We start from the raw sequence: 71227 nt of genomic DNA, 5'->3' as shown, positions 1-71227 counted from the left end.
TGCTGTCCCCCCTGTCACCAGCGAGGCCTCTGAAAAGTTTCCAAAACATGCCCATACTTGGGGCAAAAGTGGCCAAAAGTCTCCAAGAGACAAGTCGGGAAAAAGGATATGGAAGAGAGGGAGAAAGCCAAGGGAGCAGGCCAAAGGGAGGCAAGAGAAAAAAGTAGTGCCGGGCTGCAGGACTGAAATGGAGGAATTGAAAGACGAAAGCCAGGAAGCAGGAGAGTTTGAGAAAAGGAGAGAGGAAAGAAGAGACATGCAGCCAGACGAGGGCTTAGTGAGAGAGGCTGGGACAGAGAACAGGATGAGAAGGAAATAAGGCAAGGCAAGGCTAGGCCAAAGGACGTTTCTTTGATTTATATTTTCTACCACATTCATCTTGAGATGAGAGGAAAGCCATCAGACCATATGGATTAGGCCCAAACAAAAGCCCCGGCTCCTTGAGACACTTAGACTAAGCCTAAACCAGAAAGATCTCTCCATAAAGATGGTTTTTATACTGTACTTCCACAATCAGGTGGCAGTACAAAAGAACAAGCGGCAGACATACTTAGGCTGAGACATGGTGGTTTGGTGCAGAGACCATGCATATCATGGGAATATTTCAGCATTTCTGCTCTGGTTTTCAGTGTATTACACCAAAACACCCACCTGATGACATAATTTCAAGAGCAAAAGCAGCAATTTGCAGAATTCAGCTTCTTTGGGGAACTGAGCAATTGCTGAGCTGACAGCAAGTCCTGCTGGGTCCCTGTCACCTGCAGAGTGCCCGCATCCTCACCACGGTAGCGGGCATTGTGACAAAGGTTCTACGTCAGCTGGGTGTGGCAGCCGAGCGCCCGCTAGCGGAGGGGGAGCCTGTCAGCCCCAGGCCTGTCACTGCCTGCTGTCCCCCGTGTCACCAGCGAGGCCTCTGAAAAGTTTCCAAAACATGCCCAGACTTGGGTCCAAAGTGGCCAAAAGTCTCCAAGAGACAAGTCGGGAAGAAGGATATGGAAGAGAGGGAGAAAGCCAAGGGAGCAGGCCAAAGGGAGGCAAGAGAAAAAAGTAGTGCCGGGCTGCAGGACTGAAATGGAGGAATTGAAAGACGAAAGCCAGGAAGCAGGAGAGTTTGAGAAAAGGAGAGAGGAAAGAAGAGACATGCAGCCAGACGAGGGGTTAGTGAGAGAGGCTGGGACAGAGAACAGGATGAGAAGGAAATAAGGCAAGGCAAGGCTAGGCCAAAGGACGTTTCTTTGATTTATATTTTCTACCACATTCATCTTGAGATGAGAGGAAAGCCATCAGACCATATGGATTAGGCCCAAACAAAAGCCCCGGCTACTTGAGACACTTAGACTAAGCCTAAACCAGAAAGATCTCTCCATAAAGATGGTTTTTATACTGTACTTCCACAATCAGGTGGCAGTACAAAAGAACAAGCGGCAGACATACTTAGGCTGAGACATGGTGGTTTGGTGCAGAGACCATGCATATCATGGGAATATTTCAGCATTTCTGCTCTGGTTTTCAGTGTATTACACCAAAACACCCACCTGATGACATCATTTCAAGAGCAAAAGCAGCAATTTGCAGAATTCAGCTTCTTTGGGGAACTGAGCAATTGCTGAGCTGACAGCAAGTCCTGCTGGGTCCCTGTCACCTGCAGAGTGCCCGCATCCTCCCCACGGTAGCGGGCATTGTGACAAAGGTTCTACGTCAGCTGGGTGTGGCAGCCGAGCGCCCGCTAGGGGAGGGGGAGCCTGTCAGGCCCAGGCCTGTCACTGCCTGCTGTCCCCCCTGTCACCAGCGAGGCCTCTGAAAAGTTTCCAAAACATCCCCAGACTTGGCTCCAAAGTGGCCAAAAGTCTCCAAGAGAGAAGTCAGGAAGAAGAATATGGAAGAGAGGGAGAAAGCCAAGGGAGCAGGCCCAAGGGAGGCAAGAGGAAAAAGTAGTGCCGGGCTGCAGGACTGAAATGGAGGAATTGAAAGACGAAAGCCAGGAAGCAGGAGAGTTTGAGAAAAGGAGAGAGGAAAGAAGAGACATGCAGCCAGACGAGGGCTTAGTGAGAGAGGCTGGGACAGAGAACAGGATGAGAAGGAAATAAGGCAAGGCAAGGCTAGGCCAAAGGACGTTTCTTTGATTTATATTTTCTACCACATTCATCTTGAGATGAGAGGAAAGCCATCAGACCATATGGATTAGGCCCAAACAAAAGCCCCGGCTACTTGAGACACTTAGACTAAGCCTAAACCAGAAAGATCTCTCCATAAAGATGGTTTTTATACTGTACTTCCACAATCAGCTGGCAGTACAAAAGAACAAGCGGCAGACATACTTAGGCTGAGACATGGTGGTTTGGTGCAGAGACCATGCATATCATGGGAATATTTCAGCATTTCTGCTCTGGTTTTCAGTGTATTACACCAAAACACCCACCTGATGACATCATTTCAAGAGCAAAAGCAGCAATTTGCAGAATTCAGCTTCTTTGGGGAACTGAGCAATTGCTGAGCTGACAGCAAGTCCTGCTGGGTCCCTGTCACCTGCAGAGTGCCCGCATCCTCCCCACGGTAGCGGGCATTGTGACAAAGGTTCTACGTCAGCTGGGTGTGGCAGCCGAGCGCCCGCTAGGGGAGGGGGAGCCTGTCAGCCCCGGGCCTGTCACTGCCTGCTGTCCCCCCTGTCACCAGCGAGGCCTCTGAAAAGTTTCCAAAACATGCCCAGACTTAGGTCCAAAGTGGCCAAAAGTCTCCAAGAGACAAGTCGGGAAGAAGGATATGGAAGAGAGGGAGAAAGCCAAGGGAGCAGTCCAAAGGGAGGCAAGAGGAAAAAGTAGTGCCGGGCTGCAGGACTGAAATGGAGGAATTGAAAGACGAAAGCCAGGAAGCAGGAGAGTTTGAGAAAAGGAGAGAGGAAAGAAGAGACATGCAGCCAGACGAGGGGTTAGTGAGAGAGGCTGGGACAGAGAACAGGATGAGAAGGAAATAAGGCAAGGAAAGGCAAGGCAAGGCTAGGCCAAACGAGGTTTCCTTGATTTATATTTTCTACCACATTCATCTTGAGATGAGGAGGAAAGCCATCAGACCTTATGGATTAGGCCCAAACAAAAGCCCCGGCTACTTGAGACACTTAGACTAAGCCTAAACCAGAAAGATCTCTCCATAAAGATGGTTTTTATACTGTACTTCCACAATCAGCTGGCAGTACAAAAGAACAAGAGGCAGACATACTTAGGCTGAGACATGGTGGTTTGGTGCAGAGACCATGCATATCATGGGAATATTTCAGCATTTCTGCTCTGGTTTTCAGTGTATTACACCAAAACACCCACCTGATGACATAATTTCAAGAGCAAAAGCAGCAATTTGCAGAATTCAGCTTCTTTGGGGAACTGAGCAATTGCTGAGCTGACAGCAAGTCCTGCTGGGTCCCTGTCACCTGCAGAGTGCCCGCATCCTCACCACGGTAGCGGGCATTGTGACAAAGGTTCTACGTCAGCTGGGTGTGGCAGCCGAGCGCCCGCTAGCGGAGGGGGAGCCTGTCAGCCCCGGGCCTGTCACTGCCTGCTGTCCCCCGTGTCACCAGCGAGGCCTCTGAAAAGTTTCCAAAACATGCCCAGACTTGGGTCCAAAGTGGCCAAAAGTCTCCAAGAGACAAGTCGGGAAGAAGGATATGGAAGAGAGGGAGAAAGCCAAGGGAGCAGGCCAAAGGGAGGCAAGAGAAAAAAGTAGTGCCGGGCTGCAGGACTGAAATGGAGGAATTGAAAGACGAAAGCCAGGAAGCAGGAGAGTTTGAGAAAAGGAGAGAGGAAAGAAGAGACATGCAGCCAGACGAGGGGTTAGTGAGAGAGGCTGGGACAGAGAACAGGATGAGAAGGAAATAAGGCAAGGCAAGGCTAGGCCAAAGGACGTTTCTTTGATTTATATTTTCTACCACATTCATCTTGAGATGAGAGGAAAGCCATCAGACCATATGGATTAGGCCCAAACAAAAGCCCCGGCTACTTGAGACACTTAGACTAAGCCTAAACCAGAAAGATCTCTCCATAAAGATGGTTTTTATACTGTACTTCCACAATCAGCGGGCAGTACAAAAGAACAAGCGGCAGACATACTTAGGCTGAGACATGGTGGTTTGGTGCAGAGACCATGCATATCATGGGAATATTTCAGCATTTCTGCTCTGGTTTTCAGTGTATTACACCAAAACACCCACCTGATGACATCATTTCAAGAGCAAAAGCAGCAATTTGCAGAATTCAGCTTCTTTGGGGAACTGAGCAATTGCTGAGCTGACAGCAAGTCCTGCTGGGTCCCTGTCACCTGCAGAGTGCCCGCATCCTCCCCACGGTAGCGGGCATTGTGACAAAGGTTCTACGTCAGCTGGGTGTGGCAGCCGAGCGCCCGCTAGGGGAGGGGGAGCCTGTCAGGCCCAGGCCTGTCACTGCCTGCTGTCCCCCCTGTCACCAGCGAGGCCTCTGAAAAGTTTCCAAAACATCCCCAGACTTGGCTCCAAAGTGGCCAAAAGTCTCCAAGAGACAAGTCAGGAAGAAGAATATGGAAGAGAGGGAGAAAGCCAAGGGAGCAGGCCCAAGGGAGGCAAGAGGAAAAAGTAGTGCCGGGCTGCAGGACTGAAATGGAGGAATTGAAAGACGAAAGCCAGGAAGCAGGAGAGTTTGAGAAAAGGAGAGAGGAAAGAAGAGACATGCAGCCAGACGAGGGCTTAGTGAGAGAGGCTGGGACAGAGAACAGGATGAGAAGGAAATAAGGCAAGGCAAGGCTAGGCCAAAGGACGTTTCTTTGATTTATATTTTCTACCACATTCATCTTGAGATGAGAGGAAAGCCATCAGACCATATGGATTAGGCCCAAACAAAAGCCCCGGCTACTTGAGACACTTAGACTAAGCCTAAACCAGAAAGATCTCTCCATAAAGATGGTTTTTATACTGTACTTCCACAATCAGCTGGCAGTACAAAAGAACAAGCGGCAGACATACTTAGGCTGAGACATGGTGGTTTGGTGCAGAGACCATGCATATCATGGGAATATTTCAGCATTTCTGCTCTGGTTTTCAGTGTATTACACCAAAACACCCACCTGATGACATCATTTCAAGAGCAAAAGCAGCAATTTGCAGAATTCAGCTTCTTTGGGGAACTGAGCAATTGCTGAGCTGACAGCAAGTCCTGCTGGGTCCCTGTCACCTGCAGAGTGCCCGCATCCTCCCCACGGTAGCGGGCATTGTGACAAAGGTTCTACGTCAGCTGGGTGTGGCAGCCGAGCGCCCGCTAGGGGAGGGGGAGCCTGTCAGGCCCAGGCCTGTCACTGCCTGCTGTCCCCCCTGTCACCAGCGAGGCCTCTGAAAAGTTTCCAAAACATGCCCAGACTTAGGTCCAAAGTGGCCAAAAGTCTCCAAGAGACAAGTCGGGAAGAAGGATATGGAAGAGAGGGAGAAAGCCAAGGGAGCAGTCCAAAGGGAGGCAAGAGAAAAAAGTAGTGCCGGGCTGCAGGACTGAAATGGAGGAATTGAAAGACGAAAGCCAGGAAGCAAGAGAGTTTGAGAAAAGGAGAGAGGAAAGAAGAGACATGCAGCCAGACGAGGGGTTAGTGAGAGAGGCTGGGACAGAGAACAGGATGAGAAGGAAATAAGGCAAGGCAAGGCTAGGCCAAAGGACGTTTCTTTGATTTATATTTTCTACCACATTCATCTTGAGATGAGAGGAAAGCCATCAGACCATATGGATTAGGCCCAAACAAAAGCCACGGCTACTTGAGACACTTAGACTAAGCCTAAACCAGAAAGATCTCTCCATAAAGATGGTTTTTATACTGTACTTCCACAATCAGCTGGCAGTACAAAAGAACAAGCGGCAGACATACTTAGGCTGAGACATGGTGGTTTGGTGCAGAGACCATGCATATCATGGGAATATTTCAGCATTTCTGCTCTGGTTTTCAGTGTATTACACCAAAACACCCACCTGATGACATCATTTCAAGAGCAAAAGCAGCAATTTGCAGAATTCAGCTTCTTTGGGGAACTGAGCAATTGCTGAGCTGACAGCAAGTCCTGCTGGGTCCCTGTCACCTGCAGAGTGCCCGCATCCTCACCACGGTAGCGGGCATTGTGACAAAGGTTCTACGTCAGCTGGGTGTGGCAGCCGAGCGCCCGCTAGGGGAGGGGGAGCCTGTCAGCCCTGGGCCTGTCACTGCCTGCTGTCCCCCCTGTCAGCAGCGAGGCCTCTGAAAAGTTTCCAAAACATGCCCAGACTTGGGTCCAAAGTGGCCAAAAGTCTCCAAGAGACAAGTCGGGAAGAAGAATATGGAAGAGAGGGAGAAAGCCAAGGGAGCAGGCCCAAGGGAGGCAAGAGAAAAAAGTAGTGCCGGGCTGCAGGACTGAAATGGAGGAATTGAAAGACGAAAGCCAGGAAGCAGGAGAGTTTGAGAAAAGGAGAGAGGAAAGAAGAGACATGCAGCCAGACGAGGGGTTAGTGAGAGAGGCTGGGACAGAGAACAGGATGAGAAGGAAATAAGGCAAGGCAAGGCAAGGCAAGGCTAGGCCAAAGGACGTTTCTTTGATTTATATTTTCTACCACATTCATCTTGAGATGAGAGGAAAGCCATCAGACCATATGGATTAGGCCCAAACAAAAGCCCCGGCTACTTGAGACACTTAGACTAAGCCTAAACCAGAAAGATCTCTCCATAAAGATGTTTTTTATACTGTACTTCCACAAGCAGCTGGCAGTACAAAAGAACAAGCGGCAGACATACTTAGGCTGAGACATGGTGGTTTGGTGCAGAGACCATGCATATCATGGGAATATTTCAGCATTTCTGCTCTGGTTTTCAGTGTATTACACCAAAACACCCACCTGATGACATCATTTCAAGAGCAAAAGCAGCAATTTGCAGAATTCAGCTTCTTTGGGGAACTGAGCAATTGCTGAGCTGACAGCAAGTCCTGCTGGGTCCCTGTCACCTGCAGAGTGCCCGCATCCTCCCCACGGTAGCGGGCATTGTGACAAAGGTTCTACGTCAGCTGGGTGTGGCAGCCGAGCGCCCGCTAGGGGAGGGGGAGCCTGTCAGCCCCGGGCCTGTCACTGCCTGCTGTCCCCCGTGTCACCAGCGAGGCCTCTGAAAAGTTTCCAAAACATGCCCAGACTTGGGTCCAAAGTGGCCAAAAGTCTCCAAGAGACAAGTCGGGAAGAAGGATATGGAAGAGAGGGAGAAAGCCAAGGGAGCAGGCCAAAGGGAGGCAAGAGAAAAAAGTAGTGCCGGGCTGCAGGACTGAAATGGAGGAATTGAAAGACGAAAGCCAGGAAGCAAGAGAGTTTGAGAAAAGGAGAGAGGAAAGAAGACACATGCAGCCAGACGAGGGGTTAGTGAGAGAGGCTGGGACAGAGAACAGGATGAGAAGGAAATAAGGCAAGGCAAGGCTAGGCCAAAGGACGTTTCTTTGATTTATATTTTCTACCACATTCATCTTGAGATGAGAGGAAAGCCATCAGACCATATGGATTAGGCCCAAACAAAAGCCCCGGCTACTTGAGACACTTAGACTAAGCCTAAACCAGAAAGATCTCTCCATAAAGATGGTTTTTATACTGTACTTCCACAATCAGCTGGCAGTACAAAAGAACAAGCGGCAGACATACTTAGGCTGAGACATGGTGGTTTGGTGCAGAGACCATGCATATCATGGGAATATTTCAGCATTTCTGCTCTGGTTTTCAGTGTATTACACCAAAACACCCACCTGATGACATCATTTCAAGAGCAAAAGCAGCAATTTGCAGAATTCAGCTTCTTTGGGGAACTGAGCAATTGCTGAGCTGACAGCAAGTCCTGCTGGGTCCCTGTCACCTGCAGAGTGCCCGCATCCTCCCCACGGTAGCGGGCATTGTGACAAAGGTTCTACGTCAGCTGGGTGTGGCAGCCGAGCGCCCGCTAGGGGAGGGGGAGCCTGTCAGCCCCGGGCCTGTCACTGCCTGCTGTCCCCCCTGTCACCAGCGAGGCCTCTGAAAAGTTTCCAAAACATGCCCAGACTTAGGTCCAAAGTGGCCAAAAGTCTCCAAGAGACAAGTCGGGAAGAAGGATATGGAAGAGAGGGAGAAAGCCAAGGGAGCAGTCCAAAGGGAGGCAAGAGGAAAAAGTAGTGCCGGGCTGCAGGACTGAAATGGAGGAATTGAAAGACGAAAGCCAGGAAGCAGGAGAGTTTGAGAAAAGGAGAGAGGAAAGAAGAGACATGCAGCCAGACGAGGGGTTAGTGAGAGAGGCTGGGACAGAGAACAGGATGAGAAGGAAATAAGGCAAGGCAAGGCAAGGCAAGGCTAGGCCAAACGAGGTTTCCTTGATTTATATTTTCTACCACATTCATCTTGAGATGAGGAGGAAAGCCATCAGACCTTATGGATTAGGCCCAAACAAAAGCCCCGGCTACTTGAGACACTTAGACTAAGCCTAAACCAGAAAGATCTCTCCATAAAGATGGTTTTTATACTGTACTTCCACAATCAGCTGGCAGTACAAAAGAACAAGAGGCAGACATACTTAGGCTGAGACATGGTGGTTTGGTGCAGAGACCATGCATATCATGGGAATATTTCAGCATTTCTGCTCTGGTTTTCAGTGTATTACACCAAAACACCCACCTGATGACATAATTTCAAGAGCAAAAGCAGCAATTTGCAGAATTCAGCTTCTTTGGGGAACTGAGCAATTGCTGAGCTGACAGCAAGTCCTGCTGGGTCCCTGTCACCTGCAGAGTGCCCGCATCCTCACCACGGTAGCGGGCATTGTGACAAAGGTTCTACGTCAGCTGGGTGTGGCAGCCGAGCGCCCGCTAGCGGAGGGGGAGCCTGTCAGCCCCGGGCCTGTCACTGCCTGCTGTCCCCCGTGTCACCAGCGAGGCCTCTGAAAAGTTTCCAAAACATGCCCAGACTTGGGTCCAAAGTGGCCAAAAGTCTCCAAGAGACAAGTCGGGAAGAAGGATATGGAAGAGAGGGAGAAAGCCAAGGGAGCAGGCCAAAGGGAGGCAAGAGAAAAAAGTAGTGCCGGGCTGCAGGACTGAAATGGAGGAATTGAAAGACGAAAGCCAGGAAGCAGGAGAGTTTGAGAAAAGGAGAGAGGAAAGAAGAGACATGCAGCCAGACGAGGGGTTAGTGAGAGAGGCTGGGACAGAGAACAGGATGAGAAGGAAATAAGGCAAGGCAAGGCTAGGCCAAAGGACGTTTCTTTGATTTATATTTTCTACCACATTCATCTTGAGATGAGAGGAAAGCCATCAGACCATATGGATTAGGCCCAAACAAAAGCCCCGGCTACTTGAGACACTTAGACTAAGCCTAAACCAGAAAGATCTCTCCATAAAGATGGTTTTTATACTGTACTTCCACAATCAGCGGGCAGTACAAAAGAACAAGCGGCAGACATACTTAGGCTGAGACATGGTGGTTTGGTGCAGAGACCATGCATATCATGGGAATATTTCAGCATTTCTGCTCTGGTTTTCAGTGTATTACACCAAAACACCCACCTGATGACATCATTTCAAGAGCAAAAGCAGCAATTTGCAGAATTCAGCTTCTTTGGGGAACTGAGCAATTGCTGAGCTGACAGCAAGTCCTGCTGGGTCCCTGTCACCTGCAGAGTGCCCGCATCCTCCCCACGGTAGCGGGCATTGTGACAAAGGTTCTACGTCAGCTGGGTGTGGCAGCCGAGCGCCCGCTAGGGGAGGGGGAGCCTGTCAGGCCCAGGCCTGTCACTGCCTGCTGTCCCCCCTGTCACCAGCGAGGCCTCTGAAAAGTTTCCAAAACATCCCCAGACTTGGCTCCAAAGTGGCCAAAAGTCTCCAAGAGACAAGTCAGGAAGAAGAATATGGAAGAGAGGGAGAAAGCCAAGGGAGCAGGCCCAAGGGAGGCAAGAGGAAAAAGTAGTGCCGGGCTGCAGGACTGAAATGGAGGAATTGAAAGACGAAAGCCAGGAAGCAGGAGAGTTTGAGAAAAGGAGAGAGGAAAGAAGAGACATGCAGCCAGACGAGGGCTTAGTGAGAGAGGCTGGGACAGAGAACAGGATGAGAAGGAAATAAGGCAAGGCAAGGCTAGGCCAAAGGACGTTTCTTTGATTTATATTTTCTACCACATTCATCTTGAGATGAGAGGAAAGCCATCAGACCATATGGATTAGGCCCAAACAAAAGCCCCGGCTACTTGAGACACTTAGACTAAGCCTAAACCAGAAAGATCTCTCCATAAAGATGGTTTTTATACTGTACTTCCACAATCAGCTGGCAGTACAAAAGAACAAGCGGCAGACATACTTAGGCTGAGACATGGTGGTTTGGTGCAGAGACCATGCATATCATGGGAATATTTCAGCATTTCTGCTCTGGTTTTCAGTGTATTACACCAAAACACCCACCTGATGACATCATTTCAAGAGCAAAAGCAGCAATTTGCAGAATTCAGCTTCTTTGGGGAACTGAGCAATTGCTGAGCTGACAGCAAGTCCTGCTGGGTCCCTGTCACCTGCAGAGTGCCCGCATCCTCCCCACGGTAGCGGGCATTGTGACAAAGGTTCTACGTCAGCTGGGTGTGGCAGCCGAGCGCCCGCTAGGGGAGGGGGAGCCTGTCAGCCCCGGGCCTGTCACTGCCTGCTGTCCCCCCTGTCACCAGCGAGGCCTCTGAAAAGTTTCCAAAACATGCCCAGACTTAGGTCCAAAGTGGCCAAAAGTCTCCAAGAGACAAGTCGGGAAGAAGGATATGGAAGAGAGGGAGAAAGCCAAGGGAGCAGTCCAAAGGGAGGCAAGAGAAAAAAGTAGTGCCGGGCTGCAGGACTGAAATGGAGGAATTGAAAGACGAAAGCCAGGAAGCAAGAGAGTTTGAGAAAAGGAGAGAGGAAAGAAGAGACATGCAGCCAGACGAGGGGTTAGTGAGAGAGGCTGGGACAGAGAACAGGATGAGAAGGAAATAAGGCAAGGCAAGGCTAGGCCAAAGGACGTTTCTTTGATTTATATTTTCTACCACATTCATCTTGAGATGAGAGGAAAGCCATCAGACCATATGGATTAGGCCCAAACAAAAGCCACGGCTACTTGAGACACTTAGACTAAGCCTAAACCAGAAAGATCTCTCCATAAAGATGGTTTTTATACTGTACTTCCACAATCAGCTGGCAGTACAAAAGAACAAGCGGCAGACATACTTAGGCTGAGACATGGTGGTTTGGTGCAGAGACCATGCATATCATGGGAATATTTCAGCATTTCTGCTCTGGTTTTCAGTGTATTACACCAAAACACCCACCTGATGACATCATTTCAAGAGCAAAAGCAGCAATTTGCAGAATTCAGCTTCTTTGGGGAACTGAGCAATTGCTGAGCTGACAGCAAGTCCTGCTGGGTCCCTGTCACCTGCAGAGTGCCCGCATCCTCACCATGGTAGCGGGCATTGTGACAAAGGTTCTACGTCAGCTGGGTGTGGCAGCCGAGCGCCCGCTAGGGGAGGGGGAGCCTGTCAGCCCTGGGCCTGTCACTGCCTGCTGTCCCCCCTGTCAGCAGCGAGGCCTCTGAAAAGTTTCCAAAACATGCCCAGACTTGGGTCCAAAGTGGCCAAAAGTCTCCAAGAGACAAGTCGGGAAGAAGAATATGGAAGAGAGGGAGAAAGCCAAGGGAGCAGGCCAAAGGGAGGCAAGAGAAAAAAGTAGTGCCGGGCTGCAGGACTGAAATGGAGGAATTGAAAGACGAAAGCCAGGAAGCAGGAGAGTTTGAGAAAAGGAGAGAGGAAAGAAGAGACATGCAGCCAGACGAGGGGTTAGTGAGAGAGGCTGGGACAGAGAACAGGATGAGAAGGAAATAAGGCAAGGCAAGGCAAGGCAAGGCTAGGCCAAAGGACGTTTCTTTGATTTATATTTTCTACCACATTCATCTTGAGATGAGAGGAAAGCCATCAGACCATATGGATTAGGCCCAAACAAAAGCCCCGGCTACTTGAGACACTTAGACTAAGCCTAAACCAGAAAGATCTCTCCATAAAGATGTTTTTTATACTGTACTTCCACAAGCAGCTGGCAGTACAAAAGAACAAGCGGCAGACATACTTAGGCTGAGACATGGTGGTTTGGTGCAGAGACCATGCATATCATGGGAATATTTCAGCATTTCTGCTCTGGTTTTCAGTGTATTACACCAAAACACCCACCTGATGACATCATTTCAAGAGCAAAAGCAGCAATTTGCAGAATTCAGCTTCTTTGGGGAACTGAGCAATTGCTGAGCTGACAGCAAGTCCTGCTGGGTCCCTGTCACCTGCAGAGTGCCCGCATCCTCCCCACGGTAGCGGGCATTGTGACAAAGGTTCTACGTCAGCTGGGTGTGGCAGCCGAGCGCCCGCTAGGGGAGGGGGAGCCTGTCAGCCCCGGGCCTGTCACTGCCTGCTGTCCCCCGTGTCACCAGCGAGGCCTCTGAAAAGTTTCCAAAACATGCCCAGACTTGGGTCCAAAGTGGCCAAAAGTCTCCAAGAGACAAGTCGGGAAGAAGGATATGGAAGAGAGGGAGAAAGCCAAGGGAGCAGGCCAAAGGGAGGCAAGAGAAAAAAGTAGTGCCGGGCTGCAGGACTGAAATGGAGGAATTGAAAGACGAAAGCCAGGAAGCAAGAGAGTTTGAGAAAAGGAGAGAGGAAAGAAGACACATGCAGCCAGACGAGGGGTTAGTGAGAGAGGCTGGGACAGAGAACAGGATGAGAAGGAAATAAGGCAAGGCAAGGCTAGGCCAAAGGACGTTTCTTTGATTTATATTTTCTACCACATTCATCTTGAGATGAGAGGAAAGCCATCAGACCATATGGATTAGGCCCAAACAAAAGCCACGGCTACTTGAGACACTTAGACTAAGCCTAAACCAGAAAGATCTCTCCATAAAGATGGTTTTTATACTGTACTTCCACAATCAGCTGGCAGTACAAAAGAACAAGCGGCAGACATACTTAGGCTGAGACATGGTGGTTTGGTGCAGAGACCATGCATATCATGGGAATATTTCAGCATTTCTGCTCTGGTTTTCAGTGTATTACACCAAAACACCCACCTGATGACATCATTTCAAGAGCAAAAGCAGCAATTTGCAGAATTCAGCTTCTTTGGGGAACTGAGCAATTGCTGAGCTGACAGCAAGTCCTGCTGGGTCCCTGTCACCTGCAGAGTGCCCGCATCCTCACCACGGTAGCGGGCATTGTGACAAAGGTTCTACGTCAGCTGGGTGTGGCAGCCGAGCGCCCGCTAGGGGAGGGGGAGCCTGTCAGCCCTGGGCCTGTCACTGCCTGCTGTCCCCCCTGTCAGCAGCGAGGCCTCTGAAAAGTTTCCAAAACATGCCCAGACTTGGGTCCAAAGTGGCCAAAAGTCTCCAAGAGACAAGTCGGGAAGAAGAATATGGAAGAGAGGGAGAAAGCCAAGGGAGCAGGCCAAAGGGAGGCAAGAGGAAAAAGTACTGCCGGGCTGCAGGACTGAAATGGAGGAATTGAAAGACGAAAGCCAGGAAGCAGGAGAGTTTGAGAAAAGGAGAGAGGAAAGAAGAGACATGCAGCCAGACGAGGGCTTAGTGAGAGAGGCTGGGACAGAGAACAGGATGAGAAGGAAATAAGGCAAGGCAAGGCAAGGCAAGGCTAGGCCAAAGGACGTTTCTTTGATTTATATTTTCTACCACATTCATCTTGAGATGAGAGGAAAGCCATCAGACCATATGGATTAGGCCCAAACAAAAGCCCCGGCTACTTGAGACACTTAGACTAAGCCTAAACCAGAAAGATCTCTCCATAAAGATGTTTTTTATACTGTACTTCCACAATCAGCTGGCAGTACAAAAGAACAAGCGGCAGACATACTTAGGCTGAGACATGGTGGTTTGGTGCAGAGACCATGCATATCATGGGAATATTTCAGCATTTCTGCTCTGGTTTTCAGTGTATTACACCAAAACACCCACCTGATGACATCATTTCAAGAGCAAAAGCAGCAATTTGCAGAATTCAGCTTCTTTGGGGAACTGAGCAATTGCTGAGCTGACAGCAAGTCCTGCTGGGTCCCTGTCACCTGCAGAGTGCCCGCATCCTCCCCACGGTAGCGGGCATTGTGACAAAGGTTCTACGTCAGCTGGGTGTGGCAGCCGAGCGCCCGCTAGGGGAGGGGGAGCCTGTCAGGCCCGGGCCTGTCACTGCCTGCTGTCCCCCCTGTCACCAGCGAGGCCTCTGAAAAGTTTCCAAAACATCCCCAGACTTGGGTCCAAAGTGGCCAAAAGTCTCCAAGAGACAAGTCAGGAAGAAGAATATGGAAGAGAGGGAGAAAGCCAAGGGAGCAGGCCCAAGGGAGGCAAGAGGAAAAAGTAGTGCCGGGCTGCAGGACTGAAATGGAGGAATTGAAAGACGAAAGCCAGGAAGCAGGAGAGTTTGAGAAAAGGAGAGAGGAAAGAAGAGACATGCAGCCAGACGAGGGCTTAGTGACAGAGGCTGGGACAGAGAACAGGATGAGAAGGAAATAAGGCAAGGCAAGGCAAGGCAAGGCTAGGCCAAACGAGGTTTCCTTGATTTATACTTTCTACCACATTCATCTTGAGATGAGGAGGAAAGCCATCAGACCATATGGATTAGGCCCAAACAAAAGCCCCGGCTACTTGAGACACTTAGACTAAGCCTAAACCAGAAAGATCTCTCCATAAAGATGGTTTTTATACTGTACTTCCACAATCAGCTGGCAGTACAAAAGAACAAGCGGCAGATGTACTTAGGCTGAGACATGGTGGTTTGGTGCAGAGACCATGCATATCATGGGAATATTTCAGCATTTCTGCTCTGGTTTTCAGTGTATTACACCAAAACACCCACCTGATGACATCATTTCAAGAGCAAAAGCAGCAATTTGCAGAATTCAGCTTCTTTGGGGAACTGAGCAATTGCTGAGCTGACAGCAAGTCCTGCTGGGTCCCTGTCACCTGCAGAGTGCCCGCATCCTCCCCACGGTAGCGGGCATTGTGACAAAGGTTCTACGTCAGCTGGGTGTGGCAGCCGAGCGCCCGCTAGGGGAGGGGGAGCCTGTCAGCCCCGGGCCTGTCACTGCCTGCTGTCCCCCCTGTCACCAGCGAGGCCTCTGAAAAGTTTACAAAACATGCCCAGACTTAGGTCCAAAGTGGCCAAAAGTCTCTAAGAGACAAGTCGGGAAGAAGGATATGGAAGAGAGGGAGAAAGCCAAGGGAGCAGTCCAAAGGGAGGCAAGAGGAAAAAGTAGTGCCGGGCTGCAGGACTGAAATGGAGGAATTGAAAGACGAAAGCCAGGAAGCAGGAGAGTTTGAGAAAAGGAGAGAGGAAAGAAGAGACATGCAGCCAGACGAGGGGTTAGTGAGAGAGGCTGGGACAGAGAACAGGATGAGAAGGAAATAAGGCAAGGAAAGGCAAGGCAAGGCTAGGCCAAACGAGGTTTCCTTGATTTATATTTTCTACCACATTCATCTTGAGATGAGGAGGAAAGCCATCAGACCTTATGGATTAGGCCCAAACAAAAGCCCCGGCTACTTGAGACACTTAGACTAAGCCTAAACCAGAAAGATCTCTCCATAAAGATGGTTTTTATACTGTACTTCCACAATCAGCTGGCAGTACAAAAGAACAAGAGGCAGACATACTTAGGCTGAGACATGGTGGTTTGGTGCAGAGACCATGCATATCATGGGAATATTTCAGCATTTCTGCTCTGGTTTTCAGTGTATTACACCAAAACACCCACCTGATGACATCATTTCAAGAGCAAAAGCAGCAATTTGCAGAATTCAGCTTCTTTGGGGAACTGAGCAATTGCTGAGCTGACAGCAAGTCCTGCTGGGTCCCTGTCACCTGCAGAGTGCCCGCATCCTCACCACGGTAGCGGGCATTGTGACAAAGGTTCTACGTCAGCTGGCTGTGGCAGCCGAGCGCCCGCTAGGGGAGGGGGAGCCTGTCAGCCCCGGGCCTGTCACTGCCTGCTGTCCCCCGTGTCACCAGCGAGGCCTCTGAAAAGTTTCCAAAACATGCCCATACTTGGGGCAAAAGTGGCCAAAAGTCTCCAAGAGACAAGTCGGGAAAAAGGATATGGAAGAGAGGGAGAAAGCCAAGGGAGCAGGCCAAAGGGAGGCAAGAGAAAAAAGTAGTGCCGGGCTGCAGGACTGAAATGGAGGAATTGAAAGACGAAAGCCAGGAAGCAGGAGAGTTTGAGAAAAGGAGAGAGGAAAGAAGAGACATGCAGCCAGACGAGGGCTTAGTGAGAGCGGCTGGGACAGAGAACAGGATGAGAAGGAAATAAGGAAAGGCAAGGCTAGGCCAAAGGACGTTTCTTTGATTTATATTTTCTACCACATTCATCTTGAGATGAGAGGAAAGCCATCAGACCATATGGATTAGGCCCAAACAAAAGCCCCGGCTACTTGAGACACTTAGACTAAGCCTAAACCAGAAAGATCTCTCCATAAAGATGGTTTTTATACTGTACTTCCACAATTAGCTGGCAGTACAAAAGAACAAGCGGCAGACATACTTAGGCTGAGACATGGTGGTTTGGTGCAGAGACCATGCATATCATGGGAATATTTCAGCATTTCTGCTCTGGTTTTCAATGTATTACACCAAAACACCCACCTGATGACATCATTTCAAGAGCAAAAGCAGCAATTTGCAGAATTCAGCTTCTTTGGGGAACTGAGCAATTGCTGAGCTGACAGCAAGTCCTGCTGGGTCCCTGTCACCTGCAGAGTGCCCGCATCCTCACCACGGTAGCGGGCATTGTGACAAAGGTTCTACGTCAGCTGGGTGTGGCAGCCGAGCGCCCGCTAGGGGAGGGGGAGCCTGTCAGCCCCGGGCCTGTCACTGCCTGCTGTCCCCCCTGTCACCAGCGAGGCCTCTGAAAAGTTTCCAAAACATCCCCAGACTTGGGTCCAAAGTGGCCAAAAGTCTCCAAGAGACAAGTCGGGAAGAAGGATATGGAAGAGAGGGAGAAAGCCAAGGGAGCAGGCCCAAGGGAGGCAAGAGAAAAAAGTAGTGCCGGGCTGCAGGACTGAAATGGAGGAATTGAAAGACGAAAGCCAGGAAGCAAGAGAGTTTGAGAAAAGGAGAGAGGAAAGAAGAGACATGCAGCCAGACGAGGGCTTAGTGAGAGAGGCTGGGACAGAGAACAGGATGAGAAGGAAATAAGGCAAGGCAAGGCAAGGCTAGGCCAAAGGACGTTTCTTTGATTTATATTTTCTACCACATTCATCTTGAGATGAGAGGAAAGCCATTAGACGTTATGGATTAGGCCCAAACAAAAGCCCCGGCTACTTGAGACACTTAGACTAAGCCTAAACCAGAAAGATCTCTCCATAAAGATGTTTTTTATACTGTACTTCCACAATCAGCTGGCAGTACAAAAGAACAAGCGGCAGATGTACTTAGGCTGAGTCATGGTGGTTTGGTGCAGAGACCATGCTTATCATGGGAATATTTCAGCATTTCTGCTCTGGTTTTCAGTGTATTACACCAAAACACCCACCTGATGACATCATTTCAAGAGCAAAAGCAGCAATTTGCAGAATTCAGCTTCTTTGGGGAATTGAGCAATTGCTGAGCTGACAGCAAGTCCTGCTGGGTCCCTGTCACCTGCAGAGTGCCCGCATCCTCACCACGGTAGCGGGCATTGTGACAAAGGTTCTATGTCAGCTGGGTGTGGCAGCGGAGCGCCCGCTAGGGGAGGGGGAGCCTGTCAGCCCCGGGCCTGTCACTGCCTGCTGTCCCCCGTGTCACCAGCGAGGCCTCTGAAAAGTTTCCAAAACCTGCCCAGACTTGGGTCCAAAGTGGCCAAAAGTCTCCAAGAGACAAGTCGGGAAGAAGGATATGGAAGAGAGGGAGAAAGCCAAGGGAGCAGGCCAAAGGGAGACAAGAGGAAAAAGTAGTGCCGGGCTGCAGGAATGAAATGGAGGAATTGAAAGAGGAAAGCCAGGAAGCAGGAGAGTTTGAGAAAAGGAGAGAGGAAAGAAGAGTCATGCAGCCAGATGAGGGCTTAGTGAGAGAGGCTGGGACAGAGAACAGGATGAGAAAGAAATAAGGCAAGGCAAGGCAAGGCTAGGCCAAATGAGGTTTCCCTGATTTATATTTTCTACCACATTCATCTTGAGATGAGGAGGAAAGCCATCAGACGTTATGGATTAGGCCCAAACAAAAGCCCCGGCTACTTGAGACACTTAGACTAAGTCTAAACCACAAAGATCTTACCATAAAGATGGTTTTTATACTGTACTTTCACAATCAGCTGGCAGTACAAAAGAACAAGCGGTAGATGTACTTAGGCTGAGTCATGGTGGTTTGGTGCAGAGACAATGCATATCATGGGAATATTTCAGCATTTCTGCTCTGGTTTTCAGTGTATTACACCAAAACACCCACCTGATGACATCATTTCAAGAGCAAAGCAGCAATTTGCAAAATTCAACTTCTTTGGGGATGTGAGCAATTGCTGAGCTGACAGCAAGTCCTGCTGGGTCCCTGTCACCTGCAGAGTGCCCGCATCCTCACCACAGTAGCGGGCATTGTGAGAAATGTTCTATGTCAGCTGGGTGTGGCAGCCGAGCGCCCGCTAGGGGAGGGGGAGCCTGTCAGCCCCGGGCCTGTCACTGCCTGCTGTCCCCCGTGTCACCAGCGAGGCCTCTGAAAAGTTTCCAAAACATGCCCAGACTTGGCTCCAAAGTGGCCAAAAGTCTCCAAGAGACAAGTCGGGAAGAAGGATATGGAAGAGAGGGAGAAAGCCAAGGGAGCAGGCCAAAGGGAGGCAAGAGGAAAAAGTAGTGAGGGGCTGCAGGACTGAAATGGAGGAATTGAAAGAGGAAAGCCAGGAAGCAGGAGAGTTTGAGAAAAGGAGAGAGGAAAGAAGAGACATGCAGCCAGACGAGGGCTTAGTGAGAGAGGCTGGGACAGAGAACAGGATGAGAAGGAAATAAGGCAAGGCAAGGCTAGGCCAAAGGACGTTTCTTTGATTTATATTTTCTACCACATTCATCTTGAGATGAGAGGAAAGCCATCAGACCATATGGATTAGGCCCAAACAAAAGCCACGGCTACTTGAGACACTTAGACTAAGCCTAAACCAGAAAGATCTCTCCATAAAGATGGTTTTTATACTGTACTTCCACAATCAGCTGGCAGTACAAAAGAACAAGCGGCAGACATACTTAGGCTGAGACATGGTGGTTTGGTGCAGAGACCATGCATATCATGGGAATATTTCAGCATTTCTGCTCTGGTTTTCAGTGTATTACACCAAAACACCCACCTGATGACATCATTTCAAGAGCAAAAGCAGCAATTTGCAGAATTCAGCTTCTTTGGGGAACTGAGCAATTGCTGAGCTGACAGCAAGTCCTGCTGGGTCCCTGTCACCTGCAGAGTGCCCGCATCCTCACCACGGTAGCGGGCATTGTGACAAAGGTTCTACGTCAGCTGGGTGTGGCAGCCGAGCGCCCGCTAGGGGAGGGGGAGCCTGTCAGCCCTGGGCCTGTCACTGCCTGCTGTCCCCCCTGTCAGCAGCGAGGCCTCTGAAAAGTTTCCAAAACATGCCCAGACTTGGGTCCAAAGTGGCCAAAAGTCTCCAAGAGACAAGTCGGGAAGAAGAATATGGAAGAGAGGGAGAAAGCCAAGGGAGCAGGCCAAAGGGAGGCAAGAGGAAAAAGTACTGCCGGGCTGCAGGACTGAAATGGAGGAATTGAAAGACGAAAGCCAGGAAGCAGGAGAGTTTGAGAAAAGGAGAGAGGAAAGAAGAGACATGCAGCCAGACGAGGGCTTAGTGAGAGAGGCTGGGACAGAGAACAGGATGAGAAGGAAATAAGGCAAGGCAAGGCAAGGCAAGGCTAGGCCAAAGGACGTTTCTTTGATTTATATTTTCTACCACATTCATCTTGAGATGAGAGGAAAGCCATCAGACCATATGGATTAGGCCCAAACAAAAGCCCCGGCTACTTGAGACACTTAGACTAAGCCTAAACCAGAAAGATCTCTCCATAAAGATGTTTTTTATACTGTACTTCCACAATCAGCTGGCAGTACAAAAGAACAAGCGGCAGACATACTTAGGCTGAGACATGGTGGTTTGGTGCAGAGACCATGCATATCATGGGAATATTTCAGCATTTCTGCTCTGGTTTTCAGTGTATTACACCAAAACACCCACCTGATGACATCATTTCAAGAGCAAAAGCAGCAATTTGCAGAATTCAGCTTCTTTGGGGAACTGAGCAATTGCTGAGCTGACAGCAAGTCCTGCTGGGTCCCTGTCACCTGCAGAGTGCCCGCATCCTCCCCACGGTAGCGGGCATTGTGACAAAGGTTCTACGTCAGCTGGGTGTGGCAGCCGAGCGCCCGCTAGGGGAGGGGGAGCCTGTCAGGCCCGGGCCTGTCACTGCCTGCTGTCCCCCCTGTCACCAGCGAGGCCTCTGAAAAGTTTCCAAAACATCCCCAGACTTGGGTCCAAAGTGGCCAAAAGTCTCCAAGAGACAAGTCAGGAAGAAGAATATGGAAGAGAGGGAGAAAGCCAAGGGAGCAGGCCCAAGGGAGGCAAGAGGAAAAAGTAGTGCCGGGCTGCAGGACTGAAATGGAGGAATTGAAAGACGAAAGCCAGGAAGCAGGAGAGTTTGAGAAAAGGAGAGAGGAAAGAAGAGACATGCAGCCAGACGAGGGCTTAGTGACAGAGGCTGGGACAGAGAACAGGATGAGAAGGAAATAAGGCAAGGCAAGGCAAGGCAAGGCTAGGCCAAACGAGGTTTCCTTGATTTATACTTTCTACCACATTCATCTTGAGATGAGGAGGAAAGCCATCAGACCATATGGATTAGGCCCAAACAAAAGCCCCGGCTACTTGAGACACTTAGACTAAGCCTAAACCAGAAAGATCTCTCCATAAAGATGGTTTTTATACTGTACTTCCACAATCAGCTGGCAGTACAAAAGAACAAGCGGCAGATGTACTTAGGCTGAGACATGGTGGTTTGGTGCAGAGACCATGCATATCATGGGAATATTTCAGCATTTCTGCTCTGGTTTTCAGTGTATTACACCAAAACACCCACCTGATGACATCATTTCAAGAGCAAAAGCAGCAATTTGCAGAATTCAGCTTCTTTGGGGAACTGAGCAATTGCTGAGCTGACAGCAAGTCCTGCTGGGTCCCTGTCACCTGCAGAGTGCCCGCATCCTCCCCACGGTAGCGGGCATTGTGACAAAGGTTCTACGTCAGCTGGGTGTGGCAGCCGAGCGCCCGCTAGGGGAGGGGGAGCCTGTCAGCCCCGGGCCTGTCACTGCCTGCTGTCCCCCCTGTCACCAGCGAGGCCTCTGAAAAGTTTACAAAACATGCCCAGACTTAGGTCCAAAGTGGCCAAAAGTCTCTAAGAGACAAGTCGGGAAGAAGGATATGGAAGAGAGGGAGAAAGCCAAGGGAGCAGTCCAAAGGGAGGCAAGAGGAAAAAGTAGTGCCGGGCTGCAGGACTGAAATGGAGGAATTGAAAGACGAAAGCCAGGAAGCAGGAGAGTTTGAGAAAAGGAGAGAGGAAAGAAGAGACATGCAGCCAGACGAGGGGTTAGTGAGAGAGGCTGGGACAGAGAACAGGATGAGAAGGAAATAAGGCAAGGAAAGGCAAGGCAAGGCTAGGCCAAACGAGGTTTCCTTGATTTATATTTTCTACCACATTCATCTTGAGATGAGGAGGAAAGCCATCAGACCTTATGGATTAGGCCCAAACAAAAGCCCCGGCTACTTGAGACACTTAGACTAAGCCTAAACCAGAAAGATCTCTCCATAAAGATGGTTTTTATACTGTACTTCCACAATCAGCTGGCAGTACAAAAGAACAAGAGGCAGACATACTTAGGCTGAGACATGGTGGTTTGGTGCAGAGACCATGCATATCATGGGAATATTTCAGCATTTCTGCTCTGGTTTTCAGTGTATTACACCAAAACACCCACCTGATGACATCATTTCAAGAGCAAAAGCAGCAATTTGCAGAATTCAGCTTCTTTGGGGAACTGAGCAATTGCTGAGCTGACAGCAAGTCCTGCTGGGTCCCTGTCACCTGCAGAGTGCCCGCATCCTCACCACGGTAGCGGGCATTGTGACAAAGGTTCTACGTCAGCTGGGTGTGGCAGCCGAGCGCCCGCTAGGGGAGGGGGAGCCTGTCAGCCCCGGGCCTGTCACTGCCTGCTGTCCCCCGTGTCACCAGCGAGGCCTCTGAAAAGTTTCCAAAACATGCCCATACTTGGGGCAAAAGTGGCCAAAAGTCTCCAAGAGACAAGTCGGGAAAAAGGATATGGAAGAGAGGGAGAAAGCCAAGGGAGCAGGCCAAAGGGAGGCAAGAGAAAAAAGTAGTGCCGGGCTGCAGGACTGAAATGGAGGAATTGAAAGACGAAAGCCAGGAAGCAGGAGAGTTTGAGAAAAGGAGAGAGGAAAGAAGAGACATGCAGCCAGACGAGGGCTTAGTGAGAGCGGCTGGGACAGAGAACAGGATGAGAAGGAAATAAGGAAAGGCAAGGCTAGGCCAAAGGACGTTTCTTTGATTTATATTTTCTACCACATTCATCTTGAGATGAGAGGAAAGCCATCAGACCATATGGATTAGGCCCAAACAAAAGCCCCGGCTACTTGAGACACTTAGACTAAGCCTAAACCAGAAAGATCTCTCCATAAAGATGGTTTTTATACTGTACTTCCACAATTAGCTGGCAGTACAAAAGAACAAGCGGCAGACATACTTAGGCTGAGACATGGTGGTTTGGTGCAGAGACCATGCATATCATGGGAATATTTCAGCATTTCTGCTCTGGTTTTCAATGTATTACACCAAAACACCCACCTGATGACATCATTTCAAGAGCAAAAGCAGCAATTTGCAGAATTCAGCTTCTTTGGGGAACTGAGCAATTGCTGAGCTGACAGCAAGTCCTGCTGGGTCCCTGTCACCTGCAGAGTGCCCGCATCCTCACCACGGTAGCGGGCATTGTGACAAAGGTTCTACGTCAGCTGGGTGTGGCAGCCGAGCGCCCGCTAGGGGAGGGGGAGCCTGTCAGCCCCGGGCCTGTCACTGCCTGCTGTCCCCCCTGTCACCAGCGAGGCCTCTGAAAAGTTTCCAAAACATGCCCAGACTTGGGTCCAAAGTGGCCAAAAGTCTCCAAGAGACAAGTCGGGAAGAAGGATATGGAAGAGAGGGAGAAAGCCAAGGGAGCAGGCCCAAGGGAGGCAAGAGAAAAAAGTAGTGCCGGGCTGCAGGACTGAAATGGAGGAATTGAAAGACGTAAGCCAGGAAGCAAGAGAGTTTGAGAAAAGGAGAGAGGAAAGAAGAGACATGCAGCCAGACGAGGGGTTAGTGAGAGAGGCTGGGACAGAGAACAGGATGAGAAGGAAATAAGGCAAGGCAAGGCTAGGCCAAAGGACGTTTCTTTGATTTATATTTTCTACCACATTCATCTTGAGATGAGAGGAAAGCCATCAGACCATATGGATTAGGCCCAAACAAAAGCCCCGGCTACTTGAGACACTTAGACTAAGCCTAAACCAGAAAGATCTCTCCATAAAGATGGTTTTTATACTGTACTTCCACAATCAGCTGGCAGTACAAAAGAACAAGCGGCAGACATACTTAGGCTGAGACATGGTGGTTTGGTGCAGAGACCATGCATATCATGGGAATATTTCAGCATTTCTGCTCTGGTTTTCAGTGTATTACACCAAAACACCCACCTGATGACATCATTTCAAGAGCAAAAGCAGCAAATTGCAGAATTCAGCTTCTTTGGGGAACTGAGCAATTGCTGAGCTGACAGCAAGTCCTGCTGGGTCCCTGTCACCTGCAGAGTGCCCGCATCCTCACCACGGTAGCGGGCATTGTGACAAAGGTTCTACGTCAGCTGGGTGTGGCCGCCGAACGCCCGCTAGGGGAGGGGGAGCCTGTCAGCCCCGGGCCTGTCACTGCCTGCTGTCCCCCCTGTCACCAGCGAGGCCTCTGAAAAGTTTCCAAAACATGCCCAGACTTGGGTCCAAAGTGGCCAAAAGTCTCCAAGAGACAAGTCGGGAAGAAGGATATGGAAGAGAGGGAGAAAGCCAAGGGAGCAGGCCCAAGGGAGGCAAGAGAAAAAAGTAGTGCCGGGCTGCAGGACTGAAATGGAGGAATTGAAAGACGAAAGCCAGGAAGCAAGAGAGTTTGAGAAAAGGAGAGAGGAAAGAAGAGACATGCAGCCAGACGAGGGCTTAGTGAGAGAGGCTGGGACAGAGAACAGGATGAGAAGGAAATAAGGCAAGGCAAGGCAAGGCTAGGCCAAAGGACGTTTCTTTGATTTATATTTTCTACCACATTCATCTTGAGATGAGAGGAAAGCCATCAGACGTTATGGATTAGGCCCAAACAAAAGCCCCGGCTACTTGAGACACTTAGACTAAGCCTAAACCAGAAAGATCTCTCCATAAAGATGTTTTTTATACTGTACTTCCACAATCAGCTGGCAGTACAAAAGAACAAGCGGCAGATGTACTTAGGCTGAGTCATGGTGGTTTGGTGCAGAGACCATGCTTATCATGGGAATATTTCAGCATTTCTGCTCTGGTTTTCAGTGTATTACACCAAAACACCCACCTGATGACATCATTTCAAGAGCAAAAGCAGCAATTTGCAGAATTCAGCTTCTTTGGGGAATTGAGCAATTGCTGAGCTGACAGCAAGTCCTGCTGGGTCCCTGTCACCTGCAGAGTGCCCGCATCCTCACCACGGTAGCGGGCATTGTGACAAAGGTTCTATGTCAGCTGGGTGTGGCAGCGGAGCGCCCGCTAGGGGAGGGGGAGCCTGTCAGCCCCGGGCCTGTCACTGCCTGCTGTCCCCCGTGTCACCAGCGAGGCCTCTGAAAAGTTTCCAAAACCTGCCCAGACTTGGGTCCAAAGTGGCCAAAAGTCTCCAAGAGACAAGTCGGGAAGAAGGATATGGAAGAGAGGGAGAAAGCCAAGGGAGCAGGCCAAAGGGAGACAAGAGGAAAAAGTAGTGCCGGGCTGCAGGAATGAAATGGAGGAATTGAAAGAGGAAAGCCAGGAAGCAGGAGAGTTTGAGAAAAGGAGAGAGGAAAGAAGAGTCATGCAGCCAGATGAGGGCTTAGTGAGAGAGGCTGGGACAGAGAACAGGATGAGAAAGAAATAAGGCAAGGCAAGGCAAGGCTAGGCCAAATGAGGTTTCCCTGATTTATATTTTCTACCACATTCATCTTGAGATGAGGAGGAAAGCCATCAGACGTTATGGATTAGGCCCAAACAAAAGCCCCGGCTACTTGAGACACTTAGACTAAGTCTAAACCACAAAGATCTTACCATAAAGATGGTTTTTATACTGTACTTTCACAATCAGCTGGCAGTACAAAAGAACAAGCGGTAGATGTACTTAGGCTGAGTCATGGTGGTTTGGTGCAGAGACCATGCATATCATGGGAATATTTCAGCATTTCTGCTCTGGTTTTCAGTGTATTACACCAAAACACCCACCTGATGACATCATTTCAAGAGCAAAGCAGCAATTTGCAAAATTCAACTTCTTTGGGGATGTGAGCAATTGCTGAGCTGACAGCAAGTCCTGCTGGGTCCCTGTCACCTGCAGAGTGCCCGCATCCTCACCACAGTAGCGGGCATTGTGAGAAATGTTCTATGTCAGCTGGGTGTGGCAGCCGAGCGCCCGCTAGGGGAGGGGGAGCCTGTCAGCCCCGGGCCTGTCACTGCCTGCTGTCCCCCGTGTCACCAGCGAGGCCTCTGAAAAGTTTCCAAAACATGCCCAGACTTGGCTCCAAAGTGGCCAAAAGTCTCCAAGAGACAAGTCGGGAAGAAGGATATGGAAGAGAGGGAGAAAGCCAAGGGAGCAGGCCAAAGGGAGGCAAGAGGAAAAAGTAGTGAGGGGCTGCAGGACTGAAATGGAGGAATTGAAAGAGGAAAGCCAGGAAGCAGGAGAGTTTGAGAAAAGGAGAGAGGAAAGAAGAGACATGCAGCCAGACGAGGGCTTAGTGAGAGAGGCTGGGACAGAGAACAGGATGAGAAGGAAATAAGGCAAGGCAAGGCAAGGCAAGGCTAGGCCAAACGAGGTTTCCCTGATTTATATTTTCTAGCACATTCATCTTGAGATGAGGAGGAAAGCCATCAGACCTTATGGATTAGGCCCAAACAAGAGCCCCGGCTACTTGAGACACTTAGACTAAGTCTAAACCACAAAGATCTTACCATAAAGATGTTTTTTATACTGTACTTTCACAATCAGCTGGCAGTACAAAAGAACAAGCGGTAGATGTACTTAGGCTGAGTCATGGTGGTTTGGTGCAGAGACCATGCATATCATGGGAATATTTCAGCATTTCTGCTCTGGTTTTCAGTGTATTACACCAAAACACCCACCTGATGACATCATTTCAAGAGCAAAGCAGCAATTTGCAAAATTCAACTTCTTTGGGGAACTGAGCAATTGCTGAGCTGACAGCAAGTCCTGCTGGGTCCCTGTCACCTGCAGAGTGCCCGCATCCTCACCACAGCAGCGGGCATTGTGACAAAGATTCTATGTCAGCTGGGTGTGGCAGCCGAGCGCCCGCTAGGGGAGGGGGAGCCTGTCAGCCCCGGGCCTGTCACTGCCTGCTGTCCCCCGTGTCACCAGCGAGACCTCTGAAAAGTTTCCAAAACATGCCCAGACTTGGCTCCAAAGTGGCCAAAAGTCTCCAAGAGACAAGTCGGGAAGAAGGATATGGAAGAGAGGGAGAAAGCCAAGGGAGCAGGACAAAGGGAGGCAAGAGAAAAAAGTAGTGCGGGGCTGCAGGACTGAAATGGAGGAATTGAAAGAGGAAAGCCAGGAAGCAGGAGAGTTTGAGAAAAGGAGAGAGGAAAGAAGAGACATGCAGCCAGACGAGGGCTTAATGAGAGAGGCTGGGACAGAGAACAGGATGAGAAGGAAATAAGGCAAGGAAAGGCAAGGCAAGGCTAGGCCAAACGAGGTTTCCCTGATTTATATTTTCTACCACATTCATCTTGAGATGAGGAGGAAAGCCATCAGACCTTATGGATTAGGCCCAAACAAAAGCCCCGGCTGCTTGAGACACTTAGACTAAGTCTAAACCACAAAGATCTTACCATAAAGATGGTTTTTGTACTGTACTTTCACAATCAGCTGGCAGTACAAAAGAACAAGCGGCAGATGTACTTAGGCTGAGTCATGGTGGTTTGGTGCAGAGACCATGCATATCATGGGAATATTTCAGCATTTCTGCTTTGGTTTTCAGTGTATTACACCAAAACACCCACCTGATGACATCATTTCAAAAGCAAAGCAGCAATTTGCAGAATTCAACTTCTTTGGGGAACTGAGCAATTCCTGAGCTGACAGCAAGTCCTGCTGGGTCCCTGTCACCTGCAGAGTGCCCGCATCCTCCCCACGGTAGCGGGCATTGTGACAAAGGTTCTATGTCAGCTGGGTGTGGCAGCGGAGCGCCCGCTAGGGGAGGGGGGGCCTGTCAGCCCCGGGCCTGTCACTGCCTGCTGTCCCCCGTGTCACCAGCGAGGCCTCTGAAAAGTTTCCAAAACATGCCCAGACTTGGGTCCAAAGTGGCCAAAAGTCTCCAAGAGACAAGTCGGGAAGAAGGATATGGAAGAGAGAGAGAAAGCCAAGGGAGCAGGCCCAAGGGAGGCAAGAGGAAAAACTAGTGAGGGGCTGCAGGAATGAAATGGAGGAATTGAAAGAGGAAAGCCAGGAAGCAGGAGAGTTTGAGAAAAGGAGAGAGGAAAGAAGAGACATGCAGCCAGACGAGGGGTTAGTGAGAGAGGCTGGGACAGAGAACAGGATGAGAAGGAAATAAGGCAAGGCAAGGCAAGGCTAGGCCAAAGGACGTTTCTTTGATTTATATTTTCTACCACATTCATCTTGAGATGAGAGGAAAGCCATCAGACGTTATGGATTAGGCCCAAACAAAAGCCCCGGCTACTTGAGACACTTAGACTAAGCCTAAACCAGAAAGATCTCTCCATAAAGATGGTTTTTATACTGTACTTCCACAATCAGCTGGCAGTACAAAAGAACAAGTGGCAGACATACTTAGGCTGAGACATGGTGGTTTGGTGCAGAGACCATGCTTATCATGGGAATATTTCAGCATTTCTGCTCTGGTTTTCAGTGTATTACACCAAAACACCCACCTGATGACATCATTTCAAGAGCAAAAGCAGCAATTTGCAGAATTCAGCTTCTTTGGGGAACTGAGCAATTGCTGAGCTGACAGCAAGTCCTGCTGGGTCCCTGTCACCTGCAGAGTGCCCGCATCCTCACCACGGTAGCGGGCATTGTGACAAAGGTTCTATGTCAGCTGGGTGTGGCAGCCGAGCGCCCGCTAGGGGAGGGGGAGCCTGTCAGCCCCGGGCCTGTCACTGCCTGCTGTCCCCCGTGTCACCAGCGAGGCCTCTGAAAAGTTTCCAAAACATGCCCAGACTTGGCTCCAAAGTGGCCAAAAGTCTCCAAGAGACAAGTCGGGAAGAAGGATATGGAAGAGAGGGAGAAAGCCAAGGGAGCAGGACAAAGGGAGGCAAGAGAAAAAAGTAGTGCGGGGCTGCAGGACTGAAATGGAGGAATTGAAAGAGGAAAGCCAGGAAGCAGGAGAGTTTGAGAAAAGGAGAGAGGAAAGAAGAGACATGCAGCCAGACGAGGGCTTAGTGAGAGAGGCTGGGACAGAGAACAGGATGAGAAGGAAATAAGGCAAGGAAAGGCAAGGCAAGGCTAGGCCAAACGAGGTTTCCCTGATTTATATTTTCTACCACATTCATCTTGAGATGAGGAGGAAAGCCATCAGACCTTATGGATTAGGCCCAAACAAAAGCCCCGGCTGCTTGAGACACTTAGACTAAGTCTAAACCACAAAGATCTTACCATAAAGATGGTTTTTGTACTGTACTTTCACAATCAGCTGGCAGTACAAAAGAACAAGCGGCAGATGTACTTAGGCTGAGTCATGGTGGTTTGGTGCAGAGACCATGCATATCATGGGAATATTTCAGCATTTCTGCTTTGGTTTTCAGTGTATTACACCAAAACACCCACCTGATGACATCATTTCAAAAGCAAAGCAGCAATTTGCAGAATTCAACTTCTTTGGGGAACTGAGCAATTCCTGAGCTGACAGCAAGTCCTGCTGGGTCCCTGTCACCTGCAGAGTGCCCGCATCCTCCCCACGGTAGCGGGCATTGTGACAAAGGTTCTATGTCAGCTGGGTGTGGCAGCGGAGCGCCCGCTAGGGGAGGGGGGGCCTGTCAGCCCCGGGCCTGTCACTGCCTGCTGTCCCCCGTGTCACCAGCGAGGCCTCTGAAAAGTTTCCAAAACATGCCCAGACTTGGGTCCAAAGTGGCCAAAAGTCTCCAAGAGACAAGTCGGGAAGAAGGATATGGAAGAGAGAGAGAAAGCCAAGGGAGCAGGCCCAAGGGAGGCAAGAGGAAAAACTAGTGAGGGGCTGCAGGAATGAAATGGAGGAATTGAAAGAGGAAAGCCAGGAAGCAGGAGAGTTTGAGAAAAGGAGAGAGGAAAGAAGAGACATGCAGCCAGACGAGGGGTTAGTGAGAGAGGCTGGGACAGAGAACAGGATGAGAAGGAAATAAGGCAAGGCAAGGCAAGGCTAGGCCAAAGGACGTTTCTTTGATTTATATTTTCTACCACATTCATCTTGAGATGAGAGGAAAGCCATCAGACGTTATGGATTAGGCCCAAACAAAAGCCCCGGCTACTTGAGACACTTAGACTAAGCCTAAACCAGAAAGATCTCTCCATAAAGATGGTTTTTATACTGTACTTCCACAATCAGCTGGCAGTACAAAAGAACAAGTGGCAGACATACTTAGGCTGAGACATGGTGGTTTGGTGCAGAGACCATGCTTATCATGGGAATATTTCAGCATTTCTGCTCTGGTTTTCAGTGTATTACACCAAAACACCCACCTGATGACATCATTTCAAGAGCAAAAGCAGCAATTTGCAGAATTCAGCTTCTTTGGGGAACTGAGCAATTGCTGAGCTGACAGCAAGTCCTGCTGGGTCCCTGTCACCTGCAGAGTGCCCGCATCCTCACCACGGTAGCGGGCATTGTGACAAAGGTTCTATGTCAGCTGGGTGTGGCAGCCGAGCGCCCGCTAGGGGAGGGGGAGCCTGTCAGCCCCGGGCCTGTCACTGCCTGCTGTCCCCCGTGTCACCAGCGAGGCCTCTGAAAAGTTTCCAAAACATGCCCAGACTTGGGTCCAAAGTGGCCAAAAGTCTCCAAGAAACAAGTCGGGAAGAAGGATATGGAAGAGAGGGAGAAAGCCAAGGGAGGAGGCCAAAGGGAGACAAGAGGAAAAAGTAGTGCCGGGCTGCAGGACTGAAATGGAGGAATTGAAAGACGAAAGCCAGGAAGCAGGAGAGTTTGAGAAAAGGAGAGAGGAAAGAAGAGACATGCAGCCAGACGAGGGGTTAGTGAGAGAGGCTGGGACAGAGAACAGGATGAGAAGGAAATAAGGCAAGGCAAGGCAAGGCTAGGCCAAAGGACGTTTCTTTGATTTATATTTTCTACCACATTCATATTGAGATGAGAGGAAAGCCATCAGACGTTATGGATTAGGCCCAAACAAAAGCCCCGGCTACTTGAGACACTTAGATTAAGCCTAAACCAGAAAGATTTCTCCATAAAGATGGTTTTTATACTGTACTTCCACAATCAGCTGGCAGTACAAAAGAACAAGCGGCAGACATACTTAGGCTGAGACATGGTGGTTTGGTGCAGAGACCATGCATATCATGGGAATATTTCAGCATTTCTGCTCTGGTTTTCAGTGTATTACACCAAAACACCCACCTGATGACATCATTTCAAGAGCAAAGCAGCAATTTGCAGAATTCAGCTTCTTTGGGGAACTGAGCAATTGCTGAGCTGACAGCAAGTCCTGCTGGGTCCCTGTCACCTGCAGAGTGCCCGCATCCTCACCACGGTAGCGGTTATTGTGACAAAGGTTCTATGTCAGCTGGGTGTGGCAGCCGAGCGCCCGCTAGGGGAGGGGGAGCCTGTCAGCCCCGGGCCTGTCACTGCCTGCTGTCCCCCCTGTCACCAGCGAGGCCTCTGAAAAGTTTCCAAAACATGCCCAGACTTGGGTGCAAAGTGGCCAAAAGTCTCCAAGAGACAAGTCGGGAAGAAGGATATGGAAGAGAGGGAGAAAGCCAAGGGAGCAGGCCAAAGGGAGGCAAGAGGAAAAAGTAGTGCCGGGCTGCAGGAATGAAATGGAGGAATTGAAAGACGAAAGCCAGGAAGCAGGAGAGTTTGAGAAAAGGAGAGAGGAAAGAAGAGACATGCAGCCAGACGAGGGGTTAGTGAGAGAGGCTGGGACAGAGAACAGGATGAGAAGGAAATAAGGCAAGGCAAGGCAAGGCAAGGCTAGGCCAAACGAGGTTTCCCTGATTTATATTTTCTACCACATTCATCTTGAGATGAGGAGGAAAGCCATCAGACGTTATGGATTAGGCCCAAACAAAAGCCCCGGCTACTTGAGACACTTAGACTAAGTCTAAACCACAAAGATCTTACCATAAAGATGGTTTTTATACTGTACTTTCACAATCAGCTGGCAGTACAAAAGAACAAGCGGTAGATGTACTTAGGCTGAGTCATGGTGGTTTGGTGCAGAGACCATGCATATCATGGGAATATTTCAGCATTTCTGCTCTGGTTTTCAGTGTATTACACCAAAACACCCACCTGATGACATCATTTCAAGAGCAAAAGCAGCAATTTGCAGAATTCAGCTTCTTTGGGGAACTGAGCAATTGCTGAGCTGACAGCAAGTCCTGCTGGGTCCCTGTCACCTGCAGAGTGCCCGCATCCTCACCACAGTAGCGGGCATTGTGACAAAGGTTCTATGTCAGCTGGGTGTGGCACCGGAGCGCCCGCTAGGGGAGGGGGAGCCTGTCAGCCCCGGGCCTGTCACTGCCTGCTGTCCCCCGTGTCACCAGCGAGGCCTCTGAAAAGTTTCCAAAACATGCCCAGACTTGGGTCCAAAGTGGCCAAAAGACTCCAAGAGGCAAGTCGGGAAGAAGGATATGGAAGAGAGGGAGAAAGCCAAGGGAGCAGGCCAAAGGGAGGCAAGAGAAAAAAGTAGTGCGGGGCTACAGGACTGAAATGGAGGAATTGAAAGAGGAAAGCCAGGAAGCAGGAGAGTTTGAGAAAAGGAGAGAGGAAAGACGAGACATGCAGCCAGACGAGGGCTTAGTGAGAGAGGCTGGGACAGAGAACAGGATGAGAAGGAAATAAGGCAAGGCAAGGCAAGGCTAGGCCAAAGGACGTTTCTTTGATTTATATTTTCTACCACATTCATCTTGAGATGAGAGGAAAGCCATCAGACCATATGGATTAGGCCCAAACAAAAGCCCCGGCTACTTGAGACACTTAGACTAAGCCTAAACCAGAAAGATCTCTCCATAAAGATGGTTTTTATACTGTACTTCCACAATCTTCTGTCAGTACAAAAGAACAAGCGGCAGATGTACTTAGGCTGAGACATGGTGGTTTGGTGCAGAGACCAAGCATATCATGGGAATATTTCAGCATTTCTGCTCTGGTTTTCAGTGTATTACACCAAAACACCCACCTGATGACATCATTTCAAGAGCAAAGCAGCAATTTGCAAAATTCAACTTCTTTGGGGAACTGAGCAATTGCTGAGCTGACAGCAAGTCCTGCTGGGTCCCTGTCACCTGCAGAGTGCCCGCATCCTCACCACGGTAGCGGTTATTGTGACAAAGGTTCTATGTCAGCTGGGTGTGGCATCCGAGCGCCCGCTAGGGGAGGGGGAGCCTGTCAGCCCCGGGCCTGTCACTGCCTGCTGTCCACCGTGTCACCAGCGAGGCCTCTGAAAAGTTTCCAAAACATGCCCAGTCTTGGGTCCAGTGTGGCCAAAAGTCTCCAAGAGACAAGTCGGGAAGAAGGATATGGAAGAGAGGGAGAAAGCCAAGGGAGCAGGCCAAAGGGAGGCAAGAGAAAAAAGTAGTGCCGGGCTGCAGGACTGAAATGGAGGAATTGAAAGACGAAAGCCAGGAAGCAGGAGAGTTTGAGAAAAGGAGAGAGGAAAGAAGAGAGATGCAGCCAGACGAGGGGTTAGTGAGAGAGGCTGGGACAACAAACAGGATGAGAAGGAAATAAGACAAGGCAAGGCAAGGCAAGGATAGGCCAAACAAGGTTTCCTTGATTTATATTTTCTACCACATTCACCTTGAGATGAGAGGAAAGCCATCAGACGTTATGGATTAGGCCCAAACAAAAGCCCCGGCTACTTGAGACACTTAGACTAAGCCTAAACCAGAAAGATCTCTCCATAAAGATGGTTTTTATACTGTACTTCCACAATCTTCTGTCAGTACAAAAGAACAAGCGGCAGACATACTTAGGCTGAGACATGGTGGTTTGGTGCAGAGACCATGCATATCATGGGAATATTTCAGCATTTCTCCTCTGGTTTTCAGTGTATTACACCAAAACACCCACCTGATGACATCATTTCAAGAGCAAAAGCAGCAATTTGCAGAATTCAGCTTCTTTGGGGAACTGAGCAATTGCTGAGCTGACAGCAAGTCCTGCTGGGTCCCTGTCACCTGCAGAGTGCCCGCATCCTCACCACGGTAGCGGGCATTGTGACAAAGGTTCTATGTCAGCTGGGTGTGGCAGCCGAGCGCCCGCTAGGGGAGGGGGAGCCTGTCAGCCCCGGGCCTGTCACTGCCTGCTGTCCACCGTGTCACCAGCGAGGCCTCTGAAAAGTTTCCAAAACTTGCCCAGACTTGGGTCCAGTGTGGCCAAAAGTCTCCAAGAGACAAGTCGGGAAGAAGGATATGGAAGAGAGGGAGAAAGCCAAGGGAGCAGGCCAAAGGGAGGCAAGAGAAAAAAGTAGTGCCGGGCTGCAGGACTGAAATGGAGGAATTGAAAGACGAAAGCTAGGAAGCAGGAGAGTTTGAGAAAAGGAGAGAGGAAAGAAGAGAGATGCAGCCAGACGAGGGGTTAGTGAGAGAGGCTGGGACAACAAACAGGATGAGAAAGAAATAAGACAAGGCAAGGCAAGGCAAGGATAGGCCAAACAAGGTTTCCTTGATTTATATTTTCTACCACATTCACCTTGAGATGAGAGGAAAGCCATCAGACGTTATGGATTAGGCCCAAACAAAAGCCCCGGCTACTTGAGACACTTAGACTAAGCCTAAACCAGAAAGATCTCTCCATAAAGATGGTTTTTATACTGTACTTCCACAATCAGCTGGCAGTACAAAAGAACAAGCGGCAGACATACTTAGGCTGAGTCATGGTGGTTTGGTGCAGAGACCATGCATATCATGGGAATATTTCAGCATTTCTGCTCTGGTTTTCAGTGTATTACACCAAAACACCCACCTGATGACATCATTTCAAGAGCAAAAGCAGCAATTTGCAGAATTCAGCTTCTTTGGGGAACTGAGCAATTGCTGAGCTGACAGCAAGTCCTGCTGGGTCCCTGTCACCTGCAGAGTGCCCGCATCCTCACCACGGTAGCGGTTATTGTGACAAAGGTTCTATGTCAGCTGGGTGTGGCAGCCGAGCGCCCGCTAGGGGAGGGGGAGCCTGTCAGCCCCGGCCCTGTCACTGCCTGCTGTCCCCCCTGTCACCAGCGAGGCCTCTGAAAAGTTTCCAAAACATGCCCAGACTTGGGTCCAAAGTGGCCAAAAGTCTCCAAGAGACAAGTCGGAAAAAGGATATGGAAGAGAGGGAGAAAGCCAAGGGAGCAGGCCAAAGGGAGGCAAGAGAAAAAAGTAGTGCCGGGCTGCAGGACTGAAATGGAGGAATTGAAAGAGGAAAGCCAGGAAGCAGGAGAGTTTGAGAAAAGGAGAGAGGAAAGAAGAGACATGCAGCCAGACGAGGGCTTAGTGAGAGAGGGGGGACAGAGAACAGGATGAGAAGGAAATAAGGCAAGGCAAGGCAAGGCTAGGCCAAACGAGGTTTCCTTGATTTATATTTTCTACCACATTCATCTTGAGATGAGGAGGAAAGCCATCAGACCTTATGGATTAGGCCCAAACAAAAGCCCCGGCTACTTGAGACACTTAGACTAAGCCTAAACCAGAAAGATCTCTCCATAAAGATGGTTTTTATACTGTACTTCCACAATCAGCTGGCAGTACAAAAGAACAAGCGGCAGACATACTTAGGCTGAGACATGGTGCTTTGGTGCAGAGACCATGCATATCATGGGAATATTTCAGCATTTCTGCTCTGATTTTCAGTGTATTACACCAAAACACCCACCTGATGACATAATTTCAAGAGCAAAAGCAGCAATTTGCAGAATTCAGCTTCTTTGGGGAACTGAGCAATTGCTGAGCTGACAGCAAGTCCTGCTGGGTCCCTGTCACCTGCAGAGTGCCCGCATCCTCACCACGGTAGCGGGCATTGTGACAAAGGTTCTATGTCAGCTGGGTGTGGCAGCCGAGCGCCCGCTAGGGGAGGGGGAGCCTGTCAGCCCTGGGCCTGTCACTGCCTGCTGTCCCCCCTGTCACTAGCGAGGCCTCTGAAAAGTTTCCAAAACATCCCCAGACTTGGCTCCAAAGTGGTCAAAAGTCTCCAAGAGACAAGTCGGGAAGAAGAATATGGAAGAGAGGGAGAAAGCCAAGGGAGCAGGCCAAACGGAGGCAAGAAGAAAAAGTAGTGCCGGGCTGCAGGACTGAAATGGAGGAATTGAAAGAGGAAAGCCAGGAAGCAGGAGAGTTTGAGAAAAGGAGAGAGGAAAGAAGAGACATGCAGCCAGACGAGGGCTTAGTGAGAGAGGCTGGGACAGAGAACAGGATGAGAAGGAAATAAGGCAAGGCAAGGCAAGGCAAGGCTAGGCCAAACGAGGTTTCCTTGATTTATATTTTCTACCACATTGATCTTGTGATGAGGAGGAAAGCCATCAGACCTTATGGATTAGGCCCAAAAAAAAGCCCCGGCTACTTGAGACACTTAGACTAAGTCTACAACAGAAAGATCTCTCCATAAAGATGGTTTTTATACTGTACTTCCACAATCAGCTGGCAGTACAAAAGAACAAGCGGCAGATGTACTTAGGCTGAGTCATCGTGGCTTGGTGCAGAGACCATGCATATCATGGGAATATTTCAGCATTTCTGCTCTGGTTTTCAGTGTATTACACCAAAACACCCACCTGATGACATCATTTCAAGAGCAAAGCAGCAATTTGTAAAATTCAACTTCTTTGGGGAACTGAGCAATTGCTGAGCTGACAGCAAGTCCTGCTGGGTCCCTGTCACCTGCAGAGTGCCCGCATCCTCACCACAGTAGCGGGCATTGTGACAAAGGTTCCCTGTCAGCTGGGTGTGGCAGCCGAGCGCCCGCTAGGGGAGGGGGAGCCTGTCAGCCCCGGGCCTGTCACTGCCTGCTGTCCCCCCTGTCACCAGCGAGGTCTCTGAAAAGTTTCCAAAACATGCCCAGACTTGGGTCCAAAGTGGCCAAAAGTCTCCAAGAGACAAGTCGGGAAGAAGGATATGGAAGAGAGGGAGAAAGCCAAGGGAGCAGGCCAAAGGGAGGCAAGAGGAAAAAGTAGTGCCGGGCTGCAGGAATGAAATGGAGGAATTGAAAGACGAAAGCCAGGAAGCAGGAGAGTTTGAGAAAAGGAGAGAGGAAAGAAGAGACATGCAGCCAGACGAGGGGTTAGTGAGAGAGGCTGGGACGGAGAACAGGATGAAAAGGAAATAAGGCAAGGCAAGGCAAGGCAAGGCTAGGCCAAACGAGGTTTCCTTGATTTATATTTTCTACCACATTCATCTTGAGATGAGAGGAAAGCCATCAGACCTTATGGATTAGGCCCAAACAAAAGCCCTGGCTACTTGAGACACTTAGACTAAGTCTAAACCACAAAGATCTTACCATAAAGATGGTTTTTATACTGTACTTTCACAATCAGATGGCAGTACAAAAGAACATGTGGCAGATGTACTTAGGCTGAGTCATGGTGGTTTGGTGCAGAGACCATGCATATCATGGGAATATTTCAGCATTTCTGCTCTGGTTTTCAGTGTATTACACCAAAACACCCACCTGATGACATCATTTCAAGAGCAAAGCAGCAATTTGCAAAATTCAACTTCTTTGGGGAACTGAGCAATTGCTGAGCTGACAGCAAGTCCTGCTGGGTCCCTGTCACCTCAGAGTACCCGCATCCTCACCACGGTAGCGGGCATTGTGACAAAGGTTCTACGTCAGCTGGGTGTGGCAGCCGAGCGCCCGCTAGGGGAGGGGGAGCCTGTCAGCCCCGGGCCTGTCACTGCCTGCTGTCCCCCGTGTCACCAGCGAGGCCTCTGAAAAGTTTCCAAAACATGCCCAGACTTGGGTCCAAAGTGGCCAAAAGTCTCCAAGAGACAAGTCGGGAAGAAGAATATGGAAGAGAGGGAGAAAGCCAAGGGAGCAGGCCCAAGGGAGGCAAGAGGAAAAAGTAGTGAGGGGCTGCAGGACTGAAATGGAGGAATTGAAAGACGAAAGCCAGGAAGCAGGAGAGTTTGAGAAAAGGAGAGAGGAAAGAAGAGACGTGCAGCCAGACGAGGGGTTAGTGAGAGAGGCTGGGACAGAGAACAGGATGAGAAGGAAATAAGGCAAGGTAAGGCAAGGCAAGGCTAGGCCAAAGGACGTTTCTTTGATTTATATTTTCTACCACATTCATCTTGAGATGAGAGGAAAGCCATCAGACCTTATGGATTAGGCCCAAAAAAAAGCCCCGGCTACTTGAGACGCTTAGACTAAGCCTAAACCAGAAAGATCTCTCCATAAAGATGGTTTTTATACTGTACTTCCACAATCAGCTGGCAGTACAAAAGAACAAGCGGCAGACATACTTAGGCTGAGACATGGTGGTTTGGTGCAGAGACCATGCATATCATGGGAATATTTCAGCATTTCTGCTCTGGTTTTCAGTGTATTACACCAAAACACCCACCTGATGACATCATTTCAAGAGCAAAAGCAGCAATTTGCAGAATTCAGCTTCTTTGGGGATCTGAGCAATTGCTGAGCTGACTTCAAGTCTTGCTGGGTCCCTGTCACCTCAGAGTACCCGCATCCTCACCACGGTAGCGGGCATTGTGACAAAGGTTCTACGTCAGCTGGGTGTGGCAGCCGAGCGCCCGCTAGGGGAGGGGAAGCCTGTCAGCCCCGGGCCTGTCACTGCCTGCTGTCCCCCCTGGCACCAGCGAGGCCTCTGAAAAGTTTCCAAAACATGCCCAGACTTGGGTCCAAAGTGGCCAAAAGTCTCCAAGAGACAAGTCGGGAAGAAGGATATGGAAGAGAGGGAGAAAGCCAAGGGAGCAGGCCCAAGGGAGGCAAGAGGAAAAAGTAGTGCCGGGCTGCAGGACTGAAATGGAGGAATTGAAAGAGGAAAGCCAGGAAGCAGGAGAGTTTGAGAAAAGGAGAGAGGAAAGAAGAGACATGCAGCCAGACGAGGGGTTAGTGAGAGAGGGGGGACAGAGAACAGGATGAGAAGGAAATAAGGCAAGGCAAGGCAAGGCTAGGCCAAACGAGGTTTCCTTGATTTATATTTTCTACCACATTCATCTTGAGATGAGGAGGAAAGCCATCAGACCTTATGGATTAGGCCCAAAAAAAAGCCCCGGCTACTTGAGACGCTTAGACTAAGCCTAAACCAGAAAGATCTCTCCATAAAGATGGTTTTTATACTGTACTTCCACAATCAGCTGGCAGTACAAAAGAACAAGCGGCAGACATACTTAGGCTGAGACATGGTGGTTTGGTGCAGAGACCATGCAGATCATGGGAATATTTCAGCATTTCTGCTCTGGTTTTCAGTGTATTACACCAAAACACCCACCTGATGACATCATTTCAAGAGCAAAAGCAGCAATTTGCAGAATTCAGCTTCTTTGGGGAACTGAGCAATTGCTGAGCTGACAGCAAGTCCTGCTGTGTCCCTGTCACCTCAGAGTACCCGCATCCTCACCACGGTAGCGGGCATTGTGACAAAGGTTCTACGTCAGCTGGGTGTGGCAGCCGAGCGCCCGCTAGGGGAGGGGGAGCCTGTCAGCCCCGGGCCTGTCACTGCCTGCTGTCCCCCGTGTCACCAGCGAGGCCTCTGAAAAGTTTCCAAAACATGCCCAGACTTGGGTCCAAAGTGGCCAAAAGTCTCCAAGAGACAAGTCGGGAAAAGGATATGGAAGAGAGGGAGAAAGCCAAGGGAGCAGGCCAAAGGGAGGCAAGAGAAAAAAGTAGTGCCGGGCTGCAGGACTGAAATGGAGGAATTGAAAGAGGAAAGCCAGGAAGCAGGAGAGTTTGAGAAAAGGAGAGAGGAAAGAAGAGACATGCAGCCAGACGAGGGCTTAGTGAGAGAGGCTGGGACAGAGAACAGGATGAGAAGGAAATAAGGCAAGGCAAGGCAAGGCTAGGCCAAACGAGGTTTCCTGGATTTATATTTTCTACCACATTCATCTTGAGATGAGGAGGAAAGCCATCAGACCTTATGGATTAGGCCCAAACAAAAGCCCCGGCTACTTGAGACACTTAGACTAAGCCTAAACCAGAAAGATCTCTCCATAAAGATGGTTTTTATACTGTACTTCCACAATCAGCTGGCAGTACAAAAGAACAAGCGGCAGACATACTTAGGCTGAGACATGGTGGTTTGGTGCAGAGACCATGCATATCATGGGAATATTTCAGCATTTCTGCTCTGGTTTTCAGTGTATTACACCAAAACACCCACCTGATGACATCATTTCAAGAGCAAAAGCAGCAATTTGCAGAATTCAGCTTCTTTGGGGAACTGAGCAATTGCTGAGCTGACAGCAAGTCCTGCTGGGTCCCTGTCACCTGCAGAGTGCCCGCATCCTCACCATGGTAGCGGGCATTGTGACAAAGGTTCTATGTCAGCTGGGTGTGGCAGCCGAGCGCCCGCTAGGGGAGGGGGAGCCTGTCAGCCCCGGGCCTGTCACTGCCTGCTGTCCCCCCTGTCACCAGCGAGGCCTCTGAAAAGTTTCAAAACATCCCCAGACTTGGGTCCAAAGTGGTCAAAAGTCTCCAAGAGACAAGTCGGGAAGAAGGATATGGAAGAGAGGGAGAAAGCCAAGGGAGCAGGCCAAAGGGAGGCAAGAGGAAAAAGTAGTGCCGGGCTGCAGGAATGAAATGGAGGAATTGAAAGACGAAAGCCAGGAAGCAGGAGAGTTTGAGAAAAGGAGAGAGGAAAGAAGAGACATGCAGCCAGACGAGGGCTTAGTGAGAGAGGCTGGGACAGAGAACAGGATGAGAAGGAAATAAGGCAAGGCAAGGCAAGGCTAGGCCAAAGGACGTTTCTTTGATTTATATTTTCTACCACATTCATCTTGAGATGAGAGGAAAGCCATCAGACCATATGGATTAGGCCCAAACAAAAGCCCCGGCTACTTGAGACACTTAGACTAAGCCTAAACCAGAAAGATCTCTCCATAAAGATGGTTTTTATACTGTACTTCCACAATCTTCTGTCAGTACAAAAGAACAAGCGGCAGACATACTTAGGCTGAGACATGGTGGTTTGGTGCAGAGACCATGCATATCATGGGAATATTTCAGCATTTCTGCTCTGGTTTTCAGTGTATTACACCAAAACACCCACCTGATGACATCATTTCAAGAGCAAAAGCAGCAATTTGCAGAATTCAGCTTCTTTGGGGAACTGAGCAATTGCTGAGCTGACAGCAAGTCCTGCTGGGTCCCTGTCACCTGCAGAGTGCCCGCATCCTCACCACGGTAGCGGGCATTGTGACAAAGGATCTATGTCAGCTGGGTGTGGCAGCCGAGCGCCCGCTAGGGGAGGGGGAGCCTGTCAGCCCCGGGCCTGTCACTGCCTGCTGTCCCCCCTGTCACCAGCGAGGCCTCTGAAAAGTTTCCAAAACATCCCCAGACTTGGCTCCAAAGTGGCCAAAAGTCTCCAAGAGACAAGTCGGGAAGAAGGATATGGAAGAGAGGGAGAAAGCCAAGGGAGCAGGCCAAAGGGAGGCAAGAGGAAAAAGTAGTGCCGGGCTGCAGGACTGAAATGGAGGAATTGAAAGACGAAAGCCAGGAAGCAGGAGAGTTTGAGAAAAGGAGAGAGGAAAGAAGAGACATGCAGCCAGACGAGGGGTTAGTGAGAGAGGCTGGGACAGAGAACAGGATGAGAAGGAAATAAGGCAAGGCAAGGCAAGGCTAGGCCAAAGGACGTTTCTTTGATTTATATTTTCTACCACATTCATCTTGAGATGAGAGGAAAGCCATCAGACCATATGGATTAGGCCCAAACAAAAGCCCCGGCTACTTGAGACACTTAGACTAAGCCTAAACCAGAAAGATCTCTCCATAAAGATGGTTTTTATACTGTACTTCCACAATCAGCTGGCAGTACAAAAGAACAAGCGGCAGACATACTTAGGCTGAGACATGGTGGTTTGGTGCAGAGACCATGCATATCATGGGAATATTTCAGCATTTCTGCTCTGGTTTTCAGTGTATTACACCAAAACACCCACCTGATGACATCATTTCAAGAGCAAAGCAGCAATTTGCAAAATTCAACTTCTTTGGGGAACTGAGCAATTGTTGAGCTGACAGCAAGTCCTGCTGGGTCCCTGTCACCTGCAGAGTGCCCGCATCCTCACCACGGTAGCGGGCATTGTGACAAAGGATCTATGTCAGCTGGGTGTGGCAGCCGAGCGCCCGCTAGGGGAGGGGGAGCCTGTCAGCCCCGGGCCTGTCACTGCCTGCTGTCCCCCCTGTCACCAGCGAGGCCTCTGAAAAGTTTCCAAAACATGCCCAGACTTGGCTCCAAAGTGGCCAAAAGTCTCCAAGAGACATGTCGGGAAGAAGGATATGGAAGAGAGGGAGAAAGCCAAGGGAGCAGGCCAAAGGGAGGCAAGAGGAAAAAGTAGTGCCGGGCTGCAGGACTGAAATGGAGGAATTGAAAGACGAAAGCCAGGAAGCAGGAGAGTTTGAGAAAAGGAGAGAGGAAAGAAGAGACATGCAGCCAGATGAGGGGTTAGTGAGAGAGGCTGGGACAGAGAACAGGACGAGGAGGAAATAAGGCAAGGCAAGGCAAGGCTAGGCCAAAGGACGTTTCTTTGATTTATATTTTCTACCACATTCATCTTGAGATGAGGAGGAAAGCCATCAGACCATATGGATTAGGCCCAAACAAAAGCCCCGGCTACTTGAGACACTTAGACTAAGCCTAAACCAGAAAGATCTCTCCATAAAGATGGTTTTTATACTGTACTTCCACAATCTTCTGTCAGTACAAAAGAACAAGCGGCAGACATACTTAGGCTGAGACATGGTGGTTTGGTGCAGAGACCATGCATATCATGGGAATAGTTCAGCATTTCTGCTCTGGTTTTCAGTGTATTACACCAAAACACCCACCTGATGACATCATTTCAAGAGCAAAAGCAGCAAATTGCAGAATTCAGCTTCTTTGGGGAACTGAGCAATTGCTGAGCTGACAGCAAGTCCTGCTGGGTCCCTGTCACCTGCAGAGTGCCCGCATCCTCACCACGGTAGCGGGCATTGTGACAAAGGTTCTACGTCAGCTGGGTGTGGCAGCCGAGAGCCCGCTAGGGGAGGGGGAGCCTGTCAGCCCCGGGCCTGTCACTGCCTGCTGTCCCCCGTGTCACCAGCGAGGCCTCTGAAAAGTTTCCAAAACATGCCCAGACTTGGCTCCAAATTGGCCAAAAGTCTCCAAGAGACAAGTCGGGAAGAAGGATATGGAAGAGAGGGAGAAAGCCAAGGGAGCAGGCCCAAGGGAGGCAAGAGAAAAAAGTAGTGCCGGGCTGCAGGACTGAAATGGAGGAATTGAAAGACGAAAGCCAGGAAGCAGGAGAGTTTGAGAAAAGGAGAGAGGAAAGAAGAGACATGCAGCCAGACGAGGGCTTAGTGAGAGAGGCTGGGACAGAGAACAGGATGAGAAGGAAATAAGGCAAGGCAAGGCTAGGCCAAAGGACGTTTCTTTGATTTATATTTTCTACCACATTCATCTTGAGATGAGAGGAAAGCCATCAGACCTTATGGACTAGGCCCAAACAAAAGCCCCGGCTACTTGAGACACTTAGACTAAGCCTAAACCAGAAAGATCTCTCCATAAAGATGGTTTTTATACTGTACTTCCACAATCTTCTGTCAGTACAAAAGAACAAGCGGCAGACATACTTAGGCTGAGACATGGTGGTTTGGTGCAGAGACCATGCATATCATGGGAATATTTCAGCATTTCTGCTCTGGTTTTCAGTGTATTACACCAAAACACCCACCTGATGACATCATTTCAAGAGCAAAGCAGCAATTTGCAAAATTCAACTTCTTTGGGGAACTGAGCAATTGCTGAGCTGACAGCAAGTCCTGCTGGGTCCCTGTCACCTGCAGAGTGCCCGCATCCTCACCACGGTAGCGGTTATTGTGACAAAGGTTCTATGTCAGCTGGGTGTGGCAGCCGAGCGCCTGCTAGGGGAGGGGGAGCCTGTCAGCCCCGGGCCTGTCACTGCCTGCTGTCCCCCCTGTCACCAGCGAGGCCTCTGAAAAGTTTCCAAAACATCCACAGACTTATGTGCCAAGTGGCCAAAAGTCTCCAAGAGACAAGTCGGGAAGAAGGATATGGAAGAGAGGGAGAAAGCCAAGGGAGCAGGCCAAAGGGAGGCAAGAGGAAAAAGTAGTGCCGGGCTGCAGGACTGAAATGGAGGAATTGAAAGACGAAAGCCAGGAAGCAGGAGAGTTTGAGAATAGGAGAGAGGAGAGAAGAGACATGCAGCCAGACGAGGGCTTAGTGAGAGAGGCTGGGACAGAGAACAGGATGAGAAGGAAATAAGGCAAGGCAAGGCAAGGCTAGGCCAAAGGACGTTTCTTTGATTTATATTTTCTACCACATTCATCTTGAGATGAGAGGAAAGCCATCAGACCATATGGATTAGGCCCAAACAAAAGCCCCGGCTACTTGAGACACTTAGACTAAGCCTAAACCAGAAAGATCTCTCCATAAAGATGGTTTTTATACTGTACTTCCACAATCAGCTGGCAGTACAAAAGAACAAGCGGCAGACATACTTAGGCTGAGACATGGTGGTTTGGTGCAGAGACCATGCATATCATGGGAATAGTTCAGCATTTCTGCTCTGGTTTTCAGTGTATTACACCAAAACACCCACCTGATGACATCATTTCAAGAGCAAAGCAGCAATTTGCAAAATTAAACTTCTTTGGGGAACTGAGCAATTGTTGAGCTGACAGCAAGTCCTGCTGGGTCCCTGTCACCTGCAGAGTGCCCGCATCCTCACCACGGTAGCGGGCATTGTGACAAAGGATCTATGTCAGCTGGGTGTGGCAGCCGAGCGCCCGCTAGGGGAGGGGGAGCCTGTCAGCCCCGGGCCTGTCACTGCCTGCTGTCCCCCCTGTCACCAGCGAGGCCTCTGAAAAGTTTCCAAAACATGCCCAGACTTGGGTCCAAAGTGGCCAAAAGTCTCCAAGAGACAAGTCGGGAAGAAGGATATGGAAGAGAGGGAGAAAGCCAAGGGAGCAGGCCCAAGGGAGGCAAGAGAAAAAAGTAGTGCCGGGCTGCAGGACTGAAATGGAGGAATTGAAAGACGAAAGCCAGGAAGCAGGAGAGTTTGAGAAAAGGAGAGAGGAAAGAAGAGACATGCAGCCAGACGAGGGGTTAGTGAGAGAGGCTGGGACAGAGAACAGGATGAGAAGGAAATAAGGCAAGGCAAGGCTAGGCCAAAGGACGTTTCTTTGATTTATATTTTCTACCACATTCATCTTGAGATGAGAGGAAAGCCATCAGACCATATGGATTAGGCCCAAACAAAAGCCCTGGCTACTTGAGACACTTAGACTAAGCCTAAACCAGAAAGATCTCTCCATAAAGATGGTTTTTATACTGTACTTCCACAATCAGCTGGCAGTACAAAAGAACAAGCGGCAGACATACTTAGGCTGAGACATGGTGGTTTGGTGCAGAGACCATGCATATCATGGGAATATTTCAGCATTTCTGCTCTGGTTTTCAGTGTATTACACCAAAACACCCACCTGATGACATCATTTCAAGAGCAAAAGCAGCAATTTGCAGAATTCAGCTTCTTTGGGGAACTGAGCAATTGCTGAGCTGACAGCAAGTCCTGCTGGGTCCCTGTCACCTGCAGAGTGCCCGCATCCTCACCACGGTAGCGGGCATTGTGACAAAGGTTCTATGTCAGCTGGGTGTGGCAGCCGAGCGCCCACTAGGGGAGGGGGAGCATGTCAGCCCCGGGCCTGTCACTGCCTGCTGTCCCCCATGTCACCAGCGAGGCCTCTGAAAAGTTTCCAAAACATGCCCAGACTTGGGTCCAAAGTGGCCAAAAGTCTCCAAGAGACAAGTCGGGAAGAAGGATATGGAAGAGAGGGAGAAAGCCAGGGGAGCAGGCCAAAGGGAGGCAAGAGAAAAAAGTAGTGCCGGGCTGCAGGACTGAAATGGAGGAATTGAAAGACGAAAGCCAGGAAGCAGGAGAGTTTGAGAAAAGGAGAGAGGAAAGAAGAGACATGCAGCCAGACGAGGGGTTAGTGAGAGAGGCTGGGACAGAGAACAGGATGAGAAGGAAATAAGGCAAGGCAAGGCTAGGCCAAAGGACGTTTCTTTGATTATATTTTCTACCACATTCATCTTGAGATGAGAGGAAAGCCATCAGACCTTATGGACTAGGCCCAAACAAAAGCCCCGGCTACTTGAGACACTTAGACTAAGCCTAAACCAGAAAGATCTCTCCATAAAGATGGTTTTTATACTGTACTTCCACAATCTTCTGTCAGTACAAAAGAACAAGTGGCAGACATACTTAGGCTGAGACATGGTGGTTTGGTGCAGAGACCATGCATATCATGGGAATATTTCAGCATTTCTGCTCTGGTTTTCAGTGTATTACACCAAAACACCCACCTGATGACATCATTTCAAGAGCAAAGCAGCAATTTGCAAAATTCAACTTCTTTGGGGAACTGAGCAATTGTTGAGCTGACAGCAAGTCCTGCTGGGTCCCTGTCACCTGCAGAGTGCCCGCATCCTCACCACGGTAGCGGGCATTGTGACAAAGGATCTATGTCTGCTGGGTGTGGCAGCCGAGCGCCCGCTAGGGGAGGGGGAGCCTGTCAGCCCCGGGCCTGTCACTGCCTGCTGTCCCCCCTGTCACCAGCGAGGCCTCTGAAAAGTTTCCAAAACATGCCCAGACTTGGGTCCAAAGTGGCCAAAAGTCTCCAAGAGACAAGTCGGGAAGAAGGATATGGAAGAGAGGGAGAAAGCCAAGGGAGCAGGCCCAAGGGAGGCAAGAGAAAAAAGTAGTGCTGGGCTGCAGGACTGAAATGGAGGAATTGAAAGACGAAAGCCAGGAAGCAGGAGAGTTTGAGAAAAGGAGAGAGGAAAGAAGAGACATGCAGCCAGACGAGGGGTTAGTGAGAGAGGCTGGGACAGAGAACAGGATGAGAAGGAAATAAGGCAAGGCAAGGCTAGGCCAAAGGACGTTTCTTTGATTTATATTTTCTACCACATTCATCTTGAGATGAGAGGAAAGCCATCAGACCATATGGATTAGGCCCAAACAAAAGCCCCGGCTACTTGAGACACTTAGACTAAGCCTAAACCAGAAAGATCTCTCCATAAAGATGGTTTTTATACTGTACTTCCACAATCTTCTGTCAGTATAAAAGAACAAGCGGCAGACACACTTAGGCTGAGACATGGTGGTTTGGTGCAGAGACCATGCATATCATGGGAATATTTCAGCATTTCTGCTCTGGTTTTCAGTGTATTACACCAAAACACCCACCTGATGACATCATTTCAAGAGCAAAAGCAGCAATTTGCAGAATTCAGCTTCTTTGGGGAACTGAGCAATTGCTGAGCTGACAGCAAGTCCTGCTGGGTCCCTGTCACCTGCAGAGTGAACGCATCCTCACCACGGTAGCGGGCATTGTGACAAAGGTTCTACGTCAGCTGGGTGTGGCAGCCGAGCGCCCACTAGGGGAGGGGGAGCCTGTCAGCCCCGGGCCTGTCACTGCCTGCTGTCCCCCATGTCACCAGCGAGGCCTCTGAAAAGTTTCCAAAACATGCCCAGACTTGGGTCCAAAGTGGCCAAAAGTCTCCAAGAGACAAGTCGGGAAGAAGGATATGGAAGAGAGGGAGAAAGCCAGGGGAGCAGGCCAAAGGGAGGCAAGAGAAAAAAGTAGTGCCGGGCTGCAGGACTGAAATGGAGGAATTGAAAGATGAAAGCCAGGAAGCAGGAGAGTTTGAGAAAAGGAGAGAGGAAAGAAGAGACATGCAGCCAGACGAGGGGTTAGTGAGAGAGGCTGGGACAGAGAACAGGATGAGAAGGAAATAAGGCAAGGCAAGGCAAGGCTAGGCCAAAGGACGTTTCTTTGATTTATATTTTCTACCACATTCATCTTGAGATGAGAGGAAAGCCATCAGACCTTATGGACTAGGCCCAAACAAAAGCCCCGGCTACTTGAGACACTTAGACTAAGCCTAAACCAGAAAGATCTCTCCATAAAGATGGTTTTTATACTGTACTTCCACAATCAGCTGGCAGTACAAAAGAACAAGCGGCAGACATACTTAGGCTGAGTCATGGTGGTTTGGTGCAGAGACCATGCATATCATGGGAATAGTTCAGCATTTCTGCTCTGGTTTTCAGTGTATTACACCAAAACACCCACCTGATGACATCATTTCAAGAGCAAAGCAGCAATTTGCAAAATTCAACTTCTTTGGGGAACTGAGCAATTGTTGAGCTGACAGCAAGTCCTGCTGGGTCCCTGTCACCTGCAGAGTGCCCGCATCCTCACCACGGTAGCGGGCATTGTGACAAAGGATCTATGTCAGCTGGGTGTGGCAGCCGAGCGCCCGCTAGGGGAGGGGGAGCCTGTCAGCCCCGGGCCTGTCACTGCCTGCTGTCCCCCCTGTCACCAGCGAGGCCTCTGAAAAGTTTCCAAAACATGCCCAGACTTGGGTCCAAAGTGGCCAAAAGTCTCCAAGAGACAAGTCGGGAAGAAGGATATGGAAGAGAGGGAGAAAGCCAAGGGAGCAGGCCCAAGGGAGGCAAGAGAAAAAAGTAGTGCCGGGCTGCAGGACTGAAATGGAAGAATTGAAAGACGAAAGCCAGGAAGCAGGAGAGTTTGAGAAAAGGAGAGAGGAAAGAAGAGACATGCAGCCAGACGAGGGGTTAGTGAGAGAGGCTGGGACAGAGAACAGGATGAGAAGTAAATAAGGCAAGGCAAGGCTAGGCCAAAGGACGTTTCTTTGATTTATATTTTCTACCACATTCATCTTGAGATGAGAGGAAAGCCATCAGACCATATGGATTAGGCCCAAACAAAAGCCCTGGCTACTTGAGACACTTAGACTAAGCCTAAACCAGAAAGACCTCTCCATAAAGATGGTTTTTATACTGTACTTCCACAATCTTCTGTCAGTACAAAAGAACAAGCGGCAGACATACTTAGGCTGAGACATGGTGGTTTGGTGCAGAGACCATGCATATCATGGGAATATTTCAGCATTTCTGCTCTGGTTTTCAGTGTATTACACCAAAACACCCACCTGATGACATCATTTCAAGAGCAAAAGCCGCAATTTGCAGAATTCAGCTTCTTTGGGGAACTGAGCAATTGCTGAGCTGACAGCAAGTCCTGCTGGGTCCCTGTCACCTGCAGAGTGCCCGCATCCTCACCACGGTAGCGGGCATTGTGACAAAGGTTCTACGTCAGCTGGGTGTGGCAGCCGAGCGCCCACTAGGGGAGGGGGAGCCTGTCAGCCCCGGGCCTGTCACTGCCTGCTGTCCCCCCTGTCACCAGCGAGGCCTCTGAAAAGTTTCCAAAACATGCCCAGACTTGGGTCCAAAGTGGCCAAAAGTCTCCAAGAGACAAGTCGGGAAGAAGGATATGGAAGAGAGGGAGAAAGCCAGGGGAGCAGGCCAAAGGGAGGCAAGAGAAAAAAGTAGTGCCGGGCTGCAGGACTGAAATGGAGGAATTGAAAGACGAAAGCCAGGAAGCAGGAGAGTTTGAGAAAAGGAGAGAGGAAAGAAGAGACATGCAGCCAGACGAGGGCTTAGTGAGAGAGGCTGGGACAGAGAACAGGATGAGAAGGAAATAAGGCAAGGCAAGGCTAGGCCAAAGGACGTTTCTTTGATTTATATTTTCTACCACATTCATCTTGAGATGAGAGGAAAGCCATCAGACGTTATGGATTAGGCCCAAACAAAAGCCCCGGCTACTTGAGACACTTAGACTAAGCCTAAACCAGAAAGATCTCTCCATAAAGATGGTTTTTATACTGTACTTCCACAATCTTCTGTCAGTACAAAAGAACAAGCGGCAGACATACTTAGGCTGAGACATGGTGGTTTGGTGTAGAGACCATGCATATCATGGGAATATTTCAGCATTTCTGCTCTGGTTTTCAGTGTATTACACCAAAACACCCACCTGATGACATCATTTCAAGAGCAAAAGCAGCAATTTGCAGAATTCAGCTTCTTTGGGGAACTGAGCAATTGCTGAGCTGACAGCAAGTCCTGCTGGGTCCCTGTCACCTGCAGAGTGCCCGCATCCTCACCACGGTAGCGGGCATTGTGACAAAGGTTCTACGTCAGCTGGGTGTGGCAGCCGAGCGCCCGCTAGGGGAGGGGGAGCCTGTCAGCCCCGGGCCTGTCACTGCCTGCTGTCCCCCGTGTCACCAGCGAGGCCTCTGAAAAGTTTCCAAAACATGCCCAGACTTGGCTCCAAAGTGGCCAAAAGTCTCCAAGAGACAAGTCGGGAAGAAGGATATGGAAGAGAGGGAGAAAGCCAAGGGAGCAGGCCCAAGGGAGGCAAGAGAAAAAAGTAGTGCGGGGCTGCAGGACTGAAATGGAGGAATTGAAAGACGAAAGTCAGGAAGCAGGAGAGTTTGAGAAAAGGAGAGAGGAAAGAAGAGACATGCAGCCAGACGAGGGCTTAGTGAGAGAGGCTGGGACAGAGAACAGGATGAGAAGGAAATAAGGCAAGGCAAGGCTAGGCCAAAGGACGTTTCTTTGATTTATATTTTCTACCACATTCATCTTGAGATGAGAGGAAAGCCATCAGACCTTATGGACTAGGCCCAAACAAAAGCCCCGGCTACTTGAGACACTTAGACTAAGCCTAAACCAGAAAGATCTCTCCATAAAGATGGTTTTTATACTGTACTTCCACAATATTCTGTCAGTACAAAAGAACAAGCGGCAGACATACTTAGGCTGAGACATGGTGGTTTGGTGCAGAGACCATGCATATCATGGGAATATTTCAGCATTTCTGCTCTGGTTTTCAGTGTATTACACCAAAACACCTACCTGATGACATCATTTCAAGAGCAAAGCAGCAATTTGCAAAATTCAACTTCTTTGGGGAACTGAGCAATTGCTGAGCTGACAGCAAGTCCTGCTGGGTCCCTGTCACCTGCAGAGTGCCCGCATCCTCACCACGGTAGCGGGCATTGTGACAAAGGTTCTACGTCAGCTGGGTGTGGCAGCCGAGCGCCCGCTAGGGGAGGGGGAGCCTGTCAGCCCCGGGCCTGTCACTGCCTGCTGTCCCCCCTGTCACCAGCGAGGCCTCTGAAAAGTTTCCAAAACATGCCCAGACTTGGGTCCAAAGTGGCCAAAAGTCTCCAAGAGACAAGTCGGGAAGAAGGATATGGAAGAGAGGGAGAAAGCCAAGGGAGCAGACCAAAGGGAGGCAAGAGGAAAAAGTAGTGCCGGGCTGCAGGACTGAAATGGAGGAATTGAAAGACGAAAGCCAGGAAGCAGGAGAGTTTGAGAAAAGGAGAGAGGAAAGAAGAGACATGCAGCCAGACGAGGGCTTAGTGAGAGAGGCTGGGACAGAGAACAGGATGAGAAGGAAATAAGGCAAGGCAAGGCAAGGCTAGGCCAAAGGACGTTTCTTTGATTTATATTTTCTACCACATTCATCTTGAGATGAGAGGAAAGCCATCAGACCATATGGATTAGGCCCAAACAAAAGCCCCGGCTACTTGAGACACTTAGACTAAGCCTAAACCAGAAAGATCTCTCCATAAAGATGGTTTTTATACTGTACTTCCACAATCAGCTGGCAGTACAAAAGAACAAGCGGCAGACGTACTTAGGCTGAGACATGGTGGTTTGGTGCAGAGACCATGCATATCATGGGAATATTTCAGCATTTCTGCTCTGGTTTTCAGTGTATTACACCAAAACACCCACCTGATGACATCATTTCAAGAGCAAAAGCAGCAATTTGCAGAATTCAGCTTCTTTGGGGAACTGAGCAATTGCTGAGCTGACAGCAAGTCCTGCTGGGTCCCTGTCACCTGCAGAGTGCCCGCATCCTCACCACGGTAGCGGGCATTGTGACAAAGGTTCTACGTCAGCTGGGTGTGGCAGCCGAGCGCCCGCTAGGGGAGGGGGAGCCTGTCAGCCCCGGGCCTGTCACTGCCTGCTGTCCCCCCTGTCACCAGCGAGGCCTCTGAAAAGTTTCCAAAACATGCCCAGACTTGGCTCCAAAGTGGCCAAAAGTCTCCAAGAGACAAGTCGGGAAGAAGGATATGGAAGAGAGGGAGAAAGCCAAGGGAGCAGGCCCAAGGGAGGCAAGAGAAAAAAGTAGTGCCGGGCTGCAGGACTGAAATGGAGGAATTGAAAGACGAAAGCCAGGAAGCAGGAGAGTTTGAGAAAAGGAGAGAGGAAAGAAGAGACATGCAGCCAGACGAGGGCTTAGTGAGAGAGGCTGGGACAGAGAACAGGATGAGAAGGAAATAAGGCAAGGCAAGGCTAGGCCAAAGGACGTTTCTTTGATTTATATTTTCTACCACATTCATCTTGAGATGAGAGGAAAGCCATCAGACGTTATGGATTAGGCCCAAACAAAAGCCCCGGCTACTTGAGACACTTAGACTAAGCCTAAACCAGAAAGATCTCTCCATAAAGATGGTTTTTATACTGTACTTCCACAATCAGCTGGCAGTACAAAAGAACAAGCGGCAGACATACTTAGGCTGAGACATGGTGGTTTGGTGCAGAGACCATGCATATCATGGGAATATTTCAGCATTTCTGCTCTGGTTTTCAGTGTATTACACCAAAACACCCATCTGATGACATCATTTCAAGAGCAAAAGCAGCAATTTGCAGAATTCAGCTTCTTTGGGGAACTGAGCAATTGCTGAGCTGACAGCAAGTCCTGCTGGGTCCCTGTCACCTGCAGAGTGCCCGCATCCTCACCACGGTAGCGGGCATTGTGACAAAGGTTCTACGTCAGCTGGGTGTGGCAGCCGAGCGCCCGCTAGGGGAGGGGGAGCCTGTCAGCCCCGGGCCTGTCACTGCCTGCTGTCCCCCGTGTCACCAGCGAGGCCTCTGAAAAGTTTCCAAAACATCCCCAGACTTGGGTCCAAAGTGGCCAAAAGTCTCCAAGAGACAAGTCGGGAAGAAAGATATGGAAGAGAGGGAGAAAGCCAAGGGAGCAGGCCCAAGGGAGGCAAGAGAAAAAAGTAGTGCCGGGCTGCAGGACTGAAATGGAGGAATTGAAAGACGAAAGTCAGGAAGCAGGAGAGTTTGAGAAAAGGAGAGAGGAAAGAAGAGACATGCAGCCAGACGAGGGCTTAGTGAGAGAGGCTGGGACAGAGAACAGGATGAGAAGGAAATAAGGCAAGGCAAGGCTAGGCCAAAGGACGTTTCTTTGATTTATATTTTCTACCACATTCATCTTGAGATGAGAGGAAAGCCATCAGACCTTATGGACTAGGCCCAAACAACAGCCCCGGCTACTTGAGACACTTAGACTAAGCCTAAACCAGAAAGATCTCTCCATAAAGATGGTTTTTATACTGTACTTCCACAATCAGCTGGCAGTACAAAAGAACAAGCGGCAGACATACTTAGGCTGAGACATGGTGGTTTGGTGCAGAGACCATGCATATCATGGGAATATTTCAGCATTTCTGCTCTGGTTTTCAGTGTATTACACCAAAACACCCACCTGATGACATCATTTCAAGAGCAAAAGCAGCAATTTGCAGAATTCAGCTTCTTTGGAGAACTGAGCAATTGCTGAGCTGACAGCAAGTCCTGCTGGGTCCCTGTCACCTGCAGAGTGCCCGCATCCTCACCACGGTAGCGGGCATTGTGACAAAGGTTCTACGTCAGCTGGGTGTGGCAGCCGAGCGCCCGCTAGGGGAGGGGGAGCCTGTCAGCCCCGGGCCTGTCACTGCCTGCTGTCCCCCCTGTCACCAGCGAGGCCTCTGAAAAGTTTCCAAAACATGCCCAGACTTGGGTCCAAAGTGGCCAAAAGTCTCCAAGAGACATGTCGGGAAGAAGGATATGGAAGAGAGGGAGAAAGCCAAGGGAGCAGGCCAAAGGGAGGAAAGAGGAAAAAGTAGTGCCGGGCTGCAGGACTGAAATGGAGGAATTGAAAGACGAAAGCCAGGAAGCAGGAGAGTTTGAGAAAAGGAGAGAGGAAAGAAGAGACATGCAGCCAGACGAGGGGTTAGTGAGAGAGGCTGGGACAGAGAACAGGATGAGAAGGAAATAAGGCAAGGCAAGGCAAGGCTAGGCCAAAGGATGTTTCTTTGATTTATATTTTCTACCACATTCATCTTGCGATGAGAGGAAAGCCATCAGACGTTATGGATTAGGCCCAAACAAAAGCCCCGGCTACTTGAGACACTTAGACTAAGCCTAAACCAGAAAGATCTCTCCAAAAAGATGGTTTTTATACTGTACTTCCACAATCAGCTGGCAGTACAAAAGAACAAGCGGCAGACGTACTTAGGCTGAGACATGGTGGTTTGGTGCAGAGACCATGCATATCATGGGAATATTTCAGCATTTCTGCTCTGGTTTTCAGTGTATTACACCAAAACACCCACCTGATGACATCATTTCAAGAGCAAAAGCAGCAATTTGCAGAATTCAGCTTCTTTGGGGAACTGAGCAATTGCTGAGCTGACAGCAAGTCCTGCTGGGTCCCTGTCACCTGCAGAGTGCCCGCATCCTCACCACGGTAGCGGGCATTGTGACAAAGGTTCTACGTCAGCTGGGTGTGGCAGCCGAGCGCCCGCTAGGGGAGGGGGAGCCTGTCAGCCCCGGGCCTGTCACTGCCTGCTGTCCCCCGTGTCACCAGCGAGGCCTCTGAAAAGTTTCCAAAACATCCCCAGACTTGGGTCCAAAGTGGCCAAAAGTCTCCAAGAGACAAGTCGGGAAGAAGGATATGGAAGAGAGGGAGAAAGCCAAGGGAGCAGGCCAAAGGGAGGGAAGAGAAAAAGGTAGTGCCGGGCTGCAGGACTGAAATGGAGGAATTGAAAGACGAAAGCCAGGAAGCAGGAGAGTTTGAGAAAAGGAGAGAGGAAAGAAGAGACATGCAGCCAGACGAGGGGTTAGTGAGAGAGGCTGGGACAGAGAACAGGATGAGAAGGAAATAAGGCAAGGCAAGGCTAGGCCAAAGGACGTTTCTTTGATTTATATTTTCTACCACATTCATCTTGAGATGAGAGGAAAGCCATCAGACGTTATGGATTAGGCCCAAACAAAAGCCCCGGGTACTTGAGACACTTAGACTAAGCCTAAACCAGAAAGATCTCTCCATAAAGATGGTTTTTATACTGTACTTCCACAATCAGCTGGCAGTACAAAAGAACAAGCGGCAGACGTACTTAGGCTGAGACATGGTGGTTTGGTGCAGAGACCATGCATATCATGGGAATATTTCAGCATTTCTGCTCTGGTTTTCAGTGTATTACACCAAAACACCCACCTGATGACATCATTTCAAGAGCAAAAGCAGCAATTTGCAGAATTCAGCTGCTTTGGGGAACTGAGCAATTGCTGAGCTGACAGCAAGTCCTGCTGGGTCCCTGTCACCTGCAGAGTGCCCGCATCCTCACCACGGTAGCGGGCATTGTGACAAAGGTTCTACGTCAGCTGGGTGTGGCAGCTGAGCGCCCGCTAGTGGAGGGGGAGCCTGTCAGCCCCGGGCCTGTCACTGCCTGCTGTCCCCCGTGTCACCAGCGAGGCCTCTGAAAAGTTTCCAAAACATGCCCAGACTTGGCTCCAAAGTGGCCAAAAGTCTCCAAGAGACAAGTCGGGAAGAAGGATATGGAAGAGAGGGAGAAAGCCAAGGGAGCAGGCCAAAGGGAGGCAAGAGAAAAAAGTAGTGCCGGGCTGCAGGACTGAAATGGAGGAATTGAAAGACGAAAGTCAGAAAGCAGGAGAGTTTGAGAAAAGGAGAGAGGAAAGAAGAGACATGCAGCCAGACGAGGGCTTAGTGAGAGAGGCTGGGACAGAGAACAGGATGAGAAGGAAATAAGGCAAGGCAAGGCTAGGCCAAAGGACGTTTCTTTGATTTATATTTTCTACCACATTCATCTTGAGATGAGAGGAAAGCCATCAGACCTTATGGACTAGGCCCAAACAAAAGCCCCGGCTACTTGAGACACTTAGACTAAGCCTAAACCAGAAAGATCTCTCCATAAAGATGGTTTTTATACTGTACTTCCACAATCAGCTGGCAGTACAAAAGAACAAGCGGCAGACATACTTAGGCTGAGACATGGTGGTTTGGTGCAGAGACCATGCATATCATGGGAATATTTCAGCATTTCTGCTCTGGTTTTCAGTGTATTACACCAAAACACCCACCTGATGACATCATTTCAAGAGCAAAGCAGCAATTTGCAAAATTCAACTTTTTTGGGGAACTGAGCAATTGCTGAGCTGACAGCAAGTCCTGCTGGGTCCCTGTCACCTGCAGAGTGCCCGCATCCTCACCACGGTAGCGGGCATTGTGACAAAGGATCTATGTCAGCTGGGTGTGGCAGCCGAGCGCCCGCTAGGGGAGGGGGATCCTGTCAGCCTCGGGCCTGTCACTGCCTGCTGTCCCCCCTGTCACCAGCGAGGCCTCTGAAAAGTTTCCAAAACATCCCCAGACTTGGCTCCAAAGTGGCCAAAAGTCTCCAAGAGACATGTCGGGAAGAAGGATATGGAAGAGAGGGAGAAAGCCAAGGGAGCAGGCCAAAGGGAGGCAAGAGGAAAAAGTAGTGCCGGGCTGCAGGACTGAAATGGAGGAATTGAAAGACGAAAGCCAGGAAGCAGGAGAGTTTGAGAAAAGGAGAGAGGAAAGAAGAGACATGCAGCCAGACGAGGGGTTAGTGAGAGAGGCTGGGACAGAGAACAGGATGAGAAGGAAATAAGGCAAGGCAAGGCAAGGCTAGGCCAAAGGATGTTTCTTTGATTTATATTTTCTACCACATTCATCTTGCGATGAGAGGAAAGCCATCAGACGTTATGGATTAGGCCCAAACAAAAGCCCCGGCTACTTGAGACACTTAGACTAAGCCTAAACCAGAAAGATCTCTCCATAAAGATGGTTTTTATACTGTACTTCCACAATCAGCTGGCAGTACAAAAGAACAAGCGGCAGACATACTTAGGCTGAGACATGGTGGTTTGGTGCAGAGACCATGCATATCATGGGAATATTTCAGCATTTCTGCTCTGGTTTTCAGTGTATTACACCAAAACACCCACCTGATGACATCATTTCAAGAGCAAAAGCCGCAATTTGCAGAATTCAGCTTCTTTGGGGAACTGAGCAATTGCTGAGCTGACAGCAAGTCCTGCTGGGTCCCTGTCACCTGCAGAGTGCCCGCATCCTCACCACGGTAGCGGGCATTGTGACAAAGGTTCTACGTCAGCTGGGTGTGGCAGCCGAGCGCCCGCTAGGGGAGGGGGAGCCTGTCAGCCCCGGGCCTGTCACTGCCTGCTGTCCCCCCTGTCACCAGCGAGGCCTCTGAAAAGTTTCCAAAACATGCCCAGACTTGGGTCCAAAGTGGCCAAAAGTCTCCAAGAGACATGTCGGGAAGAAGGATATGGAAGAGAGGGAGAAAGCCAAGGGAGCAGGCCAAAGGGAGGAAAGAGGAAAAAGTAGTGCCGGGCTGCAGGACTGAAATGGAGGAATTGAAAGACGAAAGCCAGGAAGCAGGAGAGTTTGAGAAAAGGAGAGAGGAAAGAAGAGACATGCAGCCAGACGAGGGGTTAGTGAGAGAGGCTGGGACAGAGAACAGGATGAGAAGGAAATAAGGCAAGGCAAGGCAAGGCTAGGCCAAAGGATGTTTCTTTGATTTATATTTTCTACCACATTCATCTTGCGATGAGAGGAAAGCCATCAGACGTTATGGATTAGGCCCAAACAAAAGCCCCGGCTACTTGAGACACTTAGACTAAGCCTAAACCAGAAAGATCTCTCCAAAAAGATGGTTTTTATACTGTACTTCCACAATCAGCTGGCAGTACAAAAGAACAAGCGGCAGACGTACTTAGGCTGAGACATGGTGGTTTGGTGCAGAGACCATGCATATCATGGGAATATTTCAGCATTTCTGCTCTGGTTTTCAGTGTATTACACCAAAACACCCACCTGATGACATCATTTCAAGAGCAAAAGCAGCAATTTGCAGAATTCAGCTTCTTTGGGGAACTGAGCAATTGCTGAGCTGACAGCAAGTCCTGCTGGGTCCCTGTCACCTGCAGAGTGCCCGCATCCTCACCACGGTAGCGGGCATTGTGACAAAGGTTCTACGTCAGCTGGGTGTGGCAGCCGAGCGCCCGCTAGGGGAGGGGGAGCCTGTCAGCCCCGGGCCTGTCACTGCCTGCTGTCCCCCGTGTCACCAGCGAGGCCTCTGAAAAGTTTCCAAAACATCCCCAGACTTGGGTCCAAAGTGGCCAAAAGTCTCCAAGAGACAAGTCGGGAAGAAGGATATGGAAGAGAGGGAGAAAGCCAAGGGAGCAGGCCAAAGGGAGGGAAGAGAAAAAGGTAGTGCCGGGCTGCAGGACTGAAATGGAGGAATTGAAAGACGAAAGCCAGGAAGCAGGAGAGTTTGAGAAAAGGAGAGAGGAAAGAAGAGACATGCAGCCAGACGAGGGCTTAGTGAGAGAGGCTGGGACAGAGAACAGGATGAGAAGGAAATAAGGCAAGGCAAGGCTAGGCCAAAGGACGTTTCTTTGATTTATATTTTCTACCACATTCATCTTGAGATGAGAGGAAAGCCATCAGACGTTATGGATTAGGCCCAAACAAAAGCCCCGGGTACTTGAGACACTTAGACTAAGCCTAAACCAGAAAGATCTCTCCATAAAGATGGTTTTTATACTGTACTTCCACAATCAGCTGGCAGTACAAAAGAACAAGCGGCAGACGTACTTAGGCTGAGACATGGTGGTTTGGTGCAGAGACCATGCATATCATGGGAATATTTCAGCATTTCTGCTCTGGTTTTCAGTGTATTACACCAAAACACCCACCTGATGACATCATTTCAAGAGCAAAAGCAGCAATTTGCAGAATTCAGCTGCTTTGGGGAACTGAGCAATTGCTGAGCTGACAGCAAGTCCTGCTGGGTCCCTGTCACCTGCAGAGTGCCCGCATCCTCACCACGGTAGCGGGCATTGTGACAAAGGTTCTACGTCAGCTGGGTGTGGCAGCTGAGCGCCCGCTAGTGGAGGGGGAGCCTGTCAGCCCCGGGCCTGTCACTGCCTGCTGTCCCCCGTGTCACCAGCGAGGCCTCTGAAAAGTTTCCAAAACATGCCCAGACTTGGCTCCAAAGTGGCCAAAAGTCTCCAAGAGACAAGTCGGGAAGAAGGATATGGAAGAGAGGGAGAAAGCCAAGGGAGCAGGCCAAAGGGAGGCAAGAGAAAAAAGTAGTGCCGGGCTGCAGGACTGAAATGGAGGAATTGAAAGACGAAAGTCAGGAAGCAGGAGAGTTTGAGAAAAGGAGAGAGGAAAGAAGAGACATGCAGCCAGACGAGGGCTTAGTGAGAGAGGCTGGGACAGAGAACAGGATGAGAAGGAAATAAGGCAAGGCAAGGCTAGGCCAAAGGACGTTTCTTTGATTTATATTTTCTACCACATTCATCTTGAGATGAGAGGAAAGCCATCAGACCTTATGGACTAGGCCCAAACAAAAGCCCCGGCTACTTGAGACACTTAGACTAAGCCTAAACCAGAAAAATCTCTCCATAAAGATGGTTTTTATACTGTACTTCCACAATATTCTGTCAGTACAAAAGAACAAGCGGCAGACATACTTAGGCTGAGACATGGTGGTTTGGTGCAGAGACCATGCATATCATGGGAATATTTCAGCATTTCTGCTCTGGTTTTCAGTGTATTACACCAAAACACCCACCTGATGACATCATTTCAAGAGCAAAGCAGCAATTTGCAAAATTCAACTTTTTTGGGGAACTGAGCAATTGCTGAGCTGACAGCAAGTCCTGCTGGGTCCCTGTCACCTGCAGAGTGCCCGCATCCTCACCACGGTAGCGGGCATTGTGACAAAGGATCTATGTCAGCTGGGTGTGGCAGCCGAGCGCCCGCTAGGGGAGGGGGATCCTGTCAGCCTCGGGCCTGTCACTGCCTGCTGTCCCCCCTGTCACCAGCGAGGCCTCTGAAAAGTTTCCAAAACATCCCCAGACTTGGCTCCAAAGTGGCCAAAAGTCTCCAAGAGACATGTCGGGAAGAAGGATATGGAAGAGAGGGAGAAAGCCAAGGGAGCAGGCCAAAGGGAGGCAAGAGGAAAAAGTAGTGCCGGGCTGCAGGACTGAAATGGAGGAATTGAAAGACGAAAGCCAGGAAGCAGGAGAGTTTGAGAAAAGGAGAGAGGAAAGAAGAGACATGCAGCCAGACGAGGGGTTAGTGAGAGAGGCTGGGACAGAGAACAGGATGAGAAGGAAATAAGGCAAGGCAAGGCAAGGCTAGGCCAAAGGATGTTTCTTTGATTTATATTTTCTACCACATTCATCTTGCGATGAGAGGAAAGCCATCAGACGTTATGGATTAGGCCCAAACAAAAGCCCCGGCTACTTGAGACACTTAGACTAAGCCTAAACCAGAAAGATCTCTCCATAAAGATGGTTTTTATACTGTACTTCCACAATCAGCTGGCAGTACAAAAGAACAAGCGGCAGACATACTTAGGCTGAGACATGGTGGTTTGGTGCAGAGACCATGCATATCATGGGAATATTTCAGCATTTCTGCTCTGGTTTTCAGTGTATTACACCAAAACACCCACCTGATGACATCATTTCAAGAGCAAAAGCCGCAATTTGCAGAATTCAGCTTCTTTGGGGAACTGAGCAATTGCTGAGCTGACAGCAAGTCCTGCTGGGTCCCTGTCACCTGCAGAGTGCCCGCATCCTCACCACGGTAGCGGGCATTGTGACAAAGGTTCTAAGTCAGCTGGGTGTGGCAGCCGAGCGCCCGCTAGGGGAGGGGGAGCCTGTCAGCCCCGGGCCTGTCACTGCCTGCTGTCCCCCGTGTCACCAGCGAGGCCTCTGAAAAGTTTCCAAAACACGCCCAGACTTGGGTCCAAAGTGGCCAAAAGTCTCCAAGAGACAAGTCGGGAAGAAGGATATGGAAGAGAGGGAGAAAGCCAAGGGAGCAGGCCAAAGGGAGGGAAGAGAAAAAAGTAGTGCCGGGCTGCAGGACTGAAATGGAGGAATTGAAAGACGAAAGCCAGGAAGCAGGAGAGTTTGAGAAAAGGAGAGAGGAAAGAAGAGACATGCAGCCAGACGAGGGCTTAGTGAGAGAGGCTGGGACAGAGAACAGGATGAGAAGGAAATAAGGCAAGGCAAGGCTAGGCCAAAGGACGTTTCTTTGATTTATATTTTCTACCACATTCATCTTGAGATGAGAGGAAAGCCATCAGACCATATGGATTAGGCCCAAACAAAAGCCCCGGCTACTTGAGACACTTAGACTAAGCCTAAACCAGAAAGATCTCTCCATAGAGATGGTTTTTATACTGTACTTCCACAATCAGCTGGCAGTACAAAAGAACAAGCGGCAGACATACTTAGGCTGAGACATGGTGGTTTGGTGCAGAGACCATGCATATCATGGGAATATTTCAGCATTTCTGCTCTGGTTTTCAGTGTATTACACCAAAACACCCACCTGATGACATCATTTCAAGAGCAAAAGCAGCAATTTGAAGAATTCAGCTTCTTTGGGGAACTGAGCAATTGCTGAGCTGACAGCAAGTCCTGCTGGGTCCCTGTCACCTGCAGAGTGCCCGCATCCTCACCACGGTAGCGGGCATTGTGACAAAGGTTCTACGTCAGCTGGGTGTGGCAGCCGAGCGCCCGCTAGGGGAGGGGGAGCCTGTCAGCCCCGGGCCTGTCACTGCCTGCTGTCCCCCCTGTCACCAGCGAGGCCTCTGAAAAGTTTCCAAAACATCCCCAGACTTGGGTCCAAAGTGGCCAAAAGTCTCCAAGAGACAAGTCGGGAAGAAGGATATGGAAGAGAGGGAGAAAGCCAAGGGAGCAGGCCAAAGGGAGGCAAGAGAAAAAAGTAGTGCCGGGCTGCAGGACTGAAATGGAGGAATTGAAAGACGAAAGCCAGGAAGCAGGAGAGTTTGAGAAAAGGAGAGAGGAAAGAAGAGACATGCAGCCAGACGAGGGCTTAGTGAGAGAGGCTGGGACAGAGAACAGGATGAGAAGGAAATAAGGCAAGGCAAGGCTAGGCCAAAGGACGTTTCTTTGATTTATATTTTCTACCACATTCATCTTGCGATGAGAGGAAAGCCATCAGACCTTATGGACTAGGCCCAAACAAAAGCCCCGGCTACTTGAGACACTTAGACTAAGCCTAAACCAGAAAGATCTCTCCATAAAGATGGTTTTTATACTGTACTTCCACAATATTCTGTTAGTACAAAAGAACAAGCGGCAGACATACTTAGGCTGAGACATGGTGGTTTGGTGCAGAGACCATGCATATCATGGGAATATTTCAGCATTTCTGCTCTGGTTTTCAGTGTATTACACCAAAACACCCACCTGATGACATCATTTCAAGAGCAAAGCAGCAATAAGCAAAATTCAACTTCTTTGGGGAACTGAGCAATTGCTGAGCTGACAGCAAGTCCTGCTGGGTCCCTGTCACCTGCAGAGTGCCCGCATCCTCACCACGGTAGCGGGCATTGTGACAAAGGTTCTACGTCAGCTGGGTGTGGCAGCCGAGCGCCCGCTAGGGGAGGGGGAGCCTGTCAGCCCCGGGCCTGTCACTGCCTGCTGTCCCCCGTGTCACCAGCGAGGCCTCTGAAAAGTTTCCAAAACATCCCCAGACTTGGGTCCAAAGTGGCGAAAAGTCTCCAAGAGACAAGTCGGGAAGAAGGATATGGAAGAGAGGGAGAAAGCCAAGGGAGCAGGCCAAAGGGAGGCAAGAGAAAAAAGTAGTGCCGGGCTGCAGGACTGAAATGGAGGAATTGAAAGACGAAAGCCAGGAAGCAGGAGAGTTTGAGAAAAGGAGAGAGGAAAGAAGAGACATGCAGCCAGACGAGGGCTTAGTGAGAGAGGCTGGGACAGAGAACAGGATGAGAAGGAAATAAGGCAAGGCAAGGCTAGGCCAAAGGACGTTTCTTTGATTTATATTTTCTACCACATTCATCTTGAGATGAGAGGAAACCCATCAGACCATATGGATTAGGCCCAAACAACAGCCCCGGCTACTTGAGACACTTAGACTAAGCCTAAACCAGAAAGATCTCTCCATAAAGATGGTTTTTATACTGTACTTCCACAATATTCTGTTAGTACAAAAGAACAAGCGGCAGACATACTTAGGCTGAGACATGGTGGTTTGGTGCAGAGACCATGCATATCATGGGAATATTTCAGCATTTCTGCTCTGGTTTTCAGTGTATTACACCAAAACACCCACCTGATGACATCATTTCAAGAGCAAAGCAGCAATTTGCAAAATTCAACTTCTTTGGGGAACTGAGCAATTGCTGAGCTGACAGCTAGTCCTGCTGGGTCCCTGTCACCTGCAGAGTGCCCGCATCCTCACTACGGTAGAGGGCATTGTGACAAAGGATCTATGTCAGCTGGGTGTGGCAGCCGAGCGCCCGCTAGGGGAGGGGGAGCCTGTCAACCCCGGGCCTGTCACTGCCTGCTGTCCCCCGTGTCACCAGCGAGGCCTCTGAAAAGTTTCCAAAACATCCCCAGACTTGGCTCCAAAGTGGCCAAAAGTCTCCAAGAGACATGTCGGGAAGAAGGATATGGAAGAGAGGGAGAAAGCCAAGGGAGCAGGCCAAAGGGAGGCAAGAGGAAAAAGTAGTGCCGGGCTGCAGGACTGAAATGGAGGAATTGAAAGACGAAAGCCAGGAAGCAGGAGAGTTTGAGAAAAGGAGAGAGGAAAGAAGAGACATGCAGCCAGACGAGGGCTTAGTGAGAGAGGCTGGGACAGAAAACAGGATGAGAAGGAAATAAGGCAAGGCAAGGCAAGGCTAGGCCAAAGGATGTTTCTTTGATTTATATTTTCTACCACATTCATCTTGAGATGAGAGGAAAGCCATCAGACGTTATGGATTAGGCCCAAACAAAAGCCCCGGCTACTTGAGACACTTAGACTAAGCCTAAACCAGAAAGATCTCTCCATAAAGATGGTTTTTATACTGTACTTCCACAATCAGCTGGCAGTACAAAAGAACAAGCGGCAGACATACTTAGGCTGAGACATGGTGGTTTGGTGCAGAGACCATGCATATCATGGGAATATTTCAGCATTTCTGCTCTGGTTTTCAGTGTATTACACCAAAACACCCACCTGATGACATCATTTCAAGAGCAAAAGCAGCAATTTGCAGAATTCAGCTTCTTTGGGGAACTGAGCAATTGCTGAGCTGACAGCAAGTCCTGCTGGGTCCCTGTCACCTGCAGAGTGCCCGCATCCTCACCACGGTAGCGGGCATTGTGACAAAGGTTCTACGTCAGCTGGGTGTGGCAGCCGAGCGCCCGCTAGGGGAGGGGGAGCCTGTCAGCCCCGGGCCTGTCACTGCCTGCTGTCCCCCGTGTCACCAGCGAGGCCTCTGAAAAGTTTCCAAAACATCCCCAGACTTGGGTCCAAAGTGGCGAAAAGTCTCCAAGAGACAAGTCGGGAAGAAGGATATGGAAGAGAGGGAGAAAGCCAAGGGAGCAGGCCAAAGGGAGGCAAGAGAAAAAAGTAGTGCCGGGCTGCAGGACTGAAATGGAGGAATTGAAAGACGAAAGCCAGGAAGCAGGAGAGTTTGAGAAAAGGAGAGAGGAAAGAAGAGACATGCAGCCAGACGAGGGCTTAGTGAGAGAGGCTGGGACAGAGAACAGGATGAGAAGGAAATAAGGCAAGGCAAGGCTAGGCCAAAGGACGTTTCTTTGATTTATATTTTCTACCACATTCATCTTGCGATGAGAGGAAAGGCATCAGACCTTATGGACTAGGCCCAAACAAAAGCCCCGGCTACTTGAGACACTTAGACTAAGCCTAAACCAGAAAGATCTCTCCATAAAGATGGTTTTTATACTGTACTTCCACAATATTCTGTTAGTACAAAAGAACAAGCGGCAGACATACTTAGGCTGAGACATGGTGGTTTGGTGCAGAGACCATGCATAACATGGGAATATTTCAGCATTTCTGCTCTGGTTTTCAGTGTATTACACCAAAACACCCACCTGATGACATCGTTTCAAGAGCAAAGCAGCAATTTGCAAAATTCAACTTCTTTGGGGAACTGAGCAATTGCTGAGCTGACAGCTAGTCCTGCTGGGTCCCTGTCACCTGCAGAGTGCCCGCATCCTCACCACGGTAGAGGGCATTGTGACAAAGGATCTATGTCAGCTGGGTGTGGCAGCCGAGCGCCCGCTAGGGGAGGGGGAGCCTGTCAACCCCGGGCCTGTCACTGCCTGCTGTCCCCCGTGTTTACCAGCGAGGCCTCTGAAAAGTTTCCAAAACATCCCCAGACTTGGCTCCAAAGTGGCCAAAAGTCTCCAAGAGACATGTCGGGAAGAAGGATATGGAAGAGAGGGAGAAAGCCAAGGGAGCAGGCCAAAGGGAGGCAAGAGGAAAAAGTAGTGCCGGGCTGCAGGACTGAAATGGAGGAATTGAAAGACGAAAGCCAGGAAGCAGGAGAGTTTGAGAAAAAGAGAGAGGAAAGAAGAGACATGCAGCCAGACGAGGGGTTAGTGAGAGAGGCTGGGACAGAGAACAGGATGAGAAGGAAATAAGGCAAGGCAAGGCAAGGCTAGGCCAAAGGATGTTTCTTTGATTTATATTTTCTACCACATTCATCTTGAGATGAGAGGAAAGCCATCAGACCATATGGATTAGGCCCAAACAAAAGCCCCGGCTACTTGAGACACTTAGACTAAGCCTAAACCAGAAAGATCTCTCCATAAAGATGGTTTTTATACTGTACTTCCACAATCAGCTGGCAGTACAAAAGAACAAGCGGCAGACATACTTAGGCTGAGACATGGTGGTTTGGTGCAGAGACCATGCATATCATGGGAATATTTCAGCATTTCTGCTCTGGTTTTCAGTGTATTACACCAAAACACCCACCTGATGACATCATTTCAAGAGCAAAAGCAGCAATTTGCAGAATTCAGCTTCTTTGGGGAACTGAGCAATTGCTGAGCTGACAGCAAGTCCTGCTGGGTCCCTGTCACCTGCAGAGTGCCCGCATCCTCACCACGGTAGCGGGCATTGTGACAAAGGTTCTACGTCAGCTGGGTGTGGCAGCCGAGCGCCCGCTAGGGGAGGGGGAGCCTGTCAGCCCCGGGCCTGTCACTGCCTGCTGTCCCCCGTGTCACCAGCGAGGCCTCTGAAAAGTTTCCAAAACACGCCCAGACGTGGGTCCAAAGTGGCCAAAAGTCTCCAAGAGACAAGTCAGGAAGAAGGATATGGAAGAGAGGGAGAAAGCCAAGGGAGCAGGCCAAAGGGAGGGAAGAGAAAAAAGTAGTGCCGGGCTGCAGGACTGAAATGGAGGAATTGAAAGACGAAAGCCAGGAAGCAGGAGAGTTTGAGAAAAGGTGAGAGGAAAGAAGAGACATGCAGCCAGACGAGGGCTTAGTGAGAGAGGCTGGGACAGAGAACAGGATGAGAAGGAAATAAGGCAAGGCAAGGCTAGGCCAAAGGACGTTTCTTTGATTTATATTTTCTACCACATTCATCTTGAGATGAGAGGAAACCCATCAGACCATATGGATTAGGCCCAAACAACAGCCCCGGCTACTTGAGACACTTAGACTAAGCCTAAACCAGAAAGATCTCTCCATAAAGATGGTTTTTATACTGTACTTCCACAATCAGCTGGCAGTACAAAAGAACAAGCGGCAGACATACTTAGGCTGAGACATGGTGGTTTGGTGCAGAGACCATGCATATCATGGGAATATTTCAGCATTTCTGCTCTGGTTTTCAGTGTATTACACCAAAACACCCACCTGATGACATCATTTCAAGAGCAAAAGCAGCAATTTGCAGAATTCAGCTTCTTTGGGGAACTGAGCAATTGCTGAGCTGACAGCAAGTCCTGCTGGGTCCCTGTCACCTGCAGAGTGCCCGCATCCTCACCACGGTAGCGGGCATTGTGACAAAGGTTCTACGTCAGCTGGGTGTGGCAGCCGAGCGCCCGCTAGGGGAGGGGGAGCCTGTCAGCCCCGGGCCTGTCACTGCCTGCTGTCCCCCGTGTCACCAGCGAGGCCTCTGAAAAGTTTCCAAAACATCCCCAGACTTGGGTCCAAAGTGGCGAAAAGTCTCCAAGAGACAAGTCGGGAAGAAGGATATGGAAGAGAGGGAGAAAGCCAAGGGAGCAGGCCCAAGGGAGGGAAGAGAAAAAAGTAGTGCCGGGCTGCAGGACTGAAATGGAGGAATTGAAAGACGAAAGCCAGGAAGCAGGAGAGTTTGAGAAAAGGAGAGAGGAAAGAAGAGACATGCAGCCAGACGAGGGCTTAGTGAGAGAGGCTGGGACAGAGAACAGGATGAGAAGGAAATAAGGCAAGGCAAGGCTAGGCCAAAGGACGTTTCTTTGATTTATATTTTCTACCACATTCATCTTGCGATGAGAGGAAAGGCATCAGACCTTATGGACTAGGCCCAAACAAAAGCCCCGGCTACTTGAGACACTTAGACTAAGCCTAAACCAGAAAGATCTCTCCATAAAGATCGTTTTTATACTGTACTTCCACAATATTCTGTTAGTACAAAAGAACAAGCGGCAGACATACTTAGGCTGAGACATGGTGGTTTGGTGCAGAGACCATGCATATCATGGGAATATTTCAGCATTTCTGCTCTGGTTTTCAGTGTATTACACCAAAACACCCACCTGATGACATCATTTCAAGAGCAAAGCAGCAATTTGCAAAATTCAACTTCTTTGGGGAACTGAGCAATTGCTGAGCTGACAGCAAGTCCTGCTGGGTCCCTGTCACCTGCAGAGTGCCCGCATCCTCACCACGGTAGAGGGCATTGTGACAAAGGATCTATGTCAGCTGGGTGTGGCAGCCGAGCGCCCGCTAGGGGAGGGGGAGCCTGTCAACCCCGGGCCTGTCACTGCCTGCTGTCCCCCGTGTCACCAGCGAGGCCTCTGAAAAGTTTCCAAAACATCCCCAGACTTGGCTCCAAAGTGGCCAAAAGTCTCCAAGAGACATGTCGGGAAGAAGGATATGGAAGAGAGGGAGAAAGCCAAGGGAGCAGGACAAAGGGAGGCAAGAGGAAAAAGTAGTGCCGGGCTGCAGGACTGAAATGGAGGAATTGAAAGACGAAAGCCAGGAAGCAGGAGAGTTTGAGAAAAGGAGAGAGGAAAGAAGAGACATGCAGCCAGACGAGGGGTTAGTGAGAGAGGCTGGGACAGAGAACAGGATGAGAAGGAAATAAGGCAAGGCAAGGCAAGGCTAGGCCAAAGGATGTTTCTTTGATTTATATTTTCTACCACATTCATCTTGAGATGAGAGGAAAGCCATCAGACGTTATGGATTAGGCCCAAACAAAAGCCCAGGCTACTTGAGACACTTAGACTAAGCCTAAACCAGAAAGATCTCTCCATAAAGATGGTTTTTATACTGTACTTCCACAATCAGCTGGCAGTACAAAAGAACAAGCGGCAGACATACTTAGGCTGAGACATGGTGGTTTGGTGCAGAGACCATGCATATCATGGGAATATTTCAGCATTTCTGCTCTGGTTTTCAGTGTATTACACCAAAACACCCACCTGATGACATCATTTCAAGAGCAAAAGCAGCAATTTGCAGAATTCAGCTTCTTTGGGGAACTGAGCAATTGCTGAGCTGACAGCAAGTCCTGCTGGGTCCCTGTCACCTGCAGAGTGCCCGCATCCTCACCACGGTAGCGGGCATTGTGACAAAGGTTCTACGTCAGCTGGGTGTGGCAGCCGAGCGCCCACTAGGGGAGGGGGAGCCTGTCAGCCCCGGGCCTGTCACTGCCTGCTGTCCCCCCTGTCACCAGCGAGGCCTCTGAAAAGTTTCCAAAACATCCCCAGACTTGGGTCCAAAGTGGCCAAAAGTCTCCAAGAGACAAGTCGGGAAGAAGGATATGGAAGAGAGGGAGAAAGCCAAGGGAGCAGGCCAAAGGGAGGCAAGAGGAAAAAGTAGTGCCGGGCTGCAGGACTGAAATGGAGGAATTGAAAGACGAAAGCCAGGAAGCAGGAGAGTTTGAGAAAAGGAGAGAGGAAAGAAGAGACATGCAGCCAGACGAGGGCTTAGTGAGAGAGGCTGGGACAGAGAACAGGATGAGAAGGAAATAAGGCAAGGCAAGGCTAGGCCAAAGGACGTTTCTTTGATTTATATTTTCTACCACATTCATCTTGAGATGAGAGGAAACCCATCAGACGTTATGGATTAGGCCCAAACAAAAGCCCCGGCTACTTGAGACACTTAGACTAAGCCTAAACCAGAAAGATCTCTCCATAAAGATGGTTTTTATACTGTACTTCCACAATCAGCTGGCAGTACAAAAGAACAAGCGGCAGACATACTTAGGCTGAGACATGGTGGTTTGGTGCAGAGACCATGCATATCATGGGAATATTTCAGCATTTCTGCTCTGGTTTTCAGTGTATTACACCAAAACACCCACCTGATGACATCATTTCAAGAGCAAAAGCAGCAATTTGCAGAATTCAGCTTCTTTGGGGAACTGAGCAATTGCTGAGCTGACAGCAAGTCCTGCTGGGTCCCTGTCACCTGCAGAGTGCCCGCATCCTCACCACGGTAGCGGGCATTGTGACAAAGGTTCTACGTCAGCTGGGTGTGGCAGCCGAGCGCCCGCTAGGGGAGGGGGAGCCTGTCAGCCCCGGGCCTGTCACTGCCTGCTGTCCCCCGTGTCACCAGCGAGGCCTCTGAAAAGTTTCCAAAACACGCCCAGACGTGGGTCCAAAGTGGCGAAAAGTCTCCAAGAGACAAGTCGGGAAGAAGGATATGGAAGAGAGGGAGAAAGCCAAGGGAGCAGGCCAAAGGGAGGCAAGAGAAAAAAGTAGTGCCGGGCTGCAGGACTGAAATGGAGGAATTGAAAGACGAAAGCCAGGAAGCAGGAGAGTTTGAGAAAAGGAGAGAGGAAAGAAGAGACATGCAGCCAGACGAGGGCTTAGTGAGAGAGGCTGGGACAGAGAACAGGATGAGAAGGAAATAAGGCAAGGCAAGGCTAGGCCAAAGGACGTTTCTTTGATTTATATTTTCTACCACATTCATCTTGCGATGAGAGGAAAGGCATCAGACCTTATGGACTAGGCCCAAACAAAAGCCCCGGCTACTTGAGACACTTAGACTAAGCCTAAACCAGAAAGATCTCTCCATAAAGATGGTTTTTATACTGTACTTCCACAATATTCTGTTAGTACAAAAGAACAAGCGGCAGACATACTTAGGCTGAGACATGGTGGTTTGGTGCAGAGACCATGCATAACATGGGAATATTTCAGCATTTCTGCTCTGGTTTTCAGTGTATTACACCAAAACACCCACCTGATGACATCGTTTCAAGAGCAAAGCAGCAATTTGCAAAATTCAACTTCTTTGGGGAACTGAGCAATTGCTGAGCTGACAGCTAGTCCTGCTGGGTCCCTGTCACCTGCAGAGTGCCCGCATCCTCACCACGGTAGAGGGCATTGTGACAAAGGATCTATGTCAGCTGGGTGTGGCAGCCGAGCGCCCGCTAGGGGAGGGGGAGCCTGTCAACCCCGGGCCTGTCACTGCCTGCTGTCCCCCGTGTTTACCAGCGAGGCCTCTGAAAAGTTTCCAAAACATCCCCAGACTTGGCTCCAAAGTGGCCAAAAGTCTCCAAGAGACATGTCGGGAAGAAGGATATGGAAGAGAGGGAGAAAGCCAAGGGAGCAGGCCAAAGGGAGGCAAGAGGAAAAAGTAGTGCCGGGCTGCAGGACTGAAATGGAGGAATTGAAAGACGAAAGCCAGGAAGCAGGAGAGTTTGAGAAAAAGAGAGAGGAAAGAAGAGACATGCAGCCAGACGAGGGGTTAGTGAGAGAGGCTGGGACAGAGAACAGGATGAGAAGGAAATAAGGCAAGGCAAGGCAAGGCTAGGCCAAAGGATGTTTCTTTGATTTATATTTTCTACCACATTCATCTTGAGATGAGAGGAAAGCCATCAGACCATATGGATTAGGCCCAAACAAAAGCCCCGGCTACTTGAGACACTTAGACTAAGCCTAAACCAGAAAGATCTCTCCATAAAGATGGTTTTTATACTGTACTTCCACAATCAGCTGGCAGTACAAAAGAACAAGCGGCAGACATACTTAGGCTGAGACATGGTGGTTTGGTGCAGAGACCATGCATATCATGGGAATATTTCAGCATTTCTGCTCTGGTTTTCAGTGTATTACACCAAAACACCCACCTGATGACATCATTTCAAGAGCAAAAGCAGCAATTTGCAGAATTCAGCTTCTTTGGGGAACTGAGCAATTGCTGAGCTGACAGCAAGTCCTGCTGGGTCCCTGTCACCTGCAGAGTGCCCGCATCCTCACCACGGTAGCGGGCATTGTGACAAAGGTTCTACGTCAGCTGGGTGTGGCAGCCGAGCGCCCGCTAGGGGAGGGGGAGCCTGTCAGCCCCGGGCCTGTCACTGCCTGCTGTCCCCCGTGTCACCAGCGAGGCCTCTGAAAAGTTTCCAAAACACGCCCAGACGTGGGTCCAAAGTGGCCAAAAGTCTCCAAGAGACAAGTCAGGAAGAAGGATATGGAAGAGAGGGAGAAAGCCAAGGGAGCAGGCCAAAGGGAGGGAAGAGAAAAAAGTAGTGCCGGGCTGCAGGACTGAAATGGAGGAATTGAAAGA

Source organism: Patagioenas fasciata, unplaced genomic scaffold (genome assembly GCF_037038585.1).
Source record: "Patagioenas fasciata isolate bPatFas1 unplaced genomic scaffold, bPatFas1.hap1 Unplaced_2, whole genome shotgun sequence".
Taxonomy (NCBI): Eukaryota; Metazoa; Chordata; class Aves; order Columbiformes; family Columbidae; genus Patagioenas; species Patagioenas fasciata.
Note: the sequence above shows the minus strand (reverse complement) of the source record.